The sequence below is a fragment of the Spea bombifrons genome, chromosome 1, assembly GCF_027358695.1.
Source record: "Spea bombifrons isolate aSpeBom1 chromosome 1, aSpeBom1.2.pri, whole genome shotgun sequence".
Lineage (NCBI taxonomy): Eukaryota > Metazoa > Chordata > Amphibia > Anura > Pelobatidae > Spea > Spea bombifrons.
The window spans coordinates 47,204,519-47,276,607 of NC_071087.1; the positions used below are offsets into that span (position 1 = coordinate 47,204,519).

At 39.0% G+C, this 72,089-nt stretch overlaps 1 protein-coding gene across 1 annotated transcript; it reads left to right on the top strand.

Moving 5' to 3' along the window:
- The first annotated feature begins 8,085 nt into the window (after positions 1 to 8,085).
- Positions 8,086 to 52,856, top strand: CXXC4 (CXXC finger protein 4). The gene is made up of 2 exons (XM_053461535.1): positions 8,086 to 9,010; positions 52,382 to 52,856. The coding sequence occupies exons 1-2, from the start codon at positions 8,183 to 8,185 to the stop codon at positions 52,424 to 52,426; spliced, it is 873 nt and encodes a 290-aa protein (XP_053317510.1). The 5' UTR covers positions 8,086 to 8,182; the 3' UTR covers positions 52,427 to 52,856.
- The last annotated feature ends 19,233 nt before the right edge of the window (positions 52,857 to 72,089 follow it).

Below are 72,089 nucleotides of genomic sequence, written 5' to 3' on the forward strand. Positions count from 1 at the left end.
TGCCCTTTAACTTTATGGTGGCAGTGATTACAAGTTCTTGATCCTCATTTCATCAGCCACTACACGGAGTGACTTTAAGGCTGCTATGCGTTTAAAACAATGTGGTTGTTTGTGCATTCCTTCTTTTGTCCTATTTCCATTTACACTTAAGTTGCTGATCTTATCTTTCACTTGAGAGGCAGCTAATGCTTACCTAACATTATAAAGGTTCTGCATGATGTGCTAAGGAAGTTCATTCTGTAATGCAAATCCCCAAATACTCACCTTTTTCAACTCCTAAAATTTCAGTTACACCTACTTGTAAATCATCAAGCAATCTCAGAAACACCGATACGAGAAATAAAACCATAATAACTGCACGTCACTAAATAAAAAAAACGTTCCCAATTTGTGAGGAAAACTAAAATGTTTTTTTTAAGCATCACTGCAAAAAATATATTATCTTTTATTTATCTAGCGCCAACAATTTACACGGGGCTTCTTACAGTAGCAAAATTAAAATTGACGGACTAAGACAACCTGATACATTAGGTAAAGAGGAACCTGAAAGACGCAAGGTATAGAGGCGTTTAGCTGAATTTGATACATCTTATATTAAAATATGTTAGATATTTTAAATTGTCATTCTACTTCATGTTCATAATTAATGAATGTAAGGATTTATAATAAGCCTTAGAAAATAAACATATGGTGAATGGCCTATAAATTTTGCATAAAGAGCAACAGAACACGGGAAGCAAAGAGTTACTGTTCTCTACTTGGAAAACCTCTGTTCCTCTATCATTATACAAATCAGTGTCACACAGGTTACATTTTATTGCAAGCCTTAGTCGCTTCCTTCCTAATCACTTCCATATCAAATCCCAGGAGCTCTAGCCTATTCTGAGACATAAAATTTTAGGAAGTCTGGAATTGCTGCGCATTTTAAGATGCACATCATGGAAACAGCCACTTTGTTTGGGCACGCTGGAGGCTTGTTTCATTTTTAGCAGGTGCTGCCATGTGGCTGTTTTGTACCTTGTCAAACCCATTACACCATCTTTTTGTAGTACGCCAACTGTGCAAAGCCAGTTTAGCTGTGCCATTTGTCTCTCCAAATAAATAACAAAAAGGCCGTGTTTTTTCTCTTTAAAAATTAACCCCTTCCTTTCACAGATCTGCCAAAATCGATTACACAAATGCTGTGCTGCAGCTACGGTCTTAATTGTTTTTTTTTTTGTACCTACTATTGTTATTTTTTTTTTTTTTATTAATAGTTTAACTATGAAATTACTTCTGAAAATATATTTTTTAGTTGTCAAGTAATAATAAAGGCTTTTTACGTAAACAATGCTTCAACAACTGTATTATTAGGAAAGGGGATCTCAATGTGGACAACTTGGGGGGAAGAAGAGAGAGAGGATGATATAGAAACATTTAAATACTTAATGGGATTTAACAAACTACAAGGGGAAGGTTTATTTCAAAAACTGAGAAATATAACAAGAGGTCATATTCTAAAACTAGAAGGTCAGAGGCTTAGATGTAATGTAAGGAAGCTTTACTTTACAGAGAGGGTTGTAGATCCATTGAACAGCCACCAAACAGAAGTGGTAGAGGCTAACACAGTGAGGGAATTTAAACATGCATGGTATAAGCATAAGGCTATCCCGAATATAATACAAGACCAAGTACTGATTAAGGTGTCTTTACATCAGGAAAAAGGGGCAGACTAGATGGGCCGAAGGGTTCTTATATGCCGTCAATATGTTGTTGTTTCTACATATATGCATTTTGTCTTTGTCATCTTAGATATATTTAAAGTCTAAAATATAATACTCAGATTTTTCCCTTTTTAAGATCGGGTACATATTAGAAAAAGTATGAAAAAACACAACTGTTATGTAAAGTGTTTCCTTTACCAGGGATATTATGGTACAAAGCCTTTACCATATTGCCATTTGCAAACGATAGACTGTCTCAGTCTAAATCACCAATATGACTAATGAAAGCATAATGCTTTTAGTATAACTAAATCCATTACTTAAAACTAACCGTAGCTTGTACATTTTGTTTGTTTAATTGTTTTGGAGATATCTAGCTTGAAAATTCATCTCACGGAAGCTGAGATTGGCGGCAGTCTATGACGGCCAGAATTAACTAATCAATATCCTATCCTGAAGTTCTCTCCCTTTCCCTTACCCACCTTTACAAAAGCTTCCTAAATCAATCAACAGCAGTCAGCAGCTTAATAATAGGTGAGAAATACAATTATGGAGAAGAGTATTCATGCAGATCCTAAGCATAAAATGGGTTTTCATTACACATATATTTATTTTAGCCTGTAAACACAGTTATATAGGTTTATTTAGTGTATAGGACTGTAAGTTGTAAGATTTAGGAAAGTTAACAGATCCGCTTAAAAGAGAAAGTCAACAAAAATAAACAAAAAAATATACATGTCATATTAAAACTAGACTTGGGCGCCAATGGAAAGTTTGTGTTCATATTCGGGGAGAAAATTTTTCGTCCAACATTTAAGTTTTTCGGAAATCCCATTCGTCGTTCCGGTTGCCATGGGAAAAAAGAAATACATACGTAGAAGAAGTTGAATTAAAATGGCGAGAGTCTCCTCCTCTTAGTGTAGTTAAAATGGTGGCCGCTGCGAAGAAAGGAATGGACAAGCTTTTCACATTGCGTACATTTGTTTTTTGGTTTCTTTCGTCCGATGTTGCATTTGTTCGTTGTTCGCACGAATGGACGTAAAGGTAAAATTTGGCATGAAAACACATTCGTACTAAAACTAATGTGCAACTCTAATTAAAACATGTTTATAACATACTGAGTCATTAAAAATGATAACCCAAAATATGGGAGGATTTTATACTCATTTACCATAATTAATTCCCATATGAAGAGCTGCTGGTGGTGATCTAAGGGTTTTAAAGCAAGGCTGCCATCATGGAAACCCTTATATCCTCAGCTGAATACCTAGGAGTCAAAACAGGAATTTCAGGTATGATGTCGTAGCACCCAAAGGATTCATTCGACGGTTCAGAAATTAAGTATTAAGAAATTGTGGCAGATCTCAGATGATCTGGCCCTGGCTTGAGAAATGATGTCATCATTCCATTAACTATGATGGTACACTTGGAACTGAGACCCTGACACAAACACCTGGAGGTCCCAGATCTTATCATCTATTGTCTTGCCTTTGAGAAACAAAGGTTTGATCCTCAATATTGAAAATGAAGGTCTTCTTGTAAGAAAATATCTAAGACCTGGAAATATCAGGACATCAAGTATTAAAGACAGGTCATTCTCAACTAGCTCAAATTATACCAAATGATCCTAAATCTTTTGTCTATCTCACAAACATCAGATGTAGGGATGTCTGATTCTAAATTCTCTAAGCAGCTTTAGATATCGCTCTTAATGCCGAATTTACGTCTGCAATCTATTACAGGCGTAAATTCAGGTGACTAAACCGAGGATATGTTTAAATCCTGACAAATTAGGACTTCCAAATCCTTTTTTGTTTGTTTTGTTCCATTTCATGTTTGTACGTCACCAAATGCAGTGTTGGTCATTTAAAAAGATTACGACATTCAAAAATCTTTGGATCAGCCAGAAAATTTCCACCTATGGTTATGCATGGCTTTCTGGTCCCAAAACACCAAAATTCAATAATCCGTGCATTTAGGGTAAAGTAGAGAGCATTACTTGAAAGAAAAATAAGGAGACACAATACTATTACTTTTATTTGTCCTCTTGTAGTTTTTTTGGGGGGGAAGTAACTGCACTGTTAACCGCTAGTAAAAAAAAAAAAATACAAAAAATGTGTGAAAACTGTGCATAAATTGTTGAGAGGGAAGAGGAGATTTAGAGAGAGAGAGTCTGCCATGTGTCCTCAAATTGGAATGTGCATTAGCTGACCCATTCTGCTATGGTCAGACTGTTGCTATTATGTTTCCTGGGTGACTAATTTTCTGCTCTAGCCTGTCAGGTCAGTGCACTGAGCGCTTCTCTATGCGCGTGAAGCGACTATCAGGTTAAGAATGATCCATTTTTTTTTTCTTTGCCTTCTACAAAGGCTCCTGCCGGTAAATACGATGCATTCAATATTAAGCCTACATGCTATTACAATCAGCAGAAACACATTATTTATCCTGGCTTTCTAACTGTTCCTGTAATCACAACATTAACCCAATTTTTAGAAATATCGCAATGTATAAATGGATTTTTTTTTTTTTTTTAAAACCCCATAAATATCCGTATCCCATCAACGGAACATAATAAAATTGAATTTAGAAAAAAAAAAAAACTAAATTTGGCAGCAGATAAGAACCATCTAGACCATGACACAAACACTCAAGTCTTCCTCGGCCCTCGTCCGGTCTTATATTTTGGACAGCCATATGCCTATCCTACGCGTGTTTTATTTCACTTATTGTGTTATTTTATTTATTGACCATTTCCGCTGTTTAATTGCTCCTATCTACCGTTAATTCTTTCTGATAAACTGCTTTGTCTGGCACCGTTTAGCCTTTGCGCCTCAGCTGCAATCCCTTCCCCCACCGGCAAAAATATATATATATATATATAATATTTCCTAAAGGAAAGCCAGCATCCTCCATCCTCACCTCTGTAATGAAAGAGGAAGGCCGGATTAAATGCATGTCATCAAGTGTGTGACTTGATTGCAAGGCACATGGATGGTGTGGAGAGGGCATTAAGTTTTTTTATTTTATTTATTTTTTTCTTTTATATAAGACAGTGTACCACCGCAGGATAAGGGCGTGTTAGTCCCCTAATAACGACCCCAAGACAATAATAATCATGCCAGCCGTGTCCCTGTGGAGTCAGGGCTGCGGGGGGGAGCAGGAGACGTGGCTGCTGCCGCTGTTCCGAAGCTGAGGATTTGCAGAGCTGGAGGTGGTGGTGGGGAGGAATGGAGGGGGGTGTAATAGGAGGAGGAGGAGGAGGAGGAGGGAAGGCTACAGAGAGAGCAGTGCCCGTGTGTGCGCCTCTGATTCCCGGTGTAATTTGCAGCCAATCATCAGTAGGTGTCCACATCCCTGCATCCTCCTCACCTCGGCGCCAATAACTCTCCACCTCTCCTCCTGCCTCCCTCCTCCTCTCCCCACTCTTGCTTCCTCACCCCCCCCCGCCCTTCACAGCCCCCCCATGCCTCTCAGCCACACGCAGAGAAAGAGAGAGAGACTGACTGACTCCCAGGCTGCCTCCCTCCCTCCCTCACACACACATCGACTGGAAACTGACTGGAGAGCAGCGCGCAGGGAGACACACATACATCCACGCACAGAGGGGAGAGCAGGGACCACCGACACACCAGCAGCACAATACGCTCCCTCCTCCTCCTCCTCTCAAGCCTCTATTCTCTCTACCTCTCTCCCAGCCAGCATCCTACCCTAAACATACCTATATACACCCACAGACGATATTTGGGGCTGTTCCTGTTTTTATTTTTGAATTTTTATTTTTTTCTTTATTTTTTTCTTTATGTAGGGTATGCAATAATACATATTTTTTTTGCAACTATTTCAGTGGGTCTACTTGAACCTGGCATTTCCTCTGGACTTGGCACTTCTTTCTTTCTTTTTTCCCTCTCGCTCAGGGTAATGTGTGAGTAATCCAATGCAAACCCAAACTGGCAGCAGCCCTGTTTTCCTCTCCATATAGTGGTAAGTACGGAGATTTTGTTGCTACCCCCCTCCTCCTCTTTGGCCCCCTTTTAGGAGTGTGGGGATGGATGGATGGATTTGCTGTAATGTGGCTAATGTGAATTGGTGGCTGATTCGTTTATTAATTAATATGGCTCCTGAACCCCTCCCCCTGGATGTTAAATATGACCTTTGATCTCTATGTCTCCAGTAGCTGGAGGAGACATGAAATATTGAACAATCTGCAGCCACAGTGGGTTAGCGGTGTAATAAGTAAGCCTGGAATAATTAAGGACATCAACTCCTGGTAGCAGCTCTTGTTAGTATTAGTAAACTTGGTATTTTGTTTAGGCTTTTACTATTGTTGTTGTTATTGTTGTTACCTGTTACACCCCCCCACATTCACACACACACACTTTTCCTCCTCCCTCCCCTATATTCCTCCACAAACTATATATTAACACTGTATTGTATTGTTTCTGTGTGTGTGGTTGGGGGTACATGATGGATGAGATGGTGTGGTCTAGTTTTGCAGATAATCTTCTCTTCACATGCTTTTGCCATAACTAGTTTTGCATGTGCAGGTTATGGCATGTGATTTACTGTTATTGTAGAAACCAAGATCGTCCCATATAATATGCTAGCCCCCCCCCCAGCTTCTCTGTCTTGGATGCATTTAGCCTGAAGCCTTTTGGGGCAGCCTTTGTACTGCTATCAGACCTCTGACTGCTTTCCTTGATAGAGGGCAGAGACAATGATGCTTCCTTGTGCCATAGAGGACAAGGTCTTTTTGGGGTTTAAATATTTGAAATATACAGCCTCTGTAGGATGTTTCTTAAAATATTTTTTTTTACCTATTATCTCCTACCCCCCCCCCCCCCGAAAAAAAGACTTATGTAGCCCAAGCTATCATATTCATATATTCATATAGCTTAGGCAGAAAGAGCCTTTGCACCCCTATAAGTTGGGCTTTCCACGGATCATTAATTTAATTATGTGCCTAATTACTGTAATTGATAACCATTTAGATCTGTGAATATCACGGTGTGTAATTGGACTTGGCCTCATTTAGCATCCCCATCTAAAAATACCTGGTCCCGTTATGGAGGGCTCGCAGGTGACACCTAAATAATCTATACTGTGAACTTGTGAATTGATGACAGTGCTGTGTAAGAAAGTGCTAGCTGCTTTCTCAATGATCACAGTCATATGCAAAAGTTTCCACTGTATTCATGGAAGGCTTCACTGCTTAACCCTTTGGGGGCGAGAGGGGATGCTTTGTACACCCTTGGGCCTGAGGGAGTTAATTCAGCACATGGTTGTTTTTGCCCCCCCCAGTTTTTTTTCCATTGGGACACAATAAAGCGTCTTTGCCTGTGACCATGCCATGTTTGTGCAGGTGCCTCGTATTCACAGTGTGCTTCTTACACTGTGATTGTAAAGGACTCGGTACAGCTGCTGCTGGCTCTTAGATAACACGAGAAGAATATGAAATCGCCTGACTTATTTTTATCTGGCCCCTTTCTCATCTCTCTCCCTTTCCTTCCGCTCTCTCTCTCTCCCCCTACTCTGTCTCCTTTCCCTCCCATTGCAGGGGCCCACCTCCCCACTCTCCACCATTTCCATGGCCGCTCCAATTGAGACCTGTCCTTGGTACATTGAATTAAGACCCTAGCCGAGCCAGCTGTTCTGTGATTCCAACTAATGGCCGTCACACACAGACACACACAGGGGCCGTGTGGCGGCGGGCAGCTCCTCGCTCTCCTCTCACATGTATTATTATTATTATTATTCTACTCTGATGCTTTGTCGACTTTCTCAGCACTTAATTTCCTAATTTCCTGTTCGTGGTTTTTTTTTTTCTTCTTCTCGCTCGTGACCATTTTGCTCCCGGGCTTTTGCTGCGTTTCCTTGCCTTGACAGGACTTTATTCATACATTCAGCACGTTAAATGCCCGGTGGTTGGAGGCACTCTTACCCTCTCCCATCTCTGATTTACATGTCTTTTGATCTCCACTTTCTCTCCCGTCTCTCTCCTTGGCATTTGTCAACACCCCCAATTGCACCCCCTCCGTCCCCCTCCTCCTTGCCACCTTCAGGTATTCTAACCAGCTATTAATGCTATTATGCAATTCAATTATGCATGGGTAGGAAAGGGGGGGGAGAGGGAGGTGGGGGGGAAACCGTTTTTTTTTATTAATATGATAGAAATGATCTTGACGGTATATTTCTTTCTTTTCTCTCCTCTTCCCGCACCTTTATTGGAATGATTCCCTTTGTCTCACTTGGAACAGTTGGCATTTGTGACAATGCTCGAGAAGATGCTCCGTGATAAATCGTTATCCACAAAGGAATAAAAACACACGTTCGTCTTTCACAAGAGCCCCCAAATAAAGCAATCGGTTTGGGTTCGTGAGTGGAAGGGGCTCACCCCATCTAGAAAGGTGACTGAGTTACCCTGCTTCGGTTCTTTCCCCCCTCTCTCTCCCCCTGCCCCCTTCCACCTGCCCTCCTCCGAGATGTCCAATATGAACACTAATGTCTGTGTGGAAAATGGACAGAACCCAGAGGCTGCCGTTCTCCCCAAGGATAACCTGGTGGAGGGGGCTCTGAATAGCCTCATGGATTACAACTCGGAAATGGAACGCTATAGGTCGTTTGCAACCTTTTACAAAACCAATGGAGCCTTCCCCCAGGCTGCTAAGATTGCCAGGATCACCACCCCCATCTTCCCCAGTGCCCGGATCGGCATGTCCCCCTGGAACTGCGATAATGCAATGCTCTGGGGGAGGAAATCCGCCGCTATCAACCCTAATAGGACCAGCATGCACAGAAACGACTCCCAGAGGCTGGGGAAGCCTGGCGGGGCGCCAGAGTCGTTGCAAATGGCAAATAATAATTTCCTTTCCACCTTATCCCCTGAACACTGCAGACCTTTGGCAGGGGAATGCATGAACAAGCTGAAATGCGGCGCCGCTGAAGCAGAGATAATGAATCTCCCCGAACGCGTTGGAACTTTTTCCGCCATTCCGGCTCTAGGGGGCATCTCATTACCTCCAGGGGTCATCGTCATGACAGCCCTTCACTCCCCCGCAGCAGCCTCGGCAGCCGTCACAGACAGTGCGTTTCAAATTGCCAATCTGGCAGACTGCCCGCAGAATAATTCCTCGGGAGCCGGCGGGAACCCTGCCAAGAAGAAAAGGAAAAGGTGTGGGGTCTGCGTCCCCTGCAAGCGGCTCATCAACTGTGGAGTCTGCAGCAGCTGCAGGAACCGCAAAACAGGACACCAGATCTGCAAATTTAGGAAATGTGAGGAGCTTAAGAAAAAGCCGGGCACTTCACTAGAGGTCAGAGGAGATGATTCTTTTTTTCCCCGTATCCCCCCCGTTCCCCCGCCCCTCCAGTGCTTCTTGTCTGGCTTCAAGATGCACTATCCCCTGTGTGAAGGCTCGCCGGGGTGGTGAAAGAGCCCCGGCCCGTATGCGAGAGCACGTTGTGTGCCCCCCCCGCATACCTCACGTTAACCCCGTACTCTCCGCGGGGATCTCACGTGTCTTTGTTTACCTTGTCATTGACAATGTTTCTATCTTTACTCGATACATTTTATTATTATATTTTTTTTTAGTGTTTTGGTCTTATGTTTCACGTTGTACTCATCAGTCCTATTAAATTATGAATTGAATGGTTTTATGAAACATTATTTATTGTCTGGGGGAAAATGTAAGTAGGCAAAGTGCCGCTGAAGTGATCCAAATGTCATGTACGGGCCATAAATCCACATAGGCACACAGTTATTATTGTATTTTATTTATCTATAATCCCTACGCGGTCAGTAATTCCAAACACACACACGCATATATATATATATATATATATTTATATACCATTCATTTATTCTCATCATATCATTCATGGATTAAAATAAAACTTTTGGTCCCAAACTTTTATCAGAAAGAGAATGAGGTCTATGTCAGCAATAGCACGAAAGAACATAAAGTATACAATAATCATTGTTTGCGATACGTTTTTTTTACAGGTTTTTAGCGGCTTTTTTAATCGTTTGGTTGCAGGGGTGACTTACTCTCAATTTTAACGCGTTTTACAGTTTAAGTTTAAAGGAAAATTTGGTGCGAGAAGTGGGGATACCCTCAATATCTTGATGGTAGTGAAAGGGTTAATGTGGATAAGTATTGCTCAATCATGGAAGCCATAAGGAAACAAGAAGTGTAACAGATTATATATATATATATATAGATATATAGATATATACATATGTGTGTGTGTGTTCTCCATACTACTGTCCTAGCATCCACACAAAGCATCATATGCTCCCCCTTATACAGGGAAAGATGCTGAAGGACGAGCGTTGAAGAAAAAAACAATAATTTGCTTTTAATGTTTTAAACAAACTAAACTGGTAATTGTTTTATTGATATTAATAAAGCAATTGAGCTGCTGGAAATTTCATCTTTTCCCCACCCCTGCAAAATCAATATGCAGTTGACAGGATGATAGATTGTGCTCAGGCTTTAGTTTGCCTTGACTTTTTTTTTATTGTTTCAGCTGCTTTTAGTCACCGGATATTTAGCCTCAGTAAACTAAGTAATGTTAGTTTCTCATTTACAGCAATCTGTTCAGCAAAACCATATTATATATATATATATATATATATAGTAAGATAGGGTGTATAGTATAGGTTGGTTCTGTCAAGCTAAGCAGGTAAAAGAGTTGATGGTGGTACTGACAAGCATATCATATCTCATAGATACTTTTACATATATGTAACTTTTATATATATGTAGTAAATCCAGCTGCTGTCTTTCTGGATTAACATCAGCATGGCCAGCATAAACGGGAATTTTCTCTCTGTATTGGATAGTAAAATCTTGGGATTATTGTGACATTGAATATAATACTTCTGTAGTATGGGCAGTGAAATAATACTTGTGATAATATATTTTTGTGCTTAAAGGTGAAAAGGAAGACACATGGTTGTTACCAATATCCCTGCACTGGTATTGCCTTTATCTTAAGCACTAGGCCATGCTGATACTTTACCCATTAAGTGCAAGATGTTCTTTGCGAAAAATAAAATAATGTTCGTTATGATATTTCATGGAATTAGTTAAGCATTTCAATGCGTCACCGTGTACCGTGTGATTATAGGAACTATCATTAGGTAAAAGGTGTCATTCGAAATACCGTATGTGTCTGGGAGTGCTTAAGTATTGCAATATTCCTAAATAAATGAAATAGTTTATTCTAATAATATTCATTGCGAGGATTCCTTAATGGGGAGTATGAAAGGTGTTATCAACTACGTTTTAATGGAATAATAATTGGAAAAGAAACTACATCTAATGAGAGCAGCATGATTTATAAATGACTGTAACACAAAAAAAAACATGTTAAGGGGGAACTACCATTTCTTATATCAAAATAGCTGGCAAACATCCATTACGTTGTCAGCACCATATGACTTCACGACACCATCAAAACAGCCAATAGGCAGCCCGTGACGCAACAGTATGTGATAGAATCAATGGCAGGGAATCTCTGCTGAGAGGGTATCGTACTGGACATAAAGTGACGTGAATGCTAAAAGCTGTATATGTGATAATATTCATATTGATGGCTAATATGTTAGTGAGTGAAGGACCATAGATTACTTGGAAGGTTTAATTTCACAGCGTACATTAGTTAATACTGAAAATGGTTGATGAGGGTATGATACCTATATATCACACGGGACACAAAAGCTTTACAGCCATGCTGGCCTCTTGTCTCATGCTTCTGGTATACTTCAGTGCATGTTCTACCTCCCAGACCATGTTGCTGTGATGTGTAATGCAGATGTTGGCAATGCCAGGGTGGTCATTTGTGGTTGTTTAATAAAGCCGGGGCTCCCGGTTACTATTAATTTTGCAGTACTAAAGTGCTACAATACTTGATGACGTTTAATTTTCCTTTGAATTACATTTGGTAATTAAGTGGTGCAAATGGACATAACCCTGTAAGGTCTACGTTCTCAGTCTTGAAGCCAAAACATGGATGGCTCCCTTTACTGATTGCCAACACCTTTGTAATGAAATGCTCATTGGAAATACCCTTAGACATGGCCTATAATCGCTTCATATATGTTTATTGGTCCAAAATGGTTTGATGACTCATTTTTATAGAATTAGCCGCTCAGACAAATCTCAAAGCCAATTTAATATTTTTCAGGCGCTAGAAAGAGGTACGCTCATACAGGTGAATATAAAATGGCACAATAAATTGTGAGCCAAATCTAAAACTCTAGGAACCATTGCTACTTTGTTTCTTGGGTTATCTTGCATATGTACCTTAAACCTCAGCAAATGACACTTTTCTGCACATGCTTTTTTGATATTGTAGTAAACAACTGCATTTGCCTTTGATGCTCAGGCCAGGTTTTCACTATTACAGTGCTGACATTGGTGAAGTAAATGGCGTTATTGATTATTGGATTGGTGATGAGTGCACTGGTTGTCCATCTGAATTGTAGTATCAGGGCCAGACTGGGCATAATGCAGAAGTACTTTAAGTCAGACAGTCACCTAGGTATGGGATCACAACTAGTGGCTGGATACAATAGCCAGACATATCCATTCAGTGGCTGCACACTATAGCGGCCGATCTGCTGCAATCCATTCAGTGGCTGCACACTATAGCGGCCGATCTACTGCAATCCATTCAGTGGCTGCACACTATAGCGGCCGATCTGCTGCATATCCATTCAGTGGCTGCACACTATAGCGGCCGATCTGCTGCAATCCATTCAGTGGCTGCACACTATAGCAGCCGATCTGCTGCAATCCATTCAGTGGCTGCACACTATAGCAGCCGATCTACTGCAATCCATTCAGTGGCTGCACACTATAGCAGCCGATCTGCTGCAATCCATTCAGTGGCTGCACACTATAGTGGCCCATCTGCTGCATATACATTCAGTGGCTGCACATTATAGTGGCCCATCTGCTGAATATACATTCAGTGGCTGCATATTATAGCGGCCGATCTACTGCATGTTTATACAATGGCTGCACACAATAGCGGCCGATCTGCTGCATATCCATTCTAGGGCTGCAACAACTAATCGATAGAATCGAAATAATCGATAATGAAAATCGTTGCCGATTAGTTAAATCGATTTTTTATTGATTATAAGATGAGGGTTTTTTCAGAGCAAATGATCTGAAAAATACCCCTCGTATTATAATCCGGTTCATTCAGTGTCACTTACAGCAGTTACTACTTCCCAGTAACTCCCTGCAGTCACTCTGACGATTGGCCCCACCTCTTTCTTTCCCCCAGTCCCTTAATGGGGTGTTTAGGGTTAATTTAGGGGCAGTTATGGTTGATGGGGTATTTAGGATTAATTTTGGGGCAGTTGTGGTTGATGGGGTCTTTAGGGTTAATTTAGGGGCAGTTATGGTTAATGGGGTCTTTAGGGTTAATTTAATGATGAGGACTGAGAGTTAATTTAATTTAATAAGGTTAACTTAAGGTGCAGTTAGAGGTTAAGGGGTGCAAACTAGGGGGATCTAAATCCTGGGGGCAGTGAAGATTAATCCTGTATTGTGTCAGTGTCTGAATCAATGAGGGCACTATGGTATATCTGGGGGGGTATAAGGCGTATCAGGGGGTATTAGGCATGGGGCATATAAGGCATTTGTGGGGAGGGCAGTATGGCATATCTGGGGGTATATGGCATAAGTATGGAGGGCAGAGGGTCATATCTGGGGGTATACGGCATATGTGTGGAGGGCAGAGTGTCATATCTGGGGGTATATGGCATATGTGGGGAGGGCAGAGTGGCATATCTGGGGGTATATGGCATATGTGGGGAGGGCAGAGTGGCATATCGGGGGGTATATGGCATATGTGGGGAGGGCAGAGTGGCATATCTGGGAGGCAGTGTGGCAAGCCTGGGCTCAGATGTGCATAACTGGGGGGTAGGTTGGGAAATAAAAACAAGAAATGCATTTTTATCAAATTTTTTTTTTATTCCGCTCTTTTTAACATCCTGTTTTTTATTAAATTATCTTAAATAAATGAAAAATATAAAAATTTGTATCCGATTAATTGAAAAAATAATCAGCCAATAATCATTAGTTGCAGCCCTAATCCATTCAGTGGCCGCACACTATAGCAGCTGATCTGCTGCATATACCGTATTGGCTCGGATATAGGCCGCACCCTAAAAGTTTGGTGCTTTTTTAAAGAAAAAGTTTTTTTCTTTAAAAAAGCACCAAAAAAAACATGCTGCCACTCTGTCCCCCCCCGAGATATGCTGCCACTGTCCTCCTCCCCCCGAGATATGCTGCCACTGTCCTCCCCCCCGAGATATGCTGCCACTGTCCTCCTCCTCCCCCCCCCCGAGATATGCTGCCACTGTCCTCCCTCCCCGAGATATGCTGCCACTGTCCTCCCTCCCCGAGATATGCTGCCACTGTCCTCCCTCCCCGAGATATGCTACCACTGTCCTCCCTCCCCGACTTACCGGAGCAGACTCCCGGGTGTCTTGCGGGGCCGGCGGGGGACATCTATGGAAGTTGTATACGCGTATTGCGTAGACGTCCCCCGCCGGCCCCGCAAGACACCCGGGAGTCTGCTCCGGTAAGTCCGGGGGGGCAGAGGTAAAACGCGCTTAGACAACCTCCCGTGCCAGCACCCCCCCGTGGGAAGTGCTGGCAGGGGAGGCTGTCTGAGTGTATCGGGGAGTAGGATGCAGGTCCCCTGCACCACTGCGGGGGATCTGTATCCTAACCCCGCTGCCTGCCCGACGCCCGGGACATGCGCTAGACCCCGAATATAGGCCGCACCCCCACTTTAAAGACTTAAAGTGGGGGAAAAAAAGTGCGGCCTATATTCGAGCCAATACGGTACATTCATTGATCTACTGATGAGCGGCAGGTCCGGTGCAGGTAGAGCAATGTTTGGCAGCAACCCCCTGCTTTCTATATTAATTTGTTTTCAAAAATACCTCTCTTGTTACACTTTGCTCAGTCCACATATCTAACTATCTAGTTATCAGTCCAGAGGTGAATAAAATGCAGCCACCATGTTGACTGGAAAAAGTGTTGGAGATATGGGTGACAGATCAGAGTGTTTCACCTGATTGGCCCACCCTGTGTATGTTTGTGAGCCCTCTGGCATAGAATTTCTATGTCATACATCTAGCTTGTAGTTGTCCCATCTTTCATACAATACGAATTGTTTTCATATTTGAAAGATTAAAAGATCATTTAAATATGTCGATAACCAGTAAGATAACCATTGAACTGCACCCCTTCTCATACAGCTCTATGCAGCCACTCAGTGGTTGCTCGTAATGTTCAAATAATTCCATATCAGAATATGGAGACACTATGTGAATCAATAAATACAACTAATTAATGTATTATTCCATTAATAATACTATGTCTTATGTTTGCATTTATGGATAGTGGTGAAAGGCTGCCATGTGTAAAATTTACTTGGATCTTTCTATTTTTTCTCATCCCTGATACTGACCTATTAAAGGGACAGTACCCTCAAAAATATTAGCATGTTTAAATTTACATATGATCTAAATGTCTAGATCATTATATATGTCATCTGAGATATATAAAAGGCCATTAATATCTCATCTGACTTCATCAGACTATATTGTAACCAATCGAAAGCTTGTGTTCAATCACAAATATCTTCAAGGAACCACATTTTTGCCCAAGGCACGCAGATGACTTATTGACCTCTGCATAAAACATTTGAAGAAGCTGAACCATGAAATTAGATGTCTACTCTGATTTCTAGCAGAGAAGGATCAGACGTATATCACATGATTTGTTCATAGTCAAGAAGAATGATTTGGCATAAACAGCCCAATAATAACATCATTTAACCACGCTACGCAACGCTGCTATGCCGTGCCTCTTTAAAAAGTTGGAAGGACCCAGAAACCAGTGATCTTGCAATTAGTCCACTATGGTCCACCTAAAAGTAAATGTTAAATTCTTAATTCTCAGCAATTTACCAACTTTAGCTAAAGAGTGATTTCCCACAAGTCTCAACACCAGAGAAGAGTATAGAAAGTAGCATGACCTCTAGGATCTGGACATTCACCAGTCATCACCACTAGTCATGTGACCACGTGTTTCTACTATACATGCGTCGGATGTTTGACACAATACATTTTATATAGTATGGATTTATCACCCATATGACTTTTAAATGTAGATGCGCCACCATTAGTAATCCATGGACGTAAAGCTAGAACATTTTACTTGCCAAAGATTAGTTTTGCCCTCCAAGATGATTGCGTGATTGGAAATGTAGTTATAAGCCCGCAGCATAATAAATACGATTACATAAATAAGGAATAAAAATGTTCCTAAAATAGCACTCTAGATTATATAACTAAAATAATTTATCGAAACTACTTCTAGGTTGTTATTTAATGCCAGTCAGCGTGGATACATACAAAAATTAATCTGAGAGAAGCTGAGATCTGTAACAAAGGATGGCGTATCTAATCTGTTCCCTGGTTTGAGGTTCAAGCCCTTCTCCTTCCCCACCCTTCCAAAGGCTGCCAGAACCAATCAACAACAATCAACCACTTCACAATATAGGAGAGATAACAATGGGGAGGAATAATCATGTAACTGTAAAAAAATAACCTGGTAACTTAAGATAGCTTTTACCCATTTATACAGGGAAGGTGAGTTTGCAATAAACGTATTGCTTATTTTAAGTTATAATCAATATTACATGAGTTTATTTAGTGTATGAAACTGTATTTTGGGGAAAAAAACATGAAAAATCCACTGATTTACGCTTACAAATCTGAGATCTAGAGAGATTGGTCTAAAAGGAAAACTGGAAACCTCCAATATTCTTGGAAGCTTAATGAAGTTTTGGATTCTTAGAATTCTATCTCCTAAGCCTACTATCATTTATAACATAAGTAGCATATTGTTTGGTTTGTTTGTATCTCATCTATATATAATTCAGGGCGTTTTATTTTTTTCCCCTAGGATAACCTTCAAATTTTATTGATTGATTATTTGATCGTTGGCTTACTTACAGTTTTGACTCCTCGATATATTTTTCTTCGTAAAGCTGTCATTTAAAGGGATATACCCACATCACAATTCCAAAACGAAAACAACGGGAGGAAGCAATTACCTTCCGTGAATGATTTGATCGCGCATAATGTGGTTGCTTTGCTTATTCATGGGCTGCAAAAATATATTGTTTCCTTTTTCTGTAGGTCTGTTGAGTTCAAGTCCATTAGCTATTTCCAGTTGTAACAAGTGAGATTAGAAATTGCGGTTAGGGTTTTATTTTTTCGAGAGGTCATAAATCTTATGAATTAAGGTATAGTAATGTACAGGGTATAGCGGCAGGAAGACGGCGGCAGGGTGGCAGCCTCAGTGGGATGTATACAAAACTGAGGGGTTGCATGAGAGTTGAACGTTTCAATTCAGTGGCTTCACTTTGTATCATGAGGCAACCTTCGAGCTTCTTCAAGAAGGAATGTGAACACTTTGAAGAAATCCTCGCATTGCCTATGTATTATGCAGAGCCTTCTCAGCCCTTCTTGCAGGAGACGCTCGCCAGACTTGGCCCTTTATAATGCCGAGTGAAGCTAGAGAGCAAAAGTTTCAACTTGAAAAGGAAATTAACATACAACATCAAAAAACCACACAGAACTTTGTGGAAATAGGTAGTGTTAGGAAACACACCGAAACGATGGCTCTGTTTAAATAACGTGAACCTACAAACGTTTATCAGTAGATTCCCTTTAAGTTATTCATAGGGTTAAACATAAAAGCAGTGAGAGAAGCCGTGCTTGAAAGATTCAACAGATAATTTGCTCCATTCATTTCAAGAACGTTCACAGACCATTGTCTCTCTACTTAGTACCGGGTCATTGTGGCCATTTCATCCATTAAAAAGCCGAGAACACTGGCTGCAAAGCTAATCGAGGTTTTCCTGTATTCTTCACTAAACAAATGCAAGCAGCCCAGTGACCACAGATCCTAAAACGTCACCGTTAGCACTTAATATTTTATATGGATTTCTACCCATGAATTCATTCCTGGTTCCTAAAAAGAAAGGCCCCTAAATATTTCTCTTTGGCTTCTAATATACTCATAAACCTGCCCAGCCCTATGTATAAGTCACATGGAAGATAAAGACCAGAAAGACACAATAAAGCTCTTTATCTGTATCCACAAGCTGTGTTTCCCAAGGGTACAATTTGGTAGGTGGAGGGATCCAGACGGTGGTATAAATTTGTTTTAAATCAAATAAGCCACAAAAATGAATTTAACTGAAAACTACAAGAGCAAATTACAATTTTTTTTATTGCATTGTCTTATTTTATCTCATTTTCTTGTTAGAGGATCATCTTTCTAATTCCCTCACCTCTGTCTCTCGCACTCTCATACTTCTGTCTGCCTGATAGAAAAGACGTGCATGCTTGAATGGTATTATAATGGTATGGATGTGGGCTCCAACCCCTGCAGAATAAAGTGATTGTTACTGGGTGTTTTCCACCTTTTTATTTTAATTATACCCCCGAACAATGTTTGCTTCTAGCCACTTTCTGGTGAGAGCCCTCTAATATCGTCTAATATCTTGGATAGAATGACTTGGCTTATCAACTTTCTTTAACTCACCTGTACTCATTGATATATTATCATAAAAGCAAAATGTGAACAATGTAAAACTAACTATACTTTAAGCAGTAAATTGTATCAATTAAAATGATCCTATATTGACAACTATCTTCACGCCCAGAATAAAGGGCGATGGTTCCAAGCTATATTCTTGCTTTTGGTAATGTTAGCCAATGTATTATTTGATGATTTGATACAAGCGCCAGAATGCGTATAATATAAGTTTACTTGTACTTGCTGCATGAGTTTGCAGTATATTTGTGCCTGTAGGTGATCCAGATTACAGAGCATTAGAACCGGGCCTGGACTGGCCGTTTGGCATTTACCCGGTAGGCTGGGGTTTGGCACCTCACAATCCTCAGGGTATTAAAATAAACTATTCACCTGGACGTTTGCTGTTTAGTAAATATACTCCAGCGAGAGCGAGCAGCTCTGTGAAGGGGTTAATATAGTAATCAATATATCTGTATTTGTTTATATGCAGTTTCCATCACCTATATGGCTATGTTGTGCTGACCTCCATGTGAACTGATGTGTCAGTGGAGTAGAACAATCAGTAAAATCAGTCTAACGTCACTAGCAGGAAGACGTTACGATGGATTTTCTTTGTGATTTATAAAAATGATTACACTAACAGGAATACTTTGTAAGCAGAAAGGTACCTGACAGTGAGATAGTTATAAGCACGGCCATGCTTCTTCCCATCATATCCCACCATAGGAGCACCTTAGGGCATAAAGCTGCTGGTTTCAAGGGAAATCTACCATCTACATATAAAATCCAAAGCAACCAAAAATGTACGCGACGAGAAAGGACTTTAAGAGTCCTTTACGTAAGTGAAGGCGTTTAAACCTCTGTAAAAACTTTTTATATTAGGGGTCAGGTGAACAACGATTAGAAATGTTGACAAATCCAAGAAGAGAGGTCAGGAGAATCATGTTAATATTGGGTATGATTACAATGGCGCAAGTAAACACAGGTTACGAATCGGAAGTTACGCTGGAGAGGTACGAGGACTGGGTCCCATCAGGGATAGACGTAATGTAAATAGAATAGAAGCACAAAGTTGTCTCTGTCTGTATAGGTGTTTGTGGACTGCTTTCAATTGATTTTAGTTTTCTTTGTGGGTGCTCAGCCTAAGATGATCACAGTCATTCTATATTTGTAGTGCGTATTCATCATTGACATTTACCATTATTTAGACTTGTAGATTAATAGTCATCATCGACATAACAGACCTGCTACCTTCAACAACACCGCTTGCTGACTGAACGTGTTTTATGCAGACGGTTTGTGTGATGTACTGCTAACCCCGAAGAGCAAAGGTATTGCAATGCCATCTAACATTAAAATGCTTAACGTTATGTACAAAATATTGGAAATTGAGTTACATGAATAGTTTTATGAGATTTACCCACACCTGTTTGTAAATGTAGTGCCTGGCATATAGTTCACTGGTTCCATCATACCCATCATGCTAAATGTACAAGAGATGTTTTGTGCAAGCAGAAGTTCATTCAGCATGTGCTATGTGTTCATCTTCTCACCGCTGTCTCCCGGGATTACAAGGGGCTGTGAGGGCACAGGAAGTGTCAGTCTATGGCAAGGAGCAAGGAACCCTACCTGCAGTTTACAAGCATTAACCATTTGAACGCTGGGTCAAATGATAATGTCTAAATTGCAAAGTAGGTTACTACCTTGTGACAGGATAGTAGTAGTAGTAGTAGTAGGTGGTGGAAGACAACTAGTGATCGCTTGTTTAAATAGAGATATAAGGACACTCATAAAACAAATGTGCCATTAGATTTTAATATATATATATATGTGTGTTATAATCTGATATATTACAGTCCCTCACAGTATCGTCTTTTTAGATCGTCTTGGGGTTATGCTCTTGTTTTTCACTTTCCACCCAATTAGCCCAATGCCTAAATTCTGTGACTGGGGACGGAAGCTCTTCCCTTCCTCCTGTGGTTGCAGACAGCTGTTAATTGCTCTTCAAAGATGAGCTGCATTCTTCCACAGTCAGCGTCAAGCTGTCTTGCAAATCGAGATCAGGGGAAAAGGGAACTTTCTTTGCAAGCTCACAGAAGTCTTGACAAGAAGGTCAAGGCTGCAATAACAAGCCAACACACGCTATATCAGTGAGGGATATACTTGACAAGGAATACACGTGATACTTCCACATAACAATTTATTGATATTTTTTAATTTTGGTTTTTGTTTAGAACAGTTATTTGGTTATTTTGACAGGCAGTGCCTCTCCGGTTACCTTCCACAAGAAGGATTTTAGGTTATTAATCATATAATATTCTGTTATTTAAAGAAACAGTCTACCCTTTTTAATTTCTTAAACAATTGCATGTTTCTGTTTGCAATGTTTTATGAATCATCTGTGTGTATTTTCCATTTAAACTCCTTTTAAACAAAAGGAACAAATCATAAAATCTGGTTGTGATTCTTGGCACCAGCCCGTTATCTTCAGTGGTAGTTAGATTTGCATTGTATGTTACTACACAGCTTAATGGGAAATGGTATTGTACTTTATATAGTTCCATTTGACCTTAGGAGATATCCCCCTAAAACCAAGGACATAATCATAACATAGCTAGGGACTGACGAGTTGGCTCTTGTGCGGAACGGACCAAGCTAGGCCTAACTAAATCCCACTCTAGGTGCCCCTAGCTGGACAGTATGTGTGAAGACTGGAAGTAAATATACTTAAGTAAATAAGTAAGTTTTATGAGTAAATATAAATACTGTAGGACTCAACTCGCAAAGGGGAGAAGATGTTCAGCTAGTGTGTCTCAAAAACATAACCCCCTTGCAAAAAGCTAAGTCACATTCTAGCTTTGCAAGTTGTACTTCAACTCCAAGACAAGATTACTGCTTACCAGCTTTACCTCTGATTCATTGGAAAGCCAAGGCATAACTTCTCCTATCAGCGCTTTATTGAATAAAATATATCGCGCTAACCTCTCCTTTCATGTAGTTTTCAAAGCAGGTAGAATGTATCTTATTTAACAAGTCAGATTTTGAAATATTTTTGCTAACATCTTGGCACTTTTTATTCTTAAAACATGTTGCTTTTTAAGTATGCTGGGTTAATTCTGATTCTATGAATGGCTTGGGAATTAGGGTAATATCACTATTCACCCTGAAGAATAATATCAACAAGCAATTCACATTGCCTTAGTATCTCCATGACTGGCAGGTTTCTTATAGCTGTGTGTACCAAATATAAGCATACGTTTTATAAAGGACTTCGCCGTCTACCCCTATGAATCGCTTCTTCTACGTTATTTAGACTGTAGCAAACTAGTGGGCATACCTGGAAACTTTCCAGACTTCGCTGACAGGAGGTCCACCTCTTCTGTTGGTGTTTCAGCAAAGAGAGTGGGACAAACCTTATGCAGGGGCTGGTACCAGTTACCCTGGAATTGGGCAGTAATTGGGTCGAGAGTTGGCCAGAGTGGGAAGACCCTCTAGAAAGAGTAAGGATGACCAAGTACCCCCTCCTCTGCCCAGAGATTGAAAATACCAACCTGGAGATTCTGGCCCAGCCCCTGCATACTGCCATGTATTATGTTGGGGGGGGGTCAGACTCAGTCCATACTTTTCCCATTTTTGTGGATGCGGTTGAAAAAAAATCCTGTGATTTGATAGTAGATTCTATAGTGACTGAAGAAAGGTAAAATTGATACAGCTCCATGTATAACAATGTATGATGTGACTGGTGTTCTGTTTAGTTGTTAATTTGTTTCACCGGGTAGGTGGAACTATACAGTATCTTTCAATCATCAAAGCAGATAGTAGACAAAGCGGTCCTTGGTTTAACCTTGGTTTAATATAAGGTTTAACCTTATATTAAAATTAATATTTTAGGAGTTCAACAGAGGCAAGAGAGCATATTATCCCGCAAGTGGAAAGAGAAAAACATAGCGTTTGGCTTAAGGAGCCTCATTTGCAAGTTCACATATAAGCTCCATAAAATTGCAATGATGCTCTGCTCTCCAACTCGTTTCCATACGACATGATCAATAAAGACATTTTATTATTCGGAAATGTCTTTGAATTTCCTGGTACAGAGCTCATAATGCACATCCCAGCAGCTACATCAAGCTAAGATAGATTGTTGGTAAGCAAAGTAACTGTTTGAAACAGGCCTACATTTTTTTCACAGCAGTTCTTGAATTGGGGTAATTTTTGTGGACCCCATAACAACAGATTCACAACGTGTTCATGTGATAGACTTGTATGATACTTTAGGTTTATTCACACAGGGCAAATGTGGGTTCAACTCTTTAATTCACAATGCATACCTAGCAAATGTGAATCTGCCAACTCTATATTTAGTGGACAAAGCCCAACATAAATTCTGGTAAAAAATAAATCATTCAACAGTTATTGTAGATAGAGAAAGTGCCAAAAGAGCTCATCTCAGTGCCTTTTCACCGATATTGCTTCAGTCCATATTGATATTGGAATCTATTGCCAAATGGAATATGGAGGAATTCACAGAAAGCCCAGCGCATCTGAGTTTCCTTGACATATCTCAGGCTAGGTATTTGTTCATTTTACTGGGGACTCGTCAGAAGAGCCCAACTTTGGGGAAAGATTATCAACTTGGGGAAAGCTTTCAGTGGCTTGCAGATGCTTTAGTATGTAAAAAAGACATGATAAAGATGATAATTACAAAACCGCGGCCAGATGTCAACAGGGCATTGCTGTCTCCAGTTCCCTTAATAACTTTCATTTTACCAATACGTATGTGGACACCAAATTCATGTCCCCACGGAAGGTGAATGGTTTGCTCCCTGCTAGAACATACAGTAAGATGATAGGATCACCCGTATACCTTCACTCCCCTCTATCATGCCTGGGAATGGGTAGTCCGAGCCAATGGGGCATATTTGGAGAGTAATGTGCATCCTTATACCCCTGTAGCAGGGGAAATCCATATACATCTGTCAATGAATTACAAGCCATTTCATTCTCCTCCAGCCATAAACGTACACATTGTTTGCACTAGTGATTCTCAAATTCATGTGATTTATTGTCTTCCGGATGAGTGCGTCAGGAAATGTATTAAAGGCTTGTGCTTTTCGAGTCTCAATCAGTATAATTGTTTGGACGTAAGAATTTAAGGTTCTATTTTACTCCATCAAAACTGAGTTCAGCAGCATATACAGAACACCCTTTCCTCCTCGTCCCTTCTGCTGCTTAAATTAATGCTATCATTTCACAAGGACTTTGCCGATTTATATATAAAATCTGAAAATTAAAACGCTTGATTTAAAAAAATGACAAATAACTCCCATTACACATGAAAAATGAAACGCTAATGTGTGTTTAATCGTTTTAACAATAGGATTATTACATTTTTTTTCTGTTTTGTTTTATAGTGCTGTTTCTCAATGGCGCAAGACAACCAATTTGGGACTATTTTTATTTTACATGAAACAGTTTCAGGTGTATTATTACATAATGCTATTAAACAATTAACTTGAGTGCGTATTTCTTACAGTTTCAAAGTAAAGGATACTTGTTAAAGCCGTGATAAGGAAAACAGGTGCTGTCTCTGTTGTTTTTGAATGATAATAGTTGCAGATTGTGAAGTTAGCTGCCAATGTGTTTTATTGTGGTCCTGTTAACTCAGTTTGTCCAGCCATCATTCCGCTTTGCCGAGCTAAGTGATAATAACTAATAGGATATTGGGACTGAACTCATTTGTTGCCAGAGGGGCGCCGGAATCGCTCTAAACATGTTTTTTTTTATTTTATATGATTGGGAAAATTATAGATTTGCTTCCTTTTATGCTGTATGTCTTCTGGAACGGTTTTACAGCAAACACTGCTCTAGCAAAGCCAAAAAATATTTTAGAATGTCCCATTGCAAATAAACTAATTACATTTTTTATATACTGATTTTTATTTTTATTTTTTTGCTTATAAAACACAGTAATTTTATTTTGCCTATCATCTTGGTGGCCTTGTTTTCTTTAATGGTCATCAGTCACCCATCTATAGACATGGTGTAAACCTTGTTTGTGTGCTACCCTCTATTGCTGCCTTGGTATATTAAAGGTGCTGTTCCACCGACTTAAAATGCATTATTAGAAACAACACTCCTCATATTGTTGAATACCCAAACCTCTCTTAGAAAAAAACTTTAATCAGTTATGGTTTTCAACCCATTGTACAGTAAAATAGGCAAATTTAATTTACATTATTTATAGTGCAGGATTAAATGTATACAATAAACCATATCTGGGAAAAGTGTGTTCAGGAATGTCAGATATAAATATAAAACAGTAAATAATAAATCACACCATATTCACTAATCATCTATTATAAAGGTGAATATATGAATTTATGTAACAGAAATTACATTTTTAAAATAACACTTGTTCAAATATTGCTAATTACTTAAGGTATAATTATTCAGATTTTGCTAGGGTCTATGATCAACAATTCACAACAATTTTCAAATAGTATGGTATCTACCCATATAATGTGTGCTTGCCTGGACAAAATTGAAATTGTATTGTTTTTGAGGCAATAATACTTTTCGAGGGGGGGGTAATATCGTTTTCAAATAATTGTCTCATTGGGGCATTGCATTTGCAGTGCTGAAAAAGAATTCCTGTTGCAACAGGAAATCTGTGTATGGAATTTGAATTAAATAATAATTTTCCAGGTCTAATTAATAATTTAAAGCATTATTTATCAGTGTGTGCAATACAAGACATAATGGTTTATTTTGCAGAAGGCGATTGTGACAGAATAATTGGTTATGAAATTTAAGGAAATATTACGGACAAAAGAAAGTAGCAGTAGAATTATAATACAGTTATAATAGAGTAATGGGGGTTGATTTGTTACAAAAAGATTAACAGCATGCACTGTACAGAAAAGTTAATTTATTGAGGCAAAAAATGGAGTGAAGCTGCGCTACTTTTTGATGCATACTGTATCTGTCGTTACTATTATAATTAAAGGACATTTAAATCTAGGAACTATTGATTATAATATTCATATGACAGCTGCATGGTACATTTGTATGTTTTTGTAGTGTCCCCCTTGCAAATGCATGTCCGTGAACGCAGTTAACAGAGGTCTCTACGGCGCTCCTATTGATTTGTATGGGAATGCTTTCCTGCCACTCATTGCCTGCTTCATGCCATACTATTGTCGGACCATAGTGGAGGGCAGCTGACAATAAACTGACCATTTAAGCAAATCCTCATCATTTTATGTCACCAGCCAGCAGCGCTCTAGCATACAATTTACATGGAACTTTTGTAGATTCACTTTGGATTAGACTAGAGATTGCAAAATGTGTTTTTGGCTAATTTATTGCTTTGCTGTTTGGCTGGACGTGCCTTCCAGCGTGAATATTTGTATCCTTCCCAAGTATCCATGGATTCACATTTTTAAGAACTTGGCTAATACTCCATGTAGAAAGGTAGGAAGAATGGGGCAAAGTGTGACATGGTGGCCTAAATTTGTTTATGTACTTTTTTAGCTCTATAAATAAGGTAGAGGGACATTTTGGAAGAGTAGAACAACAGAGTAGTTTGCTAGTGTGGCAAATATAAGAGGTATCAATAACTCCACCTGAGTAAGGTTGTGTGCAATGAGAAGGGACAATTGAACTCAGGTTCAATGTGTTGAGCTCCCAGCTCCACAGCATAGATACATACTAGATATTAAACTATTCATTATCAGAGCCTGTATATCAAAACAAAAATAATTGTGTAGCTGAGATAAATGGTTAAAGCAAGCCTTCTTTAAATGTGTTGTTTCACCTAACTGCTGAACATGACATACTGACACAGTTGTAACAGCATCATATATATTATTTGAATACTTAGACCTTGGCCATGATATAAGACTTAGCACCTGGGAACTTTCTGGGTTTGGCATGGAGGCTCTGGGAATCAGAGCAGTTTACCAGGCCCCCAAGGCAGCATTTGATCTTGGGTGGAGGAGGGATGGGTCCATGTTCTTACGGCACAGGTCCCAAAAGGAACAGCACAGGGAGGAAGGGCGACCAGTCCTGGAAAGTTCCCAGAGATTGCAAAATGTGGTGATGTGACAAAAGCAAAGCACTTTGATTGAAGGGCTATTTACTCATCTGCCGACTGGTCTACCTGCTTTGTCTAACCATTATTGAACATAGATGGTTATTGTAAATATGGGCCATATTTATAAGAAGTAATGGTGTTATGAATAAAAAGTGAATATGGTGCATACAAAACGGCATTATCATTAATGGGATAGCCCAATCAGAAAGAGCATTGCATTGGTTGCTATGGTGATATATACACGTTTCAAACTTAGCACAAGAATCACTTTCTATACATAACACACAAATGTCTAAATTGACTCTGCTACATTGTGAACTTTGCCCTATAACTGCATTTATTAAATATGGCTCTATGTTGCTATGACAAAATCATAAAACCCTTTATGAATCATGATTCAGTATGCTCAACCAGTGTTGTATACAATATTCATACTACCTGGTAGGAGACACAACTTAATTAGTGCAGAATTGGCAGGTGTAGTAATTGTTTAAAATAATTATTTTCTTTTTACTCTACACTTTTGGCTTTAATGAAACATGATATATTAAAATGTAGTTATTCTCTTTTTGAATGTAATTTCTGAATAATCACGATTGAAGTATTGGCTACAATGATAACTTCACAAAAGCCAATGGTAAGTGCTTAAAGCTAGCCAAAGGACAATTCAGTCATGTGCACATCAAGAGACTGTCGACTTGATTATAAAATATCTGGCTACCTTTTAGTAGCAACCTGCCAAGAACTACTACAAGTTCCAGTGCACTTCTCACTAGTTGTCTTATTTAAGGGTGGATGATCTGCTCTCCAAGCAGAGGAGTATATTTAGTTGGGCGCTGACCTAGGCTTGGCCCCTCTGCAGCCGCCATCTACTATGCTGAGCGCTGGAATATGACGTAATATCCTGGTGCAATGCATGTATGGTTCAGAGTAAGGTCACTATGGACGATATGCCAGCCTAAGCATAATCAGGCGCTCCGGTTATGTGGCAGAGGGTCTGCTTCCTCCTCCCCAGAACTACCACTCTAGACCTAGTCAGCATAGACAAGAATGCACCATGGTGTCCAATGAGTATATGATCTGAGCATTTTATTACCTTTTCCTTTTCAAATATTTCTAGCACTACTGTATATCTTTGAAAATATTCTATTAAAAAGTAACAAAAGTAACTTGGCATCATTCAGTCCCTGTTTGGTAGAGAAAGTCCTGATAGCTTGTCTGATGTCTCAATGGTCAGCTGTCCATTATGGTGGCTTTTTACCCACCCACTTTTCCTGAATACCTACCTGCCACTGCTAGGAGACAAAGTGGGAGCTGCAGTGGACTGCAAAAGCACAGACCACCTTTGATTTTTTACGTCCCTAGGCCAGTCAGTGAAGATCAGAGAATCTTCCCAACCAGCAAAAGCGAGACAGTTGGTCAGCTACACAGGACAGTTCACAGAAAATCAGGACTATCCTTAGAAAACCAGGATTATTGGGAGTTATGACACAGGATTCAGTGGTAGTTGTATTCCATCTCCAGTCTGATCAATGGAAAATAATATTTAAATAGTAGAAGGGACAACCCTTGATATTTCAGCACTTCCATTTTAACTCTGTATTCGACTTCTGCCACCTCACCAGTCATATCCTGTTCAATCACAGGCAAACACCTGTCCTGAAATGGAATTATTCTACAGGGTAATCTAAAACCTCCCCTCTATTCAGCATCATATGCTTTCTGTTGTTTATTGAGTTATGTTGCACCATACTTCAGATGCGACAGACATTTAATAATGTTGAAGTCTCAGCTCTGCAGGGGCTAAAAAGATCCCAGCAGGCTTGTTAACTTCTAGTCTCGGATATTATGGGAATACTTTTTTTCCCTCTTCCTAGACTTCTACTTAATTTATTTCATAGCTATAAAAAGCTCCTCTATGGTTTCGGTGTTTTGCATTTTCGCAATTTGTTCAATACTGTATTTCTCGCGTGAATGACACACAAGGTGCTACTTGGAAACCATTCCAAGCTATTAACTTTGAACCATTCTCTGCTAAGCTAGGTCTGTGTCAAGCTTTTATTTTATCCTTTCAAGAACTGCTTTCATTTTTATAATATTTTGTTTCTGACGAGAAAATTCCTGTCTCCCCCACCCACAAAAAATAGTTGGTAATGTGTATATCGCACAACATTGTGTTGAAATGGAAGGTATTTGAATTAATTACAGTAATTGTGTTTACAAATTCACACAACATACCAAGGTACCAGCTGTCCTCACCAGTGTCCAGTAGGGTGACCACATTGGCCATGTTTTTCAGGACTCATTTCATTTTTACATATGGCTGACTAGCCCAGATAAAGTGCTGCCCTGCATGTGGAATGTATAGACTTATGGAAGGGAACCAATTAGTTAGCTATTACTCCCCCATATGGCAGGGCAGCATTTTATCTGGGCTAGTCAGCAATATGTAATAATGATGTGTGTCCTGGACAACATGGCTGACATGGTCAGCCTAGTATCCACATAGGGCAAAGCCTTCTACATCTACAGTGCTTCTTTAGCAAACATGTATGTGCAGTGTGGGTGGCCAAGGGGTTTATAGAAGCCAGAGTGGCAGAACTCCAGTCCTTGAGGGCCATGAATAGGCCATAGTTTTGGGTATCCCAGATTCATCACATATACTTCAATTAAACTACTTGAATTGAGAGTTCACAGAAATCCTGGCCTATTTGTGGTCCCCAAGGACTCAAGTTGTGCAGCCCTGACATAGACAGTCCGACAGGCACCATGTAATGTGAGAAGAGTATGATGTCACTACTTTGCCTACTCAAGATGTCACTGATTTTGCCGCAGCTGTTACAGAATGAGAGTAATATGTTTCATCGTCACTTGTTTTAATTTCTTGAGAATGATAGCAAATGACAAGTGCAATATTTTTACAAATAAGTTGTGGATACTGAAAACAACAAATTTCAAAACTGGTGCACGTTTTTGCAAGTAAAAGCTGTTCTGTGACATTTATATTTAAAATGACAATGAAGTAATTGACATACTGGCATGTACCTATTTAAGCCCAAAGTTTACTTTGTTACAGTTGAAGTTATTAAAGAATAAATACAAAGAAAGGTGAGGTTTTTTTAACCAATTATGCATTGAGGTTAAATGTCACTTTTTTTCAAATCTATCTGATTTTTCAAGGAAAACCTCTATTTTGTAACACCTTCCCGAAACATCCTTCAGAGATAATGTATCATTGATAACCTTTAACAAGTTTCAGAATGTTGTAAATACTGTCTAAAAGCTAAAACCTATAAACCAATGTTACACGGGATGCTTAATATACAGGATATTTTATTTGAAGCCTGTTCTAAAACAAGAAAACAAAAGACAGAGAAAGAGTTAAATTCTGGATCTGATCCCTGTGTCTGACATGGTAAGGAGCCCACACACAGCTCAGTAGTCCTTTCCTGCTCTAGCTAGGTAGGAGGTCTAGGATCTGCGTAGCCACAGGCCATGTTTCAGAAACCAAAGTGCAAATCCTTCTGGTTGATTCCATCTCCCACTGACACTTAGAAAACAGTGGGAATTCTACCTTTACATTCATGCAGCCTTGTAAATTCCCTCTTTTGCATTCACAGGCCTACTTTTTTTTGCATCCTCTCTCTTACATATATTACCTATGCACCTTCATCCTCACATAGACAATTAAATGCACATTGTAAAATAAGATCTTTATTACCTTTTATTTTTACTGTATGTCCTCTTGTTTATTGTCCCCATTAAATTGTGATGTGGAAACATATGCTGTGGAAAAATTGGCACTTTAAATAGTAATAAGAATATTGAGCAAGGTACCGTGGGATCAATTAATATTAATTAAATCTTTTGTACCAATGGAGGAAAGAAATGTGCATTTTGGCATATGGGGTAATGAATGATTACTTTTCAACTAATTAAGAAAAAAATATTAAAACAGTTTATTGAGTATGTGTGGTTGGGGGTTGGCCTTATATGTGGTTATATACTAATGCCCATGCACCCTTGTAAAGGGTGAGCTGTGGATAGATTTTAAAATGATGATTTAAATATTGCATCCATAAATCAACAATTTTGTGAAACCAAAATCGAAATGATTTTGCTTATAAGACAATACACCAAGAAGGCTTACGCTAAACCTTAAAGTTAACTTTCCTAACCTAAGATGGAGCTTATTTCAGTATCCTCAAGATTGTAAGCTTGCGAGCAGGGTTCTCTCCACCCAATGTGTCGGTTTGTTTTAGTCTGTCAATTCTCGTCTTGTCATACTCCTTGAATATATGTATTGTATTAAGCGCTGTGTAAATTGTTGGCGCTATATACCGTATTTATCGGCGTATAACACGCACTTTTATATCTAAAAAAATAAGTTTAAACCCTACCTGCGTGTTATACGCCGATAACTTTCTGTGCTGCACGATCTGCAGCCGCGTCTCCCGCACTTCCGGTTCCGGCGAGGGTGCGTGTTATACGCCGGTGCGTGTTATACGCCGGCAAGTACGGTAAATAAAAGATAATAATAACAAAAAAAATATTTTTCCATTATACCATGAGCTATGGGGCAGTTAAAATATTGAACTCAGCCATGTATTATGAAGAGTGACATGTTTCTCCATCTTGAAGTTCTAAGTTGGCTCTGCGAAATGTGAGATTTTAATCTTACCTACAGCTAAAGATTTATAGAATAACACCCAGCGTCGGCCAAACTCTTTTACTAAAGTCATAAGTATTTGTCTAGGAGGTGGGCAATCCAACTGCCGACATGACATGTTGCAAGCCAACTCTGGGCTCAACTCACCTGCAACATAAAGGGAGGTTCTTGAGAGAGCATCCAAGCAGAGCAGAATTCAAAGTACCAAAAGGAGTTTGAATCAACTCATCTCTGGTTTTTGCTCCTGTATGATTGTCAAAGTGGGTTAAGCCAACCGTGTGCTTAAGTCAATGCTGGCTCGTCTAGCTATAGCATATCCTGAGCAGAGATACAAACAAACTTGGGTTGTGGTCAGTGAGCTCCATGTAGTATCAGCACAGAGAGTTGTATATCCAGAATTGTCATTGAGGTCTTAACAAATGATTTTACAAAAGAGCTTGCAGGATATTAAACTGTATAATGTATAACACACAAGTGTTTTCACTTCAGCTGCAGGTGTATGGTACAACCATATGGATTTGATGGATAATTTAAATACAGATGTAAGATCCACAATTAGAAACGACATAAAAAAATGGAGTGTGTCGTGGCCAGTGCTTGATCCCTGAAATGCATGACCTAATTCTGTTTTATTATTACTACTGGCACACGAACAGTGTGAAACCAAGGATAAATCATTTTCAAAGCATCTTATTATTAATGGGCATTAATGCCCCTAAAATTCAAATAATCAAGTAAATCACAGCAAGCCATGAACCAGCATTCACCAATCATAAATATTGTAGATTGCAGTTCCTAGTTGATCTGCAATGATCTGCTTTAAAGTGGTCTGGATGATGATTCGCCTCTAAAATGGCAAACAATTCTGCACAAATACAAAATCGGAATTCGGCTTTTTGGCACATTGTAACATAAGGGTATAATGTAATGAGGATCATTTTATATATAATCCATAAGATAATTACAAAATTAATTTTGGCTGCTACGCTAGGTGTTCTACTGGATCAGTTAATATTTAAACCTAGTCCCTTGATAAATTAAACACAAAACATTGATTTAACCATTTAGTTTAATGTTTCTATATATTGTTTTGTTTACTGTTATCCTTTGAATAGATTCGCATGGAACTTTCTACAAACTATAAGTTTTGTATACAAAACATATAATATATAGTGGAACCATGGTGATTCCATAACCTCTACTGAGTTACCTCATATGCTTAATGTTCTGCGATTGGTGATTCAACTGCTGGACTCCTGGGGGTTACAGTTGGAATTAGGCCCATGACCATAGCTGGGAACTTTCTGGGTTTAGCCTGGAGAACTCCAGGAGAAGCTCTGGTTCTCCAGGTCAACATTCACATCCTGCTCTGAAAAAGACCTTGTCTTATATTCGAGCAAATATGGTAACTATATATTTTTAGTTATCAGACAAGTATCAGAAGAAAAGTTATTTTTCTTAAACATGTTTAAGCTTGTGTCTAGAAGAAGAAGTGCGCCTCTTTTATTGGACATAATAGCAGACTTGGGGTCAAGAGCCTGGTGGTTCGGCAACCTGTAACTCCTGTTCCATAAACCATAATTAAGAGGGTTTGAGTGGGGTGATCAGAATTGTTCTAATGCTGCCCCGTCTTTACCTCCAACTAATTCATTTTGGTATCTATAGTTACACTTTAATACATATGTAAGCTGAGTGGTGCTATTAAATTTCCATTGTGTCCCTTTTGCCCGCTTTCCGTAATTTTCTGTGTTCGGTCAAAGTTATAATGCACTTTAATATGCATTCTTCTTTAGAGGTAATGTCAGGGGCAGAAAAATTAATGTGGCTATGGTAGTGAAATGTAGTTGACCACCATATCTACACAGTGTGGCAAGGCAAGTGTTTGCATTGCCCACAGGGGTGCATTACGTTAACATATGGGCGGCTGGCAGACTGAAAATTAACAGTTTACAACTTCACAATGCAATTTACACTTTTGAGCTAAGGTGGTTATGGGCTAATGATACAGAAGGAGTGAGGATGATTTAATCGTAGCGAGGGCGAAGTGGAGAAGGAAGTGGCTATGCGATCTTTAAGGTGAGGAAAATGGATGGTTTCTTCAGGATGCAGGTTAGGGGTATTACAAGGGGAGGTTGTATGCCTCTCTTAATAGGTGGTTTTTTTTTAGTGAGTGATTAAAGTGAGTAGGAGAGAGTAAAGAACTAAGCTAGGTTGGTTGATGTAAGTATCTCACATACAATTAAAATCCTGGTTTATGTCACAAATTTCTAATTTAGTTGTAATAACTATGTATGCAGTTGTACTTTGATACATGGAATGATCTAAAAGATGGGAGTGGAGGGAGGATGCATCTTACATTCCTAAACAACATTGTTGCATATTGTGGTATTTTACCATTTACAAGTTTTCATCAAACCGTCTTTCACAAGTTGATTATAATTATAGAGTGTGTGTCTTCTGTACTACGCTAAAATCAGATATCTATAGATCTGCATGTTCTTTTGCCAAACATAAGGATCTAAAATAGTAACACTATATACAGAAATCACATCATATTTTGAGTGAATTAAATGTACAAATTACAATAAAATGAAGCAGGTCTGGGTTATTATCCATTGAGCTATAGATTGAAAAGTCAAGCATTCTTTGTGTGGTAGAAATATTTGTCTGAGTTGTTATACTAGTGTCTCGATCATAGTGTGAATAGCCATATTCTAAAAGTCCAGAGCTGACTCCATATTCTGCATGAGGACTGTTATTAGACCCATTTGTTTATCATTAAACACATGTGCTGCGGGGGATAGCATGGCATAGGGAGTCTGTAATCATACTCCTATCATGACCAGGTTCTAGCATGTACTGGCAGCCTGGGCATGATTGGAGTGTGATTGCTGTTAGCAATTATACACGGTAATATTGTTGTTGATTTTTTTTGTCCAATTTTGGTGTGTTAACCTTACTTTTATTAAATGCCCAGGCAACCAGTACATGCTAGAAGCTAGGGATGATAGTAGTGTAATTGCTGTTAACAATCATATGTATATTAATATTGTTGAATTTTTTTGTCCAATTTTGGTGTGTTACTTACTTTTATTAAAAGTGGGTTTTTTTGTTTGTTTTTAAAGGTGTGGGGGGTCATTTTCGGTTTCGGGCAAGTGAATCCTGAATTTTCGGTTTTGGTTTCGGTCCAGAATTTTCATTTCGGTGCATCCCTGATAGATATATCATATATATATATTAATGTTGTTATTTTTTCTGTCCAATTTTGGTGTGCTACTTACTTAAAAAGAAGTGCTGTTAACACATCCAAAATTTGACAAAAAAATCAATAACAATATAAATATATATATATATATATATATACTGGAACCTGGGCATGATAGGAGTGTGATTACAGCCTCCCTATGCCATGCTATCCCCCCCCCCGCACACACATCCATGCTATCACACACTCATTCACAAATATTCATTCATATACTCATATTCAATCCCTTAATCATGCATACTTGCTCATACAAGATCACTGAGATCACTGCAGCTACATTTAAAAGCAAACTTGTTTCCAAGTCAGGCCTAGAAATTTATAGGACACCAGGTGAGGCAAATGGGACAAATGGATTTTGGACCCGAAGAGTGACTGTCCCTCCTAAAAGAAGTTTGGAATGTATGCAGTAAGTTGTTGCATATAAAGATATAAGTGACTATGGGGTACCCAAAAACGTGTATCTGTTAACCAGGGCCGGCCCAAGACATAGTGCCGCCTGGGGCGAAATTTGAAATGCCAACCCCCCCCCTGCCGACACCACTGCTCATTATCTACCCTTCCTCTCCCTACCTTCTCATTATCTACCCACCTCTCCCCTATCTCTCCTCCCTTTGTACTTCACTTACCTTCCAGCAGTCCTGCGGCGAGAGTCTCCCTGCTCTGCACGGTGCGCGCTGCTTCACTGCAGAGCACCGGAAATGACGTCATATTACGGCGCTCAGCATTACAAGCCGAGACCGAGCTAGAGGGCTCGCAGAGGAGAGAGGGGCACCGAGCGGGTACTGAAAACTTGATAAGCTAAAACCACTCGGCGCCCTCTCTCTCCTCCGCTTCAAAAAAAAAAGGGTGCTTGGGGCGGCAAAGTGCCGCCTCTTCAAAAGTGCCGCCTGGGGCAATTGCCCCACTCTGCTCCATGGCAGGGCCGGCCCTGCTGTTAACAGATATATAATATATAAGAAGTCTGCTTAGATTGGATTATTGCAGGACCTATTTGTTATACTAATATTGACGAATTTGTTGTTGTCATGGAGGGGAAGAGAGGATTGTTACTGTAAGTTGATGGGATGATGTTGAAGGAGTTCGTCCCATAAGTTGTCCAGTGCCAGTTAGTTTTTATTCTAATGTTTTGCTCTTAATTACAAAAACGGCAATCTCTTTATGTTATATCTTTGATTTACCTTACACCATCACAAAAATACTTACTTTAAGCTACGTTTATCTGCCTATTGCAAGCATAACTACATTATATATATCATCCTACAATTTTGTTCCCCACTGCTTTATAAATGTCTAAGTTATATCATTTTAATGGAAAAATACCTAGACTTTGATTCAAGCTTTGTAAATTGTATAGACTAAAATTATATGCAATGTTTCTGAAGTAGCTTGACTTCTATAAACAGTATACTTTCATATATGTTTTAGGCAAATATTATTCTATATTCAAAGAATATTGCTTAACATTATCATTTCATTCATCACAACAGCACATTTTTGTAAGTAATTTTTAAAAGTAATTAATATTATTTAAGTAACTAGTAATATCAAGTTGCACATATTAAATATTTGCTATTAATATTTTTGCGGTATATTGGAGGATCTGTGGCCTCCCCTTGTTACAGTTCAGGGAAGGAAAGGGAGCTCGTGCAAATTATTCTAAAAAGATTAATTACACTTTAAGAATTGTAATGAATTTACTATCCCAGATCACGTTAGTATATAATAGATCTGTTTAAATCCTGAAAAACACCGTCTCTCGGAGCTTTGACACAGCAGATAATTTTGCCTGCTGTGTATTCACACGGGGGATCGGGGAACTATTTCAATATGAAACAAAATGTTTTAACGCTATACTTGTAATGAAATGAATGCTTTTAAATTTGATTATATACAATTTTGTTTATATTTTTACCTTTAGAACGGTTAAGGTATAGAAAAGTTACTTATTTGATGCTATTGAAAATGCAATCAGAATTTTCATTTAACTAAATGTATAATTTTGCCTACCTTAAAAATACTGTTTTTTCAGCTCTAACTTGGCTAAAACCATATAGGTAGTAATCAGGTCTGGACCAGCAGCCGCATACTGGGTATGCATAGCCGCATGTTACATTGTTATATTAAGGTGTGTGGCCAGGTGGATATCCAGTCGGCAGCCACATACTTCATAGAGGTACATACACATACATATAGAGCAGACAGTGGCCCAAAAGGCATTTGTCGGTGTGCCAGATGGCCAGTACAGGTAGCTGGTAGCAATTAATGTTTAATATAGAATCACAATTTCCTTTTAAAAACACAGGCCACACACCAGCCCTATTGTGTGTTATATTTATAGCAGTGTTGTATCTTTGCCAGTCTTTCCTCTTAATATCGGACTGAATACCCACCCCCATTTCATCTACTAAAAAACTATTTTAATGCTATCCAGTTATAATGCTAAACCATAAAAAATGAATACTTAAAAAAAGTAGGGTTAGATCTCATTGCCGCTTCTTGAAATAATCTGATTACTGAATATGATGACAGAATATCCCTTATGTCTCGTTTGCGTGAATAAGCCATTTCTGGGCCTGCTATCAGAAACTTTTGTTTTATGAACCGCTAAGAGTTGATAACCGTAATTTTATATACCAAAAAATATGAAAGAAACCATTATTGCTGCTTCAGTCGGAAACAGGTGTTATTTCCTTAAAAACACTTTTTTTGTTACCTCTGTATAGAACATCACTTTCCAAAACTACCCTGCTATTATCTATTCTTGAAACACATATTGTTAAACAACATTGTCTTTCAGGAATAAAATCATATGGGTTTCCCAAGTAATTTACAGAAGCCAAATCATAAAGAATCGGCTTAAGTCATTTTCCTCTTTACTCCTGTTGAAAGCAACAAAAGGATTTTACTTTGGGGAAATTGGAGATAATTCTCATCCTGGATTCATGGGATGTCACAAAACATAGAAATATAAATGTGAGAAAAAACAATGCCATATAGTAAAGCTTGACTGGACCATTTGGGAAGTCTTCAGCTTTTGCCAAACTGCAAGTCTCACGATGCTCAGTCACGCATTTGTTATCAAAATCCCCAGGCGGATAGAACTGGGACGTAAGACTTGCGGTCTAGGGAAATGAATTTCAAAACATTTCTCAGTAGTCTGGATCTTGTTAAATTGAATGTTTGTTCTTCTAATAAAGTTCAGCTGGATATTGTAGAACTTGCTACTACTGAGCAGTCTAAACCAAGCCATTGGGGTTATAGTTCAAATAGTTTTTTTTTTTCTTAACGTCTACGAGATAATCTGGTTTCAGTTGATTTGCATCCATCTTTCCGAGGGTTAAAACTTTGTAGGCATATTGAATTAGTGGCATATAGGATGTACCCTTATATCTCACATGCTGTGATTGTCTAAATGTTTCTATACTGAAAACATAAATGTTAAAGTGACAGTTAATGTCCCTGACACCCCTACTATAGAATAATGTGTATTAAAGTTATAGCCATGCTGCAACATTTTCCTTGTTTCTGCATGATCAAAAATTTCCGGCCACTGATTGGCTGCTTAAACTGTCAATCAGCAGCAGTTTGACACAGCTCCCAGTGAAATTAGTGCACATGTGCACTGGGGTTTAAACAGACACTAGTCTGCATAACCAGCACTGGTTCTGACTAGAGCTTCGGTATATCATGTGCAGGGAAATGCATTTGGCCGAACCGATCTCCTGCAAGGCTTTTAACTGGAGGTGGAGTGGGGTGGGGTGAGGAAAGGAGCAAATGCATTGGGGGGATTCTGCAGAATCCTCCATGCATTTGATAAACACACCACATGAAACTTTAAGGGTACCACACAGTTATCTTATGCATTAAAGTAGAAATGATGGATAGAGTGTCCCTTTAAATTAAGATTTGTTATACCAGAAGCCTGTTTGAATAGTCTGGAATTGTATTGTGACTATTGTCTATTAGTCTCTCTGATAAAAGCATAGCCCTAGTTGCCTAATGTATCGGTTCGTTTTAGTCTGCCAGTTCTAGTTTTGTCGTACCCTTTGAATGTGTCTATTGTAAAAAGTGCCCCGTACATTGTTGGCGCTATATAAATAAAAGATTATAAAATAATAATAATATGGCCACCTGTTAGTGGCCAATCAATAGCTCTGAAATAGTTTTTCTATAGCAATACATCTTACTAGGTAGACCCTATTATTTAAGATCACATACACTAAACGTTGCTGGAGAGCTGGAAAACATCCATGCAGTGTTCACAATCTATTTGGAATGTCAATACTGGGGTAATGTAATTTCATTATATTTCACAATTGTGTAGGTAAATCAGAGTTTCACACAATGGAGTCACTAAACTGTGAGTGTTTGTGAGTAGTCTGAAATGTGATGCAGACACAAACATTGGACAAAAGTGCATCATGTATGTCCTCGCCTAAAACACACAAAATGTAATGTCCAGGACAGTTACATGCACCCATAAACAACTTGCATGTTAGTGAATTTGCGGTTTGTGTTGCATAGTGTTACTATGCAAGGGCATGCAACTTCAGTTGAGTCTAGTCAGTTGATTTATCTCTTAACGCTACTGACCCCTTGACAAGTTACTAAATAGACCTGAATCTCGTGTCATACTGGCCATACTTTGCTCCTGGTGTCCTGGGTCTTAAATGAGATAGAGCTCATTTAGTGGCGTTTAGCGTGTGCATTTTATGGCGGGAGAGACCCGAATTTAATAGAAAACTGGGACTGTCCTGGCAAATTAAATGTAGGCCACAGTGATAGTTTTGCCATTTTGGTAAGCTAAGGAAAGAAAGGACCATAGTGATAACATGATCAGCATTTTAAAGCTTTTTTAGTGAGTGGGTTAGAGGCATGGCTGGGGTACAGGATATTAGCAGTACTTTTTCGTACGACTGTAAACTATTGATGTGATACTTATGCGATCACACCTACCTCAGACCAGGGGAAGGCTGAAAGGAGGGCAGTTTCTCCCTCGTTGCTCTGACCAAGTCAAAGCCTGAGGTATTTTTGTGACTCCACATATAGCCACCGGACAGTTCTAGTGTGCCAGGACCTTAGGCAGAAATCACACTCCAATTTGATCCTTACTAGATTTTTATGAATATTGATGGGCTTTCTGTAATAGTCTTGAGGATTTTTTTCTTGGGTAGGTCCATATGTACTGTTATATGACCAAGAGTATGTGGACACCTGACCATCACACCTATGTGACCTTGTTGGACATTAATATGAAGTTGACTCTTTTGGGGCTACAACAGCCTCCACTGTTCTGGCAAGGCTTTCCACAAGAGTTTTGAGTGTATTTGTGGGAATTTTTGCCCATTCAGCCTAAAGAGCATTTGTGAGATCAGGTACTGATCCTGGATGAGAAGGCTCAAAATCGGCATTCAAATTAAATTCAAAAGCATTCAGTGAGGTTAAAGTCAGTGCTCTTTGCAGGCCACTTGAGTGTGATGTGTGGAGCTGCTCAGTCATGGAAACCCATTTGATGAAGCTCCTGACCCACAGTGCTTGTTCTGATGCTGCTTCTAGGGCTGCAAAAACTAATCAATAAAATCGATATAAGATTAAATTTTTTCAGAGCAAATAGCCGTCTGACTATAAGACTAAGATCCAGATCCACCGCAGTGCCGCAGGGGACCTGGATCCTTCTCTCTGGCAGCCGGTGGACGTCAATGCGTGCAATGTGCGCAGACAACCTCCGCTACTGCCCTCTACTTCCGCCGGGGCTTCTATGACGAAGCGCCGGTGTGACATGACCTTCCAGTGCTCAGTCATAGAAGCTCCAGCAGAAGTGGTGGGCAGTAGCGTAGGTTGTTTGCAAGCATCATGCAGACATTCACCAGCTGCCCCCACTAGACACCAGAGAGTCTGGAGCATGGGTGGTAAGTCGGGGGGGGCAGAGTGGCATATCTGGGGTGGGAGCAGAGAGGAGTATCATGTGGGTATAAGGCATATAAGGGGGCACAGTGCCATATAAGGGGGCAGAGTGCCAAGCCTGGGGTCAGATGTGAATAACTGGGGGCAAGTTGTCAAATAAAAGGATATAAAAACAAGAAATGCATTTTTCTCAATCATAGTTTTTATAAAATATGAAAAAATATTTTACATGTAAATTAATATTTACTAGTAAAACTTTTATAGGTATTAAAACTTTGGGTTATTTTATTATTTTGTCACAGTAAAATAGGAAGGCGATTAGAGAAGTGCTATTTTATATAGCTGTTAGCAATGAGTGTGGCTGAAGCACCTAAACTCAACAATTAGGAGGGGTGTCCACATACTTTTGGTCATGTAGCGTACAAGAAGTATAATAAGCCACCTTGCCTGAAAACACCTGCAAAGCAAGCTGCAGCCAAACATAGGAATGACACTAAACTATTTACTTTTGTGCCTGCTGACTTTTATAGCTGCTTCCAGATCCCTGCTACATATCTGCCTTTATTGTTACTAATGTAGGGATTCAGAGATATAAAGGTGAACATAAATCCCATCACATTATCTCTGGAATCAAGAAAACGCCAGACTTTAATCTATTGAACGTGTCACTGCCGTTAATTTACTGAGCTAGTACTATTGTTATTGTGAAAAGCAGTCTACATTCAGAATTGTTACCGAAAGGTTACTTTGTACATCTTGGGCCTTTTTACCAAGTTTTAAGAGTAGGGGTTATTTTTATGACCAAGTTGCACACAACAGCCCTAGAGGGCCACAAACAGACTAGGAGATCTGTGTATCCTTGCCTGAAATCAAGTAGTTGTGGCCAGTTTGCAGCCCTCTAGGACATCAGTTGTGCCGCCCTGGTGTAAATGCTTTGTTCTGTGAAACTACTGAAGTATAATTGTTATATGAAACTTCTGCTGCATTTTTTTACATAGATGTATAGTTTCAGGCCCTACAAATTTGTTTATTTTACATTTAGAAAAGAAAAGATTTCTCAATTTTTGCTGCAGTTTGTAGCTCAGTTATCAAAAACGTTGCCTTTATTTTAAAAAGAGAGCATATATGTTTTAACACTGCGTTGCAGATATTTAACATATCCATAAATAAAGATTTCATCCTACATAGTTTGAAATATTATGCGTGCAACACTTTGGACTTCAGCAGGGAATAATGAGGTGGTTTTGGCACCTTGATGACCACCTATTATTATTATCTTTTATTTATATTGCGGCAACAATTTACTTATATACAGGGGTTATGACAAGACTCAAATTGACAGACTAAGACAAACCGATACGATGTAAGTGTGGCTGACGGCTGGGCTTGTTACATTTTTATGCTCAGGTAGTCCGTGGCCGGACATATTCAGCTGGCGGCTGCAAACTGGAGCAGCAGTTTGAGTGAGTATGGAGTAATGACGGGCCATAGCCCACTGGCCATTTGCCAATTATCAATCAAAAACCTAAATTTGCATTTAATCACGGACCGGTGATTTGTAACATTTGTAGATGATTGGGCCACATAATTAAGGCCAAAAACCAGCCCAGGATGGGTATTATCCAAAAATAATTATGATAGAGCAGTTCTGGTCCCACCACGTATTCTCAAGGTCCACACTTAAGTTTATTGGTTCGGTTGTGTTATCATTAATTTGTGCTCTTCACGGAGCCTACAGTTCCTTTATTCATATTCGCGAAAGCCTAAGAATATCATGAAAAACCCAACAAACATTCTACTTTGTGAATTGGTTCTAGTTATGGGTAGAAATCCTGAGAGTTCCAGCTTTTGATCAGAAAAGGACTGATCCAGTATTTCTTACCAATATTTTATTATTATTTATAGTAGTCTATATAGCTTCTTGTTTTGTTTTTTATGGATTACATGTAATTGGCTTTTCTTTGGACAGATGGTCATGCTATCATAGAGGGGTCTTGTACCAGTGGAAAAAATGTCTTTCCAATGCTTGTGTTATCCCAAGAACTCAATGTGCTAATGTGTCTAACTTAAAGAAGGATGCTGATTAGAATATGATGGATTCTGCATACCTCTCAAGTCCCCCGGATCACTTTTCACCCTGCCCTGCCCTTTTGCACCTCATTCCTTTGTTTTACAATCATTTATATGTAATATGTAATGTTTGATATGTTACAGCCCCCAAAATGAGAATAATGTATATTGAATGAGCAGAAAATGCAATTATAAGTTAAGTTGTGTAAATAAAACACACGTTCTTTTAAAAGCCTTACTGTTGCCTAATTAAAAGTCTTGGTAAAATTCTGCCCCCTAGTCATGCCTCTAACTACTCTCACTAAAACAAAAGTGTCCCTCTGGCCATTTCAAATGTTGAAAAGAATTACTGAGGTCTTTTATTTTCGTATCATACCGAAAAAAATAAAAAAAAAAACAATTTAACAAAAGTCTCTCTTTATGTAAAAGACCATTTAACATGTTTGCAGTTATGGTGTTGGAATGGTTCCCTTCATTTTGTTGGGAGAAGAGAAATCTAATGGGCCAGTCTCTGATAAAGTGAGACACACTTTGAAATATAGTGAGCCATTATATTGTTAAAAACACATCCAATATGTTACTTTTACATAAGCTTGTCTTAAAATATTCTGAGCCCCTTCAGTAGATTTCAATAAAAGATGCATATTATACATGGCCAGTGTTCTTCAAGGAGAGGCTAGGTATCCTCATATAGTTCTATTTTCTAATAAACCAGTGATATATATATATTTATATATACATTAGGGCTGCAACTAACGATTATTTTCATAATCGATGAGTTGGACGATTATTTTTTCGATTAATCGGATAAAAAAAACTAAATGCTAATTTATTGTTTATTTCAAATAATGTAATGAACAAACTGGGTGTTAAAAACAAACATCAGAATAGAAAACTTAAAATTTACACTAACGTGTAATTAGCCCTTTTATCTCTATCAAAAGGGCATTTCCCTAATTCCCTACTTATTTTACTGACATAATAATAAAACATACAAGAACCCAAACACAGTATTACTCAAACTAGGTTTTAATTCATATGTAAACTATTTTGTCATATTTAATAAAAACTGGTTGATGAAAAGGGCATTTTTATTTTTTTTTTCATTTTATTTGCTAGTTTTGCACATCTGACCCCAGGCTTGCCACCCCCCCCCCAGATATGCCTTATACCTCATAAATGCCACTCTGCCTCCCTGATATGCCACTGTGCCCCCGATATGTTTAATAGCCCCTGATATGCCACTGTGCCACCCTGATATGTCTTATGCCCCTTGATATGCCTTATACCTCCCTATAAGCCACTATGCCCCCTGAAAAGCCTTACACCCCCCTGATATTCCTTATGCCCATACTCCCTGGTGTCTAGTGAGGGGAACCAGTGAACCTCCACTGCTGGCCGGCACTTTCGCTAGAGCTTCTATGACTGAGCGGAAGTGAAGGGCAGTAGCAGAGGTTGTCTGCACGCATCGCACACACGCCCGCCGGCTGCCAGATAGGAGTATCCTCCGCAGGGCTGAATGGGAACTTGAATCATCCTCTCTGGCAGACGGCCGGCATCTGTGCGATGCGCATAGACAACGACCGCTTCCGCCCTCCACTTCCACCGGTGCTTCTATGATGGAGCACTGGAAGGTCATGTGATGCCAGCGCTCCATGATAGAAGCCCCGGGAGGGCAGAAGCGAAAGATGTCTACGCACATCGCACAGATGCCCGCCGGCTGTCAGAGAGAAGGATCCGGGTCCCCTGCAGCGCTGCAGGGGATTTGGATCTTAATGCCACAGTTTGAGGTCAGATTATAAATCGGGCAGTATTTTCGGAGCATTTGCTCTGAAAAAACCCTAATCTTACAAACGATAAAATCGATTCAACTAATCAATAATGAAATTCGTTGACAACGATTAGTTGTTTCAGCCCTAATATATATATATATATATATATATATATATATATATATAGTATATATTAGCTACATTGCAGTATTATGCTTCCAAAAAAATGTCTTTAGAAGTATGTATCTTCCGTAACCTCTCTGTGTTTTTATGATCAATGTCACGTAAGTCATATGCAGTCGCTGGGCAGCGTGCAAGGTTTTTAATTTTGGAGAAAAGCTGGTTATGTCTGTCGAGTCTGTGAAGGTCAATTCCGCTCAGGTTTCCAGAGCATAATATATTCATTGACCCTGGTTTACAGCATTACCTCTATAGCAGAAGCCATGCCTTCAGGTCTTATGAATTTTCCCAAGAGAGCAACTCTGTCCCTGCCAGCAATTGCACCTGCGCGAGCCGTGAAGGCTGCTTCAGACAATGCCGATCTGCTAGGATCCTATAACTCCCCTCCTCCCCCACTTTCATTTCCAGGGGAATCTGTCTTCCCTGTCACTCAGGATAATGATTCCCTGCAAGCATAACCGAGATCGAGAAATTCACCGTAATCTCATCAATAGCTTGATTCCCCAGCTGGGTCTCTTGAATTTATACCGCTTGAAAGGAGATGGGCAACACGTAGAAGCTAATGTGCTGTATTTCAGCCTGGCTGGGAGATCTCATGCAGGGATAACATCTTACATTTTTAAAGAGAAGGCACGGGAATATTGTTTGGCAAAATTCTAACCTCGTCCTTCACATTTCCTCATTCTAAGGATTTTTTTTATTGAATAGAGGCAAAATCAATAAAATGCAATTTTCAGCTATCTGTTTTATCACATTACGGAAAAAGAGAAAAAATGTCATATTAGTCCAGTTTTTACTCTCGGGAGACAAAGGCCATTCTGATGGATTTCGAAAAATATGTCACACAGAAATGCTTCTGCAGCTTACTACTAATATATGTATATATATATATATATATATATATATATATATATAAATATACATATACACACATATACAGTGTATATGTATTTAATACACATTAGATGTCTGTTTTTGCCCATTCATTCTAATTCATTTATAAAAATACAGCACAACAAATATCATTATAATAGGCTTATTCCTTCTTGTTATAGGGCCCTTACCCTTCTGTTTTGAACTGCTAGATTTAAAGAAATATACCTGTATTATAAAGTCAGGGATCGATCTGATGACATAATTGGGACCCGGATACTATATGTTAATCCACTCACAGACTCATCATGTCATAAAAGGGTCAGGGAGTGCCAGTTGATGATGTCATAACCCACAGCTTGCTTTGGAGTAGGAAGAGTATCAGAAATACTGAATTTTAGCTTCAATCCCCATAAAAATAAATGAGAACTGTTGACTAATTATGTCCAAGTTAACCCAAGACTAATTATGTCCAAGTCTTAACTAACATTGATTTTAAAAACGTCACCTATATTTGTGTTGAGGGTATTGAGGGTATTTAGTTATTCCTATGTATTCCATAGGTCCCTGGTCCTCAATACCAGGTTTCCCCCTCTCTTAGCAGGCTATAGGGAGGTAGTCTCACCAGTCCAAATTGTCAATCTTGCTGGGGATGCGAGTCAAAAGCGAATTGCTTCCCCCCGTGCAGGGAGGACGACCAATAGGAGAAGCACGTACTTTCTCTTTATCATCCTATGGCGAATGGTGACCAATCAGATAATTGCCTGCCTTCTCCATTTTATTCAATGGGGATCAGCATTGGGGATCCTGCGGTTGCGTGATGCTGGCAATGATACGCCTTTTCTGCTGCTGTGCGCCAGCTCTCGCACTCTAATGACGCATCACCTATCCGTCACAATGAGGAATATACAGTAAAACAATAACACAAGGTTGTGCGCTATCCCATAACACATTATAATTTGTCAGAGTAGTAAATAGAATGGAAATATTGCTGCCAAAGTCTGCAAATGAAATATTTTATCTTGGTTTTGGCTCTTGGAAGTTAAAAAAATGCTTGCTGCTATTGTATTCAGAGCTTGGTGGTTCAGTGCTTGAAATAGTTAATGTTACAGACATTCAAATATGGTAATTATCATCTATTTGCTGCTTGACGGCTCTAAGATGATCTTAAAGCAGTAGCTTCTCTTACTTCATTAACTACTTGTTGTGCCAGAGGGACTGTTCAGTGAATTGTCAAGTGTGATGGCTATCCTCTCTGGCACGTCGAAGGTTAAATTATTACCGTATTTGCTCGATTATAAGACGACCCCCCAAATTTGCCTGACTATAAGACGACCCTATAGGAAAAAGTTTTACCAGTAAATGTTAATTCATGTAAACAATTTTTTTTATAAAAGCTATGATTGAGAAAAATATTTTGGTTTTATTTCCTTCTATTTTCCAACCTGCCCCCCCAGTTATGCACATCTGCCACAGAAATGCCTTATACCCCCTATATGACACTGTGCCCCATGATTTGCCTTTTAACCCTCTATATGCCACTGTGCCCCATGATATGCCTTTTAACCCTCTATATGCCACTGTGCCCCATGATATGCCTTTTGACCCCCTATGTGCCACTCTGCCTCCAGAAATGCCTTATACCCCTATATGCCACTCTGGCATTAAGGGGGTTAAAAGGCATATTATGGGGCAGAGTGGCATATAGGGAGGTTTAAGGCATTTCAGGAGGCAGAGTGGCATTAAGGAAGTTAAAAGGCATTTCATAGAACACTCTGCCTCCAGAAATGCCTTATGCCCCCCATTTAACACTCCCCCCGCCTCCCCCCCCCCGACTGTCAGAGAGAATTCCCCGCACCCTGACAGCCGGGGAAGGTCTGCGCAGACAACCCCCGCTGCTAGCCACACCTCCTTCCGGCTGCACACCGGGGACTCAGACGCACCGGTAAGTGGGGCGGGGGGAGGGAGACAGGAGGATCCAGGTCCTGCAGCTGCGGGGGATCTGGATCTTAGTCGTCTTATAGTCAGAGCATTTGCTCTGAAAAAAAACCTTGTCTTATAATCGAGCAAATACGGTATTTCAGAAGAGAAAGAGACTTTACATCTTGACGGCTCTTACTAATGATGACACTTAACTCTTGGGATGTTTGCTGTGAGACGGTTTAGCTGTAATTCCATAGCTTACTTAATATTTTTAAAGAAGTTTCCAGCAATGGAATATAATGCAATTAAAAGATATGTTTGAGAATATATTATAAGCCTTTATTGGAAGGAGAAAATAATGATATATCCATATACTGTATACATGCTTTAAGGACCATAAGCGCGGAGAACAACTTAATTTGGTAATGTTAAACCCCATTTACCAATAACGTAGAAATAGTACTGTACTTTGTACGTAAGAATAGTATAAATAAAAGATTTCTATCATTTGAATTTGGTTACTGCTGTTAAAGAAACCACATTCCAACATATAGCAACAAAGAAGATGCTCAGTCCAAGATGGGCCTCATATAAGATTAATATTAAGCGCCTATTAATGCTGAAATAGGAGCACCTGCCCATCTTTTAAAAATGTTAGTTCCACAATGTCTTAGAATGCATAGTTATGCTGCAGGCCGTGTTATATTGTAGCTTCAAACGTTTTAACATAAAAGTGTATGTAGGTATTCAAAGAAACTGGCATAAGAGGTGTTAATATTCTGCAGCTGAGCCTACACGTCCCCAAATCAAGGAAATAATGGGCAATTTCAAAGAACAGATGCTTTAAATTCCAGCATATTAGAAATAAAAATAATTCCTGACATTTTACAATGTTACCTAAAAGCAACCCGGTGATAAATCTAGGATCAGTCTGTTAAATGGTATGTATTATCTTAGATGTAATCTAGGCACAAAACAACCATTCGCGATATAATCATATACACACGTGTCCAGGAAACAGCTCAATTTTAGACCCTATATTTACTACTACGCATGGGGTGACGCAACAGTCATTGCAAATTATGCCTGAAAATGTTCTGCTTCATTTTTGATATGGCTCCTTTATTATCTTGGTTGGTGGCGTTGTCTTGAAAAAGATCACGGGAATAGTTTGGATTTGGCCAAAGGACGGGTACATTTCAAGTGACAATATGGCTCCAAAAAGAAACCATGTAAAAAGCTTGGTTGGCATGACATACTCTAGGACAAACAAGCAACAAACAGAACCATAGAATCTGACACCAGATAAAATTATTTGGCCAATCCAGTCTGCTCATTTTGCCTTATATAAAGACTGAGGCGTCCATCAGACCTTGGTCTTGTATTATATTCAGGATAGCTTATGCCGGTCCCATTCATGTTTCATTTCCCTCACTGTAATAGCATCCTCCATTTCTGATGAGAGATTATTCCATTAACAAAAAAAAGAACAGTAAATGATTCAAAGCAGGTGGAGTGTGGCTCCAAACAGCTTTTAGTGGGAGTGAAAGTGGACAGGGAGTAGGTGGGATGTGGGCCGAACGCCGCTTTTCCACTCGAGAGAAACTGACCCAAGCAAGCAGGACTTACCTGGAGACTCTGGGCCAAACCCAAAGAAGTTGAAGTTATGTATTTAATTAACATCATTAATTGCCTCCAGTGTCATCGCTTAAAAATGGCCTAGTATTGGATGGCTTAGGCACATTTGGATGAGATTGCTGCAAAATAAGGGGAATTCTCTTGCACTCTGTCTCTGATGATAAAAGATATGGCAAGTGAAAAGTTATTCTATTGTGATACTCAACGTTCAGATGGATCCACAAGATGTACGGAATCTTACGGGATGAGATTTGTATGGAACTATGTAGTCTTGAATTTGCACTGTTTTAAAAATTGTAAACTGTATGACTGCTCCGTCTACAGTCAGACAGTCCACTGTCAGACATCCCAAAATGTTTTCAACTGCCACTGCCTTCACCAAATTCACCAAAAATTGTGGTTATGCCCAACCAAGTAGAAGGGAAAGGAGACTAGGGTTATTTATGTTTACGGCAATGTACCTGAAAAGGGTAAATAGAGTTATGGCATAATCCATTCATTGTGAATTACTCACTTATGCATAATCCGAGATTTTTCAAACCCTTTGTTTTATTATTTAACCCCTTAATGACAATGCCCGTACATGTACGGGCTCAAAATGCATTGCTTTCCATGGGTTTAGGGACCGCCCATTGTCCTTAAGGGGTTAAAAGGACACTCCAGCCTGTATATGCACTTTAATGCATATGATAGCTGCATGATCCCTTTAAATTTTCATGTAGATCCCTGTGGAAATGCATGGGGGCATTCTGCAGAATCCCTCCATAAGGCATTTGCACCTCCCCTCCCCCGCAATATTCTTTTTGTGCAGGAGATGTCTTCAGCCAAACAAATCTACCTGCATATAATATACGGTACTTGCTGTCTATTCCGCCAACATGTGTGGCACCTGCTCCCATTGATTTCATGGCAAGAATTGAGCACAGAGGGGGTGCCAGCTGCAAAGCTGCAGCTTCTATCTCGGGTAAATGTTTTATTTTTCCACAGCTTTTAAAAAAAGCATATTAAAGTACTCATAATGTACTTTAATATGCCTTTGTCTTTAGTGGGGATGTCCGGAACATTAAACTGCCCCTTTAAAGCATATTGAATTTTATTGCGTGCAAATGGGAGCTTGCACATTGTTAGCATTGAAGTCACAGAAGCAGCAGCCAATTGCATGTATAGCGGCAAAACATCAGTGTTCGTTTAGCATGCATTAATTAATTACTAAGGTCATATGTACTGTCCTACTGATTAACTTTTTATGACTACATTTTGAGGTCTGAACTTTCAGTATGAAAAAGGGTATTTTTCTCGTTGTATTAGGCTCTTGCCACCTTTGTTCTGTATCTAGACCTATTGTAGCAGCTCAAACCTTTACACAGATTCACTATTGTTGATGTAAATGTAAGTTATGGCTCTGGGTCAGAGTGAGTCACATTATTATTTATGAAAAGAGTACTCTCTTTACCCAACTAATAGCCTCTTTTGTGTTTCATTTTTAGGATAGTAATAACCATAAATACAAATCAAGGCCTTATAGATGATATTTCTGATAAAATATGTATTAATGCAGTGAGCACAGTTGTGTCTGATTGGCAGAAGGGTATGCTAATCCCTCATTGTGCACCCATACTCGTTCTGCAAAACAGCTGTATGCAAGAGCAACACATGCATACTATTCATCTAGTTATAATTAGATGTTTATCATGGTAAATTATAATGGTATATTAATTTCATTCGTTACAGTTGAGATGCTCCATAATCGGCTGTTACAAAATTTCGCTGATCAGTTATAAAATTGGGGTTATCATCACGTGGCATATCGTAACTAATGGGTATATAGAGTATAATTTATTTATAAACTTTAATTCATATATATATATATATATATATATATAAATATAAATATAATAGCAGGCCTTTTTAAACACTCATCTATACAAGCCAGAAGACATGCTCTTCCCATAGAAGTCTCGTAGTTCTACCACCACTGCAAGGAATACTGGGTAGGCATAAGCAACCAAGGTTAACAATGATCCCCTTTTTGCCTCTATATCAACTTTATATATGAATCCCTTTAAAGCAAATGTTTACTGTACTAGACAGCTTTCCTAGTTTATCAGGCAGCTACATATTACATGTGTTTGTTATTATGTGTTTTAGCACTGTTACCATAGCCTAATCTACTAGTCAAACACCCTGACTGCCTACCATACTGCCTTGTGATGAGGAATAGAATGACTAGGTAGACACTCGGTAGATCTATGGGGAAAGATTGTGTTGTATAAGAAGGTCTTCGTTAGCATCGTCAGAACCAGCCAGCTCCATGTGGTGTCCCGTCAGCATCACCCAGAGTCACCCAGGGTCAACCAAAATATCATATGACTGCCTGCAGTCTCCAGGTCTGCAGATAAAGGACGTTTAATGGGCCCAATTAAAATGAAACCAAACTCCAAATCTATGTTACTGTATACAGCACATTATTTAATGTTTAAATAATTTAAGTATCACTACATCAGTGGTATCTATAACTTAGGGTCAGTCATATGGCCGGCTAGATATCTGCTTAGCGCACCACTTCTGTGGGAACTACATTTGAAAAAAGGGTAGAGGGACTTAATGTTACCCTGTCCTTTTCTGTTTGTACAATACCCTTTATGTCCCGCTTCCATTGTAAGAATGCCCTGTCCAGTTCAAATTACAAAGAATTACTAACTGGCACAAAACAGGAGAAGAGAGCCTTGCTCTTGTGAGCTTACAATCTAGTCAGTTGAGGGGAGGTGAAACAGTAGGAGAGGACTGCTTGGATGAGTTGGTGGACTCAGGCTGTAGAGGTTGTTGGTTGTTCAGATGGCTTGATTAAAATGTTGGCTGAGAGTGCTAGGAAGAATGGTTGTACAGTTCTCGAACAACGCGGGTCTTAAGAACAATGAAGAGGGTGGTTAGGGGTATATTTGGTTGTATCTATTTACCCTAAGTTAAAAGGCTGCTTCTCATACTTTTCTGGAATCTTGTGAATGATACAATTTCTTCATAAAGTAGAAGGATTTTTGTAGAATGCGTAGGTTCCATGGGCTGTTCATTTTTAAATCTTGGGCCTTTTGAGCAGATATCAATTTGGAAAATGGACACAAAATTTACTAAAAGGTTGGAAAATGGACACACTGCTGTATTATTCAGATGTTATTTCACTATCATTTTTTAAGAACATAAAGAAAATGATTTTGACAAACGGTCTTGAATCTGTGCCTATTCACCTATACCAAAATTTTAGTGAATGAAAAACATTATGGTTTTATTACAAATACTGTTATTTTGCATTCATTGTTTGACCCTGCATAATTTTAGATTACAAAGTTCTGTGTGTTATTCATGTGTGTGATACCTTTTAGTACAACAAGAGCTAGTCGCTTAAGCATTCCTGATCTCAGATGTGTAATCAAGGGACATTTAAGGCCATGATGGCTTAGTTGACTTCCTGCCTTTCTAAGAAAACTTTGGCTCAGAAAAAGGTATCGCAAACTTCTTAAGACTCTCAGCTTCTCTGTGATCAATGTGATGATATTTAATTTTACCTTAGGGAAAGACAACATAATTTTGAATAATGAAATACGAAATGATGGAACAATATTTTTAATAAAGTATTCTCTTCTTTTTGCAGAGAACACCGGTCCCCAGCGCTGAAGCATTCCGATGGTTCTTTTAAACAGTTATATATATGTTGTTTTCAAGGCACTCTGAAGTGAATAACAAGCACTGGTCTTGTTTTGGGAACTGCAAAGTCCATGACTGGAGAATATACTGAGACACTATTTTCTTTGATGTACAGGGGTTTCCTCAAAAATCTGAATATATACATATTATATATAAAAACAAACAAAAAAAAAGATTTCACTTGGGCCTAAGGTTTGGCTGGTTTACTTAAGTTTAATAAACAGGTTCTTTCTTTAATGTAATTTAGTTGTAATTAACAGTACAATTGTTGTCTACTTTAAAGTGACTGGAACAGGAACAATTTGGGTAAACCTTTGCTGTAAGATGATGTAACTTTGAAAAATAACATATCTAAACTTAATTTCCAAATATGTGTTTCAGTACTGTAAACTGTACAGATAGCAGCTTGTATTTTGTGCGTTAGGACACAAGGAGACAATCACGTCTGAGCACCTGATTAACATTTCACACGCAGCAGTGTGGTTCTGCGACCTAACCCTCCTGAGTGTCATGGTGGTGAGCAACCAGTTGGCAAGCAACGGGTCCCTCACTCCTTACTGGCACCAATACGGGTTATATCTGGAGCAATAAATTCTAGCTTTAAACATTATTTTGCCAGCTGGTTAGCCACAAAAGCACTGTTTTACCTTGCAAACACCCTCTTCTGTCATCCCACCACTCCCTTAACTAGATTCATAATTCTACTAGGTTAAACAACTAATTCCATGAATTATTATCAAGAGTTATCATGTATGCAGAATCCACCTAGGGTTGTCAACACTAAGCTGTTTCTCTAGTCCCTGGGGGTCCTTCCTTCTAAGTACCAGAGGAACAGTCAAAACAACCTTTCAATTGGTACAGTCTTGAGAGATGTTAAAATCTGGAAGAAGGAGATGTTAAAGGAGCACTTAGCTACTCTTATCCCATTTTCCACTGTTTTGTAGGCCAATGTAAAAGCAGCATGTATTGTGGTATGTCCACTAGGACCTATCTTTTGAATTACCTGTTTTGGGAAACAGAGGTATGCTTTGACCCCTTTGAGTACATGCTTTCTAAATTTGGGCTTTTGGTAGCAATTCTAGTCATAGTAAATTAATAATGGTATGGTACAAGAAAAAACATGTTGGTATCTAATATGTATGTGTTATATCTGTTTTAATATAGGATAGGTAATTCCAGGATTTCATAGTAAATTCATTAATATGGGGAGACAATGAGGGATAGATACATTGGTATTTCTCAAGGCAGTCCTCATGTGCCACATATAGTTTTAGGTATATCCCTGTTTAATAAGAGGCCTGTTTAATCCCTGGCTGGTTGATTGAGACCACTGGTATATATAATCAAGCACTGGAAGCCACTACTTGCGCAGCAGGAGCAAGTCACACTTGCCCTTTAACATTATGTACAATGGAATGCTGCCTGTGGTAGAGAGTCAATGTGTTTAATGGTTTGGAGTCCAAAAAAGCATTAAGGACCATAACGGTATAGTTCTTCCATTGCTTTAGATCCTAGACTGGACAGTTTTGTGATCAAATTATGTTACTTAAAAATAAACTTACTAAAATAGTTCATTTTATTGTTATTGAAAACACTGTGATAAACAGAGTGTCTGGAAATCACTCAAACGTTCATTTTAAACCTTTATCCATTATGACCCTTTGGCTGTCCAACAGAAGATCCTGAGAGATATCGTCCATTAAAAGCCAGATGTGTTTGATTAGCTTTACCAATTTAGCTGTCTACTGTTAAAGTCATGGATACATAAGACATTTCAGAATGGAAGGACTTTTGGTTTCTTATCTGGGAAGACAACCAAAGTTAGTTTTATGCTGTTCATGTATTCCTTCTTTCAAAAAATTCTGATCTACAAATAACCCTATTTTTATTCTGATTCAGTAATGATTTTTTTTAACTACTCCTAAAGCACTACTCAAACAAGTCTTCGATGTATTTATAAAGGACCTGGCCTAATATGTTCATTTTGTCAAACTGGAAAGGATATTTCTTATCATACTTCTTGCCCAACAACATTTATCTGCCTACATATTAGGGATCAAAAGGAAACCCAGTAAAGCCTTATTTGCACATCTGTTGGTTTTAACCTTGCTTTGCCTTTCAGGAAATAACAATTGTAGTTTCAGAATTAGAAAAGTCAGTTCGGGCTACATTAGGTGTACAATATCTATAAAGATATTTCTATCAATGTACTCATTGTCTAATACCCTAATGTTGCATGTCTTTGATTTGTGTGTATTTTTTTTATTATTATTTTCAAAGTTATAGAACTGATGGATCTATATATTGTAATTGTGATGTTTTCTATGTCAAAAACAAAATCTATAGAAACATAACTAAACGAATGAAGGTAGTTATTTCCTTAGTCATGTTGAAACATTTTGTTTAGATTTTTATAATACCAAATACAATGGAATAATGCAAATAAGGGCATATGTTTTAATGGTGTTTGGCTTCTCTTCTCTCTAAGCGTTTGCATTTTTTTTAAATATACATTTTATATTGAATACATTGGATTTTTTCCTTACTAAAATCTTAGCAGAGATGTAACTAAAGTTTTATGGTTACTTTAAAAAAACAAAAGAAAAATATTTGGTTAGAATGATATTAAAAAGTAGAGGATAGGCAGAACTAATAAAACGTTTTGTTTTTACCGGCTATTAGGAAACAAATAATGATGCCATAACCAAAACTGCACACTTCTGTGTATTAATTTCCTTTGCATTACCTGTATTTAAAAGAAATAAATTATTTATTTGCATTCTTTAAACATTGGCATGTATCTCTTACAATTAATTCAAAAGAACAAAAATATTTACATTGGTTACATCTATAATCGGATAATGAAGGAAGAACTGTTCTAAATGAACGTACTATTTAGGGTCGAACATCTTTAGCAGAAAACAGTAGTTGGTCTTTGATCATGGTTTGATGCATAGTGATTTCAAACAGTTGGTTCTATGTAGCAGCTAAGTGTTCCAGATTTTGTTTGTCATTAAATTTGGCAGTCTCACACTGAGATTTACTATGTTCCTATTGAATAAAAGACAGCTCCTACTGGATGTTAGAAAGGTTAGATTTTTATAAAAACAAGAGAACAAACATTTTTTTAAAAAAAATTTCTTAAGAAAACTTTTTTTTTTTGGCCCACAAATATGTATTCCCATCACTGTGTTCTCCTATTTCTTAATTGTGCTGTTATCTATTACATTTTCAAACAGATATATGTGTAAGGTGTATGTATGCTTGTGCAATTATGGAAAAAAATCAGTTTTGGAAAACAGTGTATTTAAAAGAAAAACACCTATGGGGCATGTACAAAAATGTAAAAAAGAAATACACATTAAAATTGCCCGGTAAAGTTGTTTTTGTGACATTTCTGTGTTGTTAAATAAAATACTTTAGTATTCAAAAGCATTCATTTTTCTATTAAACTCATTTTTTCTTGTTTTGTTTGCAGAAGCTAAACAATGGGAATATTAAGAATCAAACCAGAATGAAAATACAAAAGTATTTACTTTGTAAAGGAACCTGATAATATCAGTATTTTTTTTGTTGTTATTGACATATTAACATTTATTGTACAAATGGCATTTGAACCTATAAACATATATTGCTGGTTTATAGATTTCTTATTCCACTGGAAAATAAAAAATAAGACCTGACTATAAAAAAAATACAGTGGATAACAATGCAGAAACTAAATATTTTTTAATGTTTTCTTTTAAACAGACCTGTTACCATATGATTTTTTGTTTTAGCTCTACTGGAAATTAGCCCGCATTGCACAAAAAGGGCTGTCATATTTTTGTTAGGTTATTTATTTTAAATAAAGAATAACAGAAAAAAACCAATGAAGAGACAGCAGAAATATGAAGCATCAAATTGGATAGATTAGTCTCTCAGAGAGGAGGCCTATTTGATCAAGCAATCCAATAACCCAAGATACAACAACAGCCCATAACCACATAGTATCCTGCCTGCAGAATGAAGAAAGCTGTATGATTTCAAGGAGAACTTTCTGTGCAAATTTAGGTTACCTAGACATGTTAAGGACCACTTATACAATTCTCAATTCTTCATGTCATGTTTAAAACATATTCTAAACATGTTAAGCATAGAAATCAAAGTGAATCTTGAATTCATTTCTATCTCCAAAATATTTAGACATAAAACAACTTCTAAGAAAGACTTAGCAAGAAAGACTTTCATACTATCACTGTGCTTTTCATGAACGACATGATCTTGTGCAAGAATTATGCTATTCCTAAATAGTTATCTTAAACTATTTTTTGGACATTTATATGTGAAAGGTATCCATTAATAGAAATATAATGCCTATATAATTCTGAGTAGGAAGTTTTTCTAAGATGTATTCACCTGTCCTTTGCTTACTGTAGGATCCGACGTGAATGTGTTATGACCTTTCCATTGGTTCAGCCTGTTAGGGCATTTAAATAGATCACCTAGATTCCTCTCATCTCAGAAACACACCTTAATATTCTGATTTTTTTTGAGCATGCACATTGCTAATGAGGGTGCAATCTTTAGGAAACCATAATTTGAACAAAATGAATGATTAATCATGATTAATGGTGGAATGTCTTAATCACACAGTGCCTTTCACCAAACCCACCAAAGGATTTACTGTTGTCCCAAATAATTTAAGCCTATGCATGATAAAACTCATCATTTTTTGCATGGAACTTTGAGTCAATTTCACATTGATAAGTGTACAGATTTTTTTATCAGAACCATTTATCTTTCTTTTTGTCTGTACCCCAGAGACATATAATTATTGATCAAAATACTGTAGTGTATGTTTCCTGATGGTCCCTATTTAAGATGACAGTCCCTCTGTCCCTTTTTCCTCCCACTATGCCTCTCTTTTAGTATAGAATGTGTGGGTATGAATGTATCGCAATGTCTTACAGCCCTAAATGTCACAATAATGTTTACAAAATTATATTATTCTTCCTGTAAAACTTTTACAATGTATAATATGTATGTAATTACATAGCTATTAATATTTCACCAAGAGATATAAAGAATCATAGTAAAGGACTAGCCACACTATTAAATATACCCCCTAAACCAAAAATGTCCTCCTTAAAATGTTGCAAGCAATATTAGCATTATATACAGAAGAAGGACCAGTAGTTTGGAAGAAGAAGAAGAAAATGGAAAAGGTTAATTTACAAAGCATTTGTTTTATAGCAGGGAAGTTATAACTCAATCCTATACATAGGAAGGTCAGGTGAATATCCTATTGTTCCTCTTGTTTTATTGTGGCTAACAGGTAATGAAGCCTTCATTTCATAAAAACATACCCTAAAAAGAGATACTTTCACTCAAAGATAAGATAGGAAGTCATGGTAAAAGCTGCACTTCTGCATGGGATGTTTCTAGGTATTGCCCTCAAATGTGGGCACAAATCACATGAATTAGTTTAATATCCATGTGTTTGCTGGTATTGACACTATACATACTACAAGTTATCAGATCTGTCACTTTGTAAGAAATAACCACATGACAATATACACTATGTAACCAATAATATATGGACATCCCTCCTAATTATTGAGTTTAGGTGTTACAGTCCCACCCATTGCTAACAGGTGTATAAAATCAGGCACAAAGGCGTGCCATCTCCTAAGACGAACATTGGCAGTAGAATGGGTCATACTGAAGAGCTCAATGACTTTAAACACAGCTACAAGTCAGTTTGCGAAATGCCTGCGCTACTAGAGCTTCCCGTTTCAAAGTATTATTGCGAAGTGGAAACGTCTAGGTGTAATAACAGCTCAGCCAGAAAGGGGTAGACTATGCACACTCGTCAAGCAAGGCCAAAGAGTGCTGAACTGCATAGTATTTTAAAATCACCTTTATCATCATCACCTCTGCATGCAACATCAGCACAAACACTGTCCATTGGGAGCTTCATAAAATGGAGTTTCATGGCTGAGCAGCTGGATGCAAGCTAAATATCGCTATGCTCAACGCCAAGAGTAGGCTGGAGTGGTGTAAAGGGCACTGGACTCTGGAGCAGTGGAAATGTATTCTTTCGAGTGATTAATCACACCTCTGGAAGTCTGAGAAGTCTATAGAAGACGAATGTGTTTGATGCCATGAGAACGCTACCTACCGGAACGCATATTGCCTATCCTAGTTTGGTAGAGGAGGTATAATGATCTGGGGCTGTTTTGGATTTGGGGTAGGCCTTTTGGTTCCATTGAAGGGTAATATCAATATTATAGCATCCGATGACATTTTAGACAGCTTTATGCTTCTACTTTGTGGCACTAGTTTGGGGAACTGTCCCGTTTTCCATTTCCAGCATGACTGTGCACCTGTGCACAAAGCAAGGCCCGTAAAGACATGGTTAGACGAGTTTAGTGTTGAGGAACTCAAGAGGCCTGCACAGAGCCCTAACCTTAACAACACTGAGGATCATTGGGATGAATTGAAATGCTAATTGTGAGCAAGGCCTTTTTGTCCAATATCAGTGCCCAGCCTCACAAATGCTCTTTTGACTGTACGGGTACAGATTCCCACAGACAAAACCTTGTGGAAAGCATTCCCAGAAGGATGGAGGCTGTTTGTATCTGCAAGGGGGGATCGACTACATATTACTGCCTATTGTTTTGGAATGGGATATGCAAAAAGCTCATATAGGTGTGATGGTCAGGTGTCTACATACTTTTAGTCATAAGTATATATATGTATATAAGTATTTAAGTATATGTACTTATATATCAACAATAGTATAAACCAATATTTGAAAATATTTAAATGATAGTCACATGAATCAGACTTATTAAAGAGCCTATTTTCATGGATAGATTTACAGATTGCCAAATTTAAATGCTTTATCACTAAATTAATTATTCCACTTAATTTACTATATTATCTAAAAAAAAAAATATCAGACTTTTATGTTGGTTTTCTGTTACCCGGAAACACTAAAATACGGAAAGGTAAAATACTTAAAACCTTAATCTTCCAAATCTTATAATTACCTATATAGTTTTTCCCCTGGAGCTTATTCAGTTTCACTCAAGAATCCTTTAATGAATTAGCGAACAATGCTTCCCCTGGCAGTAAGATCCATGGTCTGTATAAATACCATTTTTGTTTCCAGTCTGATGCTTACTACGTGACAAATATATGAACGCAGCCTAGCATGAGGCAAAGGTGCATTGCTGTGAAAAGTCTAAAAATACACATGCATCGATTATATGCGTGTGTGAAATATATTGATGCTAAACATCACTAACAAGTGATAGAAATAAACACTAATAAGAATAATAGTCTTAAAATAATCTAGGTGGGTTTGTTACGTAGCAAAGACACATACTGAGCATTTTATATTTATTGTTAATTCTGGTGACTTTATTAAAATGTGCCTGACATCTTACAAATTTCTGAAAAACATTACAAATCCTTCCACTGCTAGGATTAGCTACATCTGCATACATAGATTATCGATTTCCCTTCATTATTCTAAAATGTATGAGTACTCTACTAACCTCCACGTGTACAGATAATGGAGAAGATAATGGCAGGAGGTAAAGAGAGAAAAAAATATATATAAATGAATAGAAGAAAAGAAAACAAGGAAGGAAAAGGGGATTAGTATAGTAATTAGTATCACTTATCAATATAGAAGAAGTGTTAACTATGTAACCAACACAAAAGACACTAGGTGAATATTCTTTTGTGTACAGTTGCTTTTACTCATAAAAAGGCCTACAGCAACTTTTATGAAACTGTTACTAGGTGTTGGGTTTATGCTCCTATTAAAAGTCATCTCCCATTAGAACTCTAGTTTATGAGTTATGGCACTTATGGTATATATTTTATATAATCAAAGGATCATCAGACATCTTTGCAGTCATAAAATATCCCCCCCCGTGCAAATACTGCCATGCACAAAACTGGATTTTTGCTTGCCTTCTCCTACATCAATGCAGATATCTGAACTCGATGGTCTTATGTCTTTTTTTAATGTAACTTGCCTATGTCATTACGTACAGTATATGTAATCATGGCACAGCGTTACGTACGGCCAGTGATGAGGCCGAATAACCAAGTTGGCTGCCTTGGTATCATGCTTCACTCTCTTTTTTATCCTTCACATCCAGTTACTTGCCAAATCCTGCCACCTTCACCTGATGAACATCTCCTAACATCTCCTTTTGTCACATCAACCAAAATACTACCTTGTGATGTCCCGTCTGGATTATTGCAACTGGTCTCACCCTCTCCTGCCTTTCGTCATGTCAATCCATCCTGAAGACCCCTGCCAGACTTTTCCCAGTGTTCTTCATTTGCTGCCTCACTGTGCCAATCACTCCATTGGCTCCCTATACCCTCCAGAATCAACTTTAAACTCCCACCTGTAAAGCCCTCTTTGTGAGTTATACTCTGAAGCTGATGATATATTATTTCACATGTTTTTGTTTATAGTAACATATTGCACTTTTTGTGTTTTAAAAGGAAACCTTGATTTATATTTGGGTTATACGTTATAACTGTTACACAACAGCTAGGTTTGAGTCTACTTCTGCATAAGATGCACCCCAAAAAAGAGAGGGTATATTGTTTGCACATATCATGGGGTGCATCTTTTGTATTAGTTGTACTTCTGAGGTTTAATTTTTACTTAAATATATTACTGGTTATTATAAGTTATTTCAGTTTTTATTCAAATCTATTATTTTGCACAACACCTTTTTAACCATATGAACTGGGAGAAATACTTGCCTTTTTCTCAGGCCAAATGCACTTAGTAAAAAAGATGATCTAGCAATTTGGTGTGCTAAGACGTGAGTGGGATAGATGTCGTTTGCAGTAAATACAAAAGCATTGGAAAAGGGATCATTTTCAGCAAAGCAAAGTGAAGGTGGCAAAATTTGGAAATTAACTGGATGTGAGGGATTAAAAAAGGGAGTGAAGCATGACATCAAGGCAGCCAACTTGGTTATTTGGCCTCATCACTGGCCATATGTAACGCTGTGCCATGATTACATGTACTATACGTAATGACAGGCAAGTTACACAATGTCATCCCACATGGCTTCTGTGATCTGACTTTCCCTGATACAATTCAAAATTCATATATAGATATCCTAATTTACCCTATCCAACTATGAAAGAAATAAACCCACTTACAGTATAACTAACTTATTCACAGATGTAACTAGAAGCCACAGGACTCTGGTGCAAAAATTGCCCCATAGCCCCCAGCTTCACCAAGCCACTTTAGTGCCACCTTTGCCCTAAACAGCTTGTGATCTCCATCTATGTCCCAAACAGCTTTTGAGTGCCTTTGCCCCAAGCAGCTAATCAGTACCATCCTAACCCCCAATCAGCTAATCTGTGCCATCTTTGCCCCAAACAGCTGGTCCCTGCATCTTTCCCCTCAAACAGCTTGTCTGTGCCATAATTTTCACCACAAACAACTTGTATGTGCCTTCTTTGCCCCCCTTTGCACACATATGCAAACACACTTATACAAATTATACATACTCATAGTCACTAATATACATTCATTCTAATACATACTCCATCTCACCCGTTACACATCCATATTCGCACACACTTAGACATAGACATCCATGTTCACATACATACATACATACATATATACAAACTAACATACCTACATACCCTCTCCCGCCTGCCCCCGCTTACCTCTAACAGCTCCAGCAGCTTTCTCTTCGCTTGACCATGTGGTCTCATGACATAACATGATCCCCATACATTCCTGTCTCCCTGTGATGGTTCAAAATAGTTTGGGAAGGTCCCTGCCACCATGGAGCAGTACAGTCCTAAACAACTTTGAACCGGTGCGGGGAGACAGGAACACGTGGCCGCCCTGGGAGCTCTAGAGGTTGCGACCACTGCAACACCTGTAGTTACACCACTGAACCTATTCTATTTTTTTCCATTGTAAAGTTAGCGCTACTTTACATTTAAACTTTCAAAGATCTGTCACTATTTTACTTTAAAAAACAAAATAGATACAAAGTATACATGTTATTGGGTTTTTATTGGTTCAGTACATTAAGTTGTAAAATATGCACCAATCAGCCATAAAATTATGACCATCTGCCTAATATTTTAGCCACCAGAACAGCCCTGACCCGTCAAGGCATGGACTCCACTACACCTCTGAAGGTGTGCTGTGGTATCTGGCACCAAGACGTTAGCAGCAGATCCTTTAAGTCTGCATGGATACATCCTGGTGCCATGTGCTCTCCAGGTAAGTGATGTACACATATTCCCGGCCATCCATATGATGTAAAAAAAAGTGAATCATCAGACCAGGCCACCTTCTTCCATTGGTCCATGGTCCAGTTCTTATGCTTGCGAGCCCATTGTAGGCACTGTCGGCAGTGGACAGGGGTCAGCATGGGCACCCTGGCTGGTCTGCGGCTACACAGCCCTATATCTTACAGAATGGGTAGCGTTTCCCATCATATGAGGTACGTGGCTGGCCTCCTAAGGCCGGGCTGCCAAACGGAATGGGGAAGGGAATTCCAGAGAAAAAGTATAGCATGGGTGAAATACTGATGTGACAGAATGACCTGTCATACAGGAGCCCAAGGTACTCAGAGATGGCTCCAGCCTGGCTGCCAAACAGGCAGGAACTCCATTGTTTAATTAATCCCATCAATAGGATTGCTGACTGGGGATTAAAGGTTGGGTTGAATACATGTATCTGTTAATTTATGTTAATGAAGTTCTGTGGCTATGTCAGTCTATGTTTTACTACAATAAACTGTTCATTCCTGCTGTACTCAGTTCAAGGTAGTTGTGTGTCTACTTATTGGGTACACATAGCAGGGTTCCAAGGTGCGCATGCTGACTGGTGCTGGAAGTGATTCCGGGGACAACAGGAGGATACATGTGGATGATCTCTGGGAGTTACTACAGCTCTCTTAGTGAACCCGTTACAACTGAATATGGGAGTGAGAAGAGGCAATGACGGTATAAAAGAGACACAAGTCATTAGAGGAACGGGTAGAGCGGTTACGGGTGTACAGTATTTGGATAGGAGAGTAGAGATAAAGAGGGGTGCAGAGTTGTTAAGGGTAGATATATAGGGGGTGCAAAGCTTTTAAGGGCTCTTTAAATCTGGAAAGATGCTACCATTACAATATGCTCTACAAACCTACATACAATAGCCTGAGATACTACTGAATTAGGTTTGTTATTAACATGACTACTAATTTCTAACATGAACTTGTTCTCAAAATATCCTTTCCAAAAATAAAGATGTTTGCATGTGGAATGTTTTATGTTACTTATTATTAAATACCAGCATATCCATGAAATATGTGCAATGATATATTATTTTTTTTTTGTAAAACATCCTATTTTGAAATTCCATGAACACACACCAAAAACAAATGTGTTCATAAATTTAGATTGAACATAAGCGGACAGGTAAAAATTCATTCCTATTCTTTTATATGTCTGCAAATATTATTTGAGTAGGTTTACTGAAAATCAATGATGTTGGCTACTGATTAGCAAATGTCACGCATGCACATTTATTTTGCAGCGGAAGTGAAAAAATGACATCCAAATTGTGTTTAATGGACTGATATTGGTGTAAAATAGTAAAATTTCCTATGGAGGCTTACTATTAAATGAACGTTTTCAAAAAAATCTGAAATCTAAACCCTCTTTCAGGTGTTTTGACTGCTCAGGATTCAAGAAACATAACACTGCAGCAAGGGTTACCTTTTGCAGAAGCCATGAAATCCTTCGGAAAGAGTATTTGTAGAGGGGGGGCAAAAACATTTCCTACCTCATTTATAAAAATTATAGATATATCCACATATTTATGCACCAGACTTGCTTACCATAATGTCTGCTAGATACAGATTTAAAATTCTAAAATGTTACATTGTAAATTGGATCTCTGATGCGGTGGGGATGATGAGGTTAAAAACAGGGCGAGGCTGGACTCTGGAAGCTGAAGAACGATGTCACCAGCAACAAAATCAATATGCAGCGTCAACAGGAGCAAGCCGGGTTTGGTACTGTAGAGCAAATATGAAGTAAAATAGAACCATACTTAAAGCTACACCAACAAAGAGCAAAGTCTGAATGAAGATCCAGAGTTTAAATAGAAAACCCCAGCGGTAAACAAGGTCGGGAAGAGGTCAAAAGGACAAGATAAGGCCTAGTAGTAATCGGGGGTCTTCTTAGGCCACGGAAATGAGGTCTAATACAGATCAGCTTTGGGGGAACTACAAAAAGTGTCATATATGTGTTGCATATTGTGTCCTATATTGACTGAGCAAATTAGAAAGCTACACCAGAAGGGAAATGTAAGTGGTAAATATGTTATTGCATTAGCCTTCAATATGGCACATGTTCCAGCTGCTGCCCTTCTATTTAATTACGATTAACCGAAGTCACAATGGTTAAGTTTTTCTTTGCCACCCAGCTCTTTAGGAATCCAGTGTAACTACTCTTTATCAGCTACTGTAAATGACATGTCATGGTGACCCTATTAACCTGCATGAAACAGTGTTTCAACCCGGCAAACATCAGCAGACAAAGACAGAAATAAATTTAACAGAAAGTAGCTTGCTTCATTCTATGAGAAAGGAACAAAACTACAGAGAAAGCAGAACTGAACTCTACATAGCCTTAAACCATTCAGTAAATGCTCACGTATTTTATAGATCCTAATTTTCAGGAGTTATCAATTATAGAAGCCTATTTAAGTGAAAATCCTAAAACATCCATGTTTTGAAAATATGATTTGTTTGCTGTTTTAAATTAATTTGGGATTTTCTAAATGAGATTTGGAGCAGTGCCAGTGATCGTCTCTCGCTATTCTTTTCAGTAGTGCGGATTTAGTTGAAGTGACTGGTATTACTGGGTATTACTGTCTGTAAGTCGAAGGTGACGGTCGTTGCAACTGTATTGTGAAAATAACTTCAGAAGTAGGAAAACTTGAAGTTAAAGTTTATTAGAAGTTGAGCTATATAGCTACGCTTTCTTCTAGATTCATAGGGCCTGAAATGAAATACATTAGTATAATTTATTAGAAATGCGTTATTTTGTTGTTGTTATTCTGTCTCTCACTATTCAAATAAACCTACCATTAAAATTATAAACTGGTCATGTCTTTGTCAGTGGGCAAACATACAAAATAAGCAGGGGCTCAAATATTTTTTTGCTTCACTGTATGTGGCTGTGGTAATGCATAATGAAATATGAAATGAAATTAATAAAATTATTTTTCAAAAAATAGGTTACCAAACATAGCAAGCACACAAATACATCACTGAGAATACAAAAACACGTACAGTTTTACTTTAAATTTTATATGTTAATGTCTGTAGTTACATCTTAATGTATTACATGTGGTGGAGGATAATCCCTAACTCCTGCAGTGCCTGGTGTCCAACAAAGTCACATTAAAGCTTTCCTCCCCCTATTTTTAAGGTCTAAGCGTGTAATCGCAGATCATGGCCAAATCCTACATCAAGGGCAAGTTAATATATCAGCAAAGCTAGAGCAACAGGCTTTGTGATAGAAAATTCAAAAAATGAAAATGTCTCAACATTGGTCTGGTATATTTAGGGTTCCGCAAAAACAACTATATTGCAATACGAATGTAAAAGATGAATTTCCTAATCAACATGCTCTAGTATGAATGATTTTATGATTGTCTTGTATAAATACAGCTTGGTCTTATGCATGTTGTTCAGGGCTAATCTTATTGATTTGTCCCATACATAATTGATCATTAGGTAAAACATGTTGGTATCTAAATAAAATAGATAACTTTACAAAATGGGGCAAAGCCTGCAGTGCCATTTCTACTCATTGTAGTAATACTGTATTCACTGTAATGAGCTTTTGCTGTGGAAAATATGTGAGCAAATGTTAAATACAAGATTATGAAATACTCATAGTAAGCCTGTACCGGGAGCTAAATTGTTAACTTCTGCCTATAATTTTAGTGTGTAATCTTCTTTTTCTGCAAAAAGTCTAGATTTTAGACAGGTCATAGAATGAACCCCATGTGCCAAGAGATATTCCATATTTCCCTAATTTTTAAATTTCTGTTCATTTGTTAACACAAATAACCAATCAGCCAACCACATGGCAGCAACTCAATGCATTTAGGCAAGTAGACGTGGTCAAGACAACTTGCCGAAGTTCAAACTGAGCATCAGAATCGGGAAGAATGAGGATTTAAGTGACTTTGAAAGTGGCATGCTTGTTGGTGCCAGACAGGCTGGTCTGAGTATTGGGATTTTCACGCACAACCATCTCTTGGGTTTATAAAGAATGGTCTGAAAAATAGAAAATATCCAGTGAGCAGCAGTTGTGTGGATGAAAATGTCTTGTTGATGCCAGAGTTCAGAGGAGAATGCACAGACTGGTTGGAGATGTCAGAAAGGTAACAGTAACTCAAATAACCACTCGTTACAACCAAGGTATGCAGAATACCATCTCTGAAGGCACAACACGTTGAACCTTGAAGCAGATGGGCTACAGCAGCAGTATACCCCACCGGGTGCCACTCCTGTCAGCTAAGAACAGGAAACTGAGGCTACAATTCGCACAGGCTTATCAATATTGGACAATGGATGACTGTAAGAATGTTGCCTGGTCTGATGAGTCTCGATTCCAGCTGCGACATCCAGATGGTAGGGTCAGACTTTGGCATAAACATGAACGCATGGATCCATCCTGCCTTGTACAGTATCAACGATTCAGGCTGCTGGTGGTGGTGTAATGGTGTGGGGGACATTTTCTTGCCACACTTGCCACACTGCCAATTGAGCATCGTATAAACACAACAGCCTTTCTGACTATTGTTGCTGACCATGTAATTCCTTTATGACCACAGTGTACCCATCTTCTGATGGCTACTTCCAGCAGGATAATGCATCATGTCACAAAGCTCCCTTATCTCAAAATGGTTTCTTAAACATGACAATGAGTTCACTGTACTCCAATGGCCTCCACAGTCACCAGATCTCAATCCAATAGAGAACCTTTGGAATGTGGTGGAATGGGAGATTTACGTCATGGATGTGCAGCCGACAAATCTGCAACTGCGTGATGCCATCATGTCCATATGGACCAAAATCTCTGAGAAATGTTTCCAGCACCTTGTAGAAAGCATGCCACAAAGAATGAAGGCAGATCTGAAGACAAAAGGGGGTCCAATAGCAAGGTGTACCTAATATATTAGCCAGCGAGTGTATATCTTAAGTTATGTGTATGTTCAAATTAAAATGGATGTCTTTGTAAATGGTTTTATTTATTTATTTAGGGTTTATCTTTACCCAGACCAAGAATAGTTACAAGTACCATTTTAAAAACTGAAAAGTAATTTATCATCTTGCCATGCATTGTGTTTTAGTGATTTCTGTCCAATTCATCATGAGAACAAATAGTAGGCATCTTTATGGCTTTCTGTAAGAACTAGACAAGAACTTTAATAACACAAAATAAAAAAAACCAAAGCCATTTTGGATTTGTTAGTAAAATGATGGAGCACTTTTGCCTTGCGGTGGGGTGAAAAGGTTTTTTTGTTTTGTGGTATATTTCAAATAATATCCACAGTTCATGTGCTGTATTTTCTTGGCTTAAAACTGCTATTTTTTTCGGACACAGCAATCTGTGGTATTCTTTAATTAGCTCTTGGAGCTGATAGCGAAAAATTGGCAACCTTTTTAAAAATTCCATGTAACCAGTGAAGCAAGGGATTCCTTTGAATCCAATTGCCCATATAATGAGTGGACTTGATAGAATCCCATTTACGGAGGCCCATGTGATTTTTTTTTTTTAACAAAATTAAGTGGTTAAGTTTTTCTTTGTATATTCTTTTCTTGTCAAAATTTACCATTAATATAAAACGTTAGATTAGTAAATGTAGATTTTTACAAAAATGAGAGATGATAACTGAAGAGTCCTGAAAATTTTACAGTGATTCTCGCTTACAAAATATGTATACAGTATTTGAATCAGTGTATTGCAGAAATCTTTAATAACAACTGTGCAAGTAGTCTCTGATCTCACAGAATGTGTCTATCTATTATCTCTCTTAATATAGACATGTTTTGCCTTCACATTCTGCATGTCTCCCTTTTGTTAAAATTGAATAGAAATAAAACAAAAAGCCAATCACTTGCATGTGATGATTTAGCAGACTTCTAAGATGCAAAGAACTGGTCCCTCAAAAAATATAAGAAGAAGTAATATTTATTAATCGTATTGCCAACATTTCATAAATAAGGCAACTCAAGCAATCAATTTACCGAATTAGCTCAATACATACCTGGAGTCACCACCATGTTGGTCAAACACCGCAAACCTTATAAAGAAAATATATTGTCTCTGGGAATCGTGGGCATGGATCATAATGACGTTGATTGTTACATAATATTTTGATAACTTTATTTTGTTTCTGTGCCACCCATGATGCACTATGGGCAGTGTCTATAACTGCACATGACTCTTACATGCTTAAATATCCTTAGAGACAGGGCGGGCCCAAGACATTGTGCTGCCTTGGGGCGAAGTGTGAAATGCGGCCCACTCCCGGAAAAAAAGGGACGCAAAAACTGGCCCACATGCATTATGTTATATCATGATACCGTATTTGCTCGATTATAAGACAAGGTTTTTTTCCGAGCAAATGCTCTGAAAAATACCCCTCGTCTTCTAATCGGGGTCGTCTTCTAATCAGACCTCAAATAGAGGTCTGATTATGAGACTAAGATCCAGATCCCCCGCACCGCTGCAGGGGACCTGGATCCTCCTGTCTCACCCCCCCCATCGTACACACACTTACCGGTGCTTCCTGCTGTATTGCCGGGGCAGCAGGTTGACATCTACGCGATCCGCGTAGACAACGTCCGCTGCAGCCGGAAGGAGGTGTGGCTAGCAGCGGGGGTTGTCTGCGTCCGTCGCGTAGACCTTCCCCGGCTGTCAGAGATCAGAGTTCCTCGCACCGGTGCGGGGAACTCTGATCTCTCACAGCCGGGGAAAGTATACGCGACGGACGCATACAAACCCCCGCTGCCAACGCCACCTCCTTCCGGCTGCAGCGGAAGGCGACGTCATCCCGCTGCCCCGGCTGGAAGCACCGGTAAGAGAGGGCTGAGAGGGGAGAGAGGGGTGAGAGAGGGGGAAGGGGGGTGAGAGAGGGGGGGAGAGAGAGAGTGCGTGTGTGTGTGTGTTTTAGTTAAATGGGGGTATAGGCTGTGTGTGTGTGTGTTAAATGGGGGCATAGGGCATTTCTGGAGTGGCATTAAGGGGGCATTTAATAGAGCACTCTGCCTCCTGAAATGCCTTTTACCTCCCTATATGCCACTCTGCCCCATAATATGTCTTTTAACCCCCTAAATGCCAGAGTGGCATATAGGGGTATAAGGCATTTCTGGAGGCAGAGTGCTCTATACAATGCCTTTTAACTCCCTTAATGCCACTCTGCCTCCTGAAATGCCTTATACCTCCCTATATGCCACTCTGCCCCATAATATGCATTTTAACCCCCTAAATGCCAGAATGGGATATAGGGGTATAAGGCATTTCTGGAGGCAGAGTGGCACATAGGGGGTCAAAAGGCATACCATGGGGCACAGTGGCATATAGAGGTTTAAAAGGCATATCATGGGCCACAGTGCCATATTGGGGTGGCAAGCCTGGGGGCAGATGTGCGTAACTGGGGGACAGGTTGGAAAATACAAGAAATAAAAACAAAAAAAATATTTTTCTCAATCATAGATTTTATTAAAAAAAATAGTTTACATGAATTAACATTTACTGGTAAAACTTTTTTCCTTTGGGGTTGTCTTATATTCAGGCTTTTCCTTTTTTCCTAAGTTAATATTCAGATTTGGGGGGGTCGTCTTATAATCAGGGTCGTCTTATAATCGAGCAAATACGGTAGTTAAAACTAAAATTAAACTTATCAGGAAGTGAGAATTTACACGCAACAGCACAAGAAAGGTGAAATTAAACTTTATTATGTTCAGGCTCAGACTGTAATTAACCAAACTCAATATAATGCATATAATATCTGCCACTGCTGGCCGCTGCAGTAAATGGTGTCAGCTCCAGGATTCACTCTGAACTCTGATGTGACGCCTGACGTCACCGCGTCTGGGGAAACTCACGCCTATGCTGCCATGGGGGAGCTGACCTCACAATCACGGGGGAGAAGACGCTCTGCATTAGGTCAGCAGACCGCAACACAGCAGACAAGCTAATAATAGTTTGCTGCGGCGTCCAAAAGCATTTCTTGGGGCCAGGCGCTGATTTGGCACCCGTGGCGGATCCTGTATGTGGCACCCCCCTCCACACACAAAAATGAATGTTGGCTAAATAAACAACATTTATTTAACGCATTTTTTAACTGTATGTCAACTGGAAAAAATACAAATCTGGACAAAGTAATTATTATTTAAATTAATTTAAATAAATAACTTTTACTTAACAGTTATGGTACAGCGTACCATATTGGCGCGATTATAGGCCGCAGCCGAATATAGGCCGCACCCATTATGGTTTGGTGCGCTATTTTAAAGAAAAAATACACATTAATGGAATGGAAAACAGTATTTTATCTAATGAACAGGAATACGTGTATTTTAACATTTTTGGTATCTATTATAAAGTTAGTCAGCATATGTTATATATAAACAAAAAACAATAGCCATTTTAAGGCCCCCCTAAATTCATAATGCACCTTACTTATAGATATGCCCCTCTGCCCCCTGATATGCCCCTCTGCCCCCTGATATGCTTTATAACCCCTGATATGCCATTCTGCCCCCCAGATATGCCCCTCTGCCCCTAATATGCTTTATAACCCCTCATATGCTTTATGCCCCCTAGATATGCCACTCTGACCCCCCAGATAAGCTTTATGCCCCCTAGAAGCGCCCCAGTGCTGCGGGGGATCTGCATCCTAACCCTGCTGCTTAACCGTATCAAGGTTAAATGAAAAAGAAAAAGAACACCCGCCCGGCGCCCGGAACTGCATGTCCCGGGCGTCGGGTGACATGAACTGCGCATCCCTGCGCTAAACCCTGAGTACAGGCTGCACCCCCACTTTAAAGACCTAAAGTGGGGGGAAAAGTGCGGCCTATATTCAGGCCAATACAGTAATTCCAACCACTATACACTGAGCCAGACATTGATAGTAGTGCAGCATAACCCCTATTACTATATACTAAGCCAGGCATTGACGTGGGAAGGCCTCTGCCCCTAAAATAGCCTGCCTGTACCACCTCTGCCCATTTAGAGGCCTGCCTGTGCCCCCAAAGGAACCTGCTTGTGCCACCGCTGCCCCTGAAGCAACCTGCCTGTGCCACCTCTGCCCCTGAAACAGCCTGCCTATGCCAAATCTGCCCCTTTAGCAGCCTGCCTATGCCACTTCTACCCCTGAAGCAGCCTGCCTGTGCCACCGCTGCCCCGAAGCAGCCTGCCTGTGCCAAGTCTGCCCCCTTTAGCAGCCTGCATGTGCCATGCCCCAAAATCAGCCTGCATGTGCCACATCTGCCCCCTAATCAGCCTGCCTTTGCCACTTCTGCCCTCTAATCAGCCTGCTTGTGCCACCTCTGCCCCCAATCAGCCTT

What these genes read in the sequence shown, in the direction of transcription:
- CXXC4 (XM_053461535.1), top strand. Translation starts at nt 8,183, where the DNA reads ATGTCCAATATGAACACTAATGTCTGTGTGGAAAATGGACAGAACCCA. An exon ending in AGCCGGGCACTTCACTAGAG is followed by an intron (nt 9,011 to 52,381) that starts GTCAGAGGAGAT and finishes TTCTTTTTGCAG; the next exon opens with AGAACACCGGTCCCCAGCGC.